Source organism: Glandiceps talaboti, chromosome 16, assembly GCF_964340395.1.
Source record: "Glandiceps talaboti chromosome 16, keGlaTala1.1, whole genome shotgun sequence".
NCBI classification, from domain to species: Eukaryota; Metazoa; Hemichordata; class Enteropneusta; family Spengelidae; genus Glandiceps; species Glandiceps talaboti.
Genome location: NC_135564.1, coordinates 15,412,834 through 15,478,323, shown reverse-complemented (window position 1 = coordinate 15,478,323; position 65,490 = coordinate 15,412,834). Strand labels below are relative to the sequence as shown.

Sequence of the window (65,490 nt, the reverse complement as noted above, 5' to 3'; positions counted from 1 at the left end):
ACGGACATTTTACCGTTCACATTCATTCACATCTATTTCAAAGTGTATGAACTTTAACAAATATATGTGGGAAAATCTGTATGGATGTGTACATGACGATAAATTACAAAACCTGTTTTAAAATTTCACAGGTGATGCCACTATATTGAAATTGCAGTTCCTTTATAACATATAGAATGGTGTCTATGGTTGTAAGGAACTAAATATGAATACTTGAAGTGGTTATGTACTTGACGTATAATTGAAGATATCACCATTCTCTTCTACATTTTCCAAGGTAAGACCAACGATTGTCCTAATATGAAATATCAAGGCAATGATATTTAAAGACAAAACTAAAATATTGCCCATCGTAAGTACAATAACATCATTCGTATAAATGCACATCTTTTAAGCCTTGAATTGGCGCTACTTGGGTGAAAAATGCTTAATATAAATCACTCTATTCTAAAAAATATGTCGATGCATGCCGACAAGGACATTAACAATCATCTTTCATCAACAGATATATTTCAATATGCAGCCTAAATTACTCTCCAAAACGTATAATCTTATACCCAGTTACGAACACTTTTTTTCCTTTTCATGTTATTCATAACTGTCAAGTGGAAATATAATTATATTGTCAGTTGAAAATACTGAATATCTAAAATGTCACAAAAGGTATACAAAATTGATAAAGTATATTTTACAAAAATTGAAAACGAAAGTTAAAGAAATTAAAAAAGATATATGCAATAATTTCGTTGTTACATTTTTACACCCAATAAATATATACTGTAAACCTATATATTCTTCCTACTGGAAATTTTCCAACTTTACGGTCGTCAGCTAGTTCTCAAAGATTAATTCTACTACTTACCATACTGAAGGCATTTTAGTGTTACTTATTATTGCGTTTTTGTTTTTCAGTAAGTTAACGGAAAATAGTCTTCCAGGGTTACAGTGTATAATATAGTACATATCATTCTTGAGAACAAATGCTCTGGGATTCAACAATGCGCGATATATATTGTCATAAAATTAAAAAATATAAGTGAGCTATAAAACATAATTCTCACTGAAAGCATGGAGATATACCTTCATGTAAATTTACATTCAACGTCCATACATACACGACTCAGTATTCCATCCACTGCATATATTTTTCGTAAAAATAAAGTTATTGACAGTGCTAGCTCCTCGCCAGCCATTGAGTGTAATGTATACAATACTTTGATTAACTGTGTATGTATTCCTTAAGTTCATGCACAATGGTAGAATAGTCTTGACATGTACACGACAAAGCAAAAGAAAACTAACAAGACAGTAACACTTGTATCGGGGTATTGTTGCACATATGTGAAAAACCAATCAAGTAAAAGGTATCGTGAGAAATATGCGTTTATTGTGACCATAGACATTATTCTTTCCTTTGTTTGCTTTTAAGGAAAGATATTGGACGGGAGTCACAGCTGTACATTACCTTGTAAATTAATATTTTCAATAGTCCTTGCTCTTCCCAATAGTTATTGGGTCTATAAGCCATGACGTAATAGCGTTGTTTAATTAATACGGACCTGAATGGTATCTCATCTGGTAAACTTGTGTATAAAGCTAAGGTGCCTGGATTTCTTTTAATGTGTTCATATGATTACATGTCGTTCTGATAGCCAGGATGGGTTCAAACGTTGAGTTCCACGTGTCCGTCGGTTACCGTAATGTCTGCATACGCTCATATAGCAAATCTGAAAACAGTATGGTGTTTTAATTCCAAGTACATCTTTAACAAACGGAATATGTTAGGTTTTAATTAGCGCTAATGTTCAAATGTCTTCAATGTCTGCAAGTAATGTCTAAAAAGGAAAACATATTCCTATGTATGATTTCAACATGGAAAATACGTTCTGACGACCAATTCTTCATGGCAAAGAGACGCTATAGAGAGTTCATTACAAATGCATCGAGATATTGTCTTTATCGCCAGGGTTTGCCGACAGGTCAATGACATAATTTCCAACATATGGAGTATAAGCTTATATCTCTTTCCAGTCCATGACGTATTGAGATATTGTTATTAGTTTTCTATTTTCAGGTTAGAATGCCAAGGGTAGTGTTTCAAAATCTTCGCACTTTCTTCGTTAACTGTACAATAGTATAAGGATATGGTAGGTTTACAGCCATCACCAAGCAATCCAGCTTTCTGTAATTGCAATACATCACCTACAGTCAGTTTGTTTCCTGAAAGATCTATGTACGTAAGATCATTTTTGCCTGATCCGCCAGTATCAGCTTCATTTAGCCTATCAGTATTAGAGCCACTTGGGTTGCTACCAGACTGTGATATTGCTTTGCATAGACCGTCGATGAGGGTATGTGTCTGTCTACTTGATGTTGGATGATGGGAAGGTAGACAATTGTTTAGATCGACTCCATGTACCCTCAGTTCACCGAAGAATTTCACCCAGGCAGCTTTCCATCTACCAGAGGGGTCACTGTATTCTGGAAACCTCCAGTCGCCAATGGACAGGATTTTTAAACGTGGTAACTTAGTTACACTTTCAGCAAAGTTGACAAAGTCATCGACACTCAGCGGTTTATCTCCCGTTGACTTATTACATATTAATCTCAAGGTGCTAAGTTTCAAACAGTTTGACATCTTTGTGCATAGTTTCACATAATCATTCTGGGTTAGTTGACAATTAGACAATGAGATTTCACGAGCCTTTTCACCATCAGATTCAAGAAACTCAGCTACATCGTCAAATAAGTTTGGCCTATTGCAATTTTTTACTGAGATGTCATGAAAATTCGCAATTAAACTGTAATGTCGTGGGCTGTAGCTTTTGAAGTTAATTTTGTCTGATGTATACGCCAATCTTGTAAACTGCCACTGGTCTTTATCACGCCTTCTGTTTGATTCTAAACAAGACTTAAGTGTATAATTCATTTGCATTCCTGAGGATACAGCATCGGTGGATTGGTCAGGAAGTTCTAGCGTCAGAAACTTTAACCAGTCGTTGCTATCTAGGCAATCAAGGATACGTGGAAATTCATCATATGGAACTGAAGCACATTGAACACTGATCTGCTCTACTACATTTTCCATTCCAGTCTGCTTAAATCTTGATAATATCGACTTGAAATCTTCCGATGTGAATGATTTCATTGCCTTAGCTTCATAACTTTTATTGTCACTGTTGACATGTTCATCTATTGATACATAACCTTTGTAGTAATGGTCTGACTTCAACGATGATGATTCCGTTGTTTCTGTTATAGGGGAATCCTCACAATTCGAGGTTATGAAGTAGAACCATACATTAAGTTTGGAAGCTTTCAAAGCTAATTCATGTAACAATGACATGAACGTGTCAAGTTTGCTCACATTTAACAAATCTACCATGAATAAAGCAATATTCTTAGGCATGAATTCTGGATGCGTAACGATTTGTTGGCAGACGTGGATTTCTTGAGATGAGTGTGCGCTTAGCGGTATAAGAACCTTGTCTTTACTCAAAGCATTAATGCATGACTGCACTAGATTCGCTGTACATCCTGTTTCAACAAGGCATCGCAATAGCACAGAAAACTCTGCATCCTTTAAGCATTCAAACATAATTTTAGTATCCTCGTCCAATAATCCAGAAATAAATCGGAAAACTGGTTCACTATTCCAACAATCCTTCTCGTACAATTTGTTGACAACGGAAGCAAATTCATCACGGTTTGAGTGACACAGATAAGCAATATATTTTGCTGCTAGGAATTCCTTAAACGATTTGTGATGAATGATATACCCTGCATGTTCATTTGAAAACTTGGTATTGTTGTCATATGTTGAAAGGAATCCCATTCGAGTTACATCTGCGTTTTCTTGTAATTTCAGTTCTTCATCATCAAATTTGATAACATCTTCGATTAATGCCCTCGTAGACAATTTCCCGAGAAACAATAACTGTCTGTTGATATCATCTTTTGTGGATGGGTCATCCTTGTTATATTTCTCACAATACCCTTCAATGATTAATTCTATTATCTTGTCATATAAAGAAGTAATTTTACTTATTATGTCTGACTCCGACGACATAAAAGCAATGCAAACAAAACATACATTCAATGGACACTTTAACAAACTCATTATCTCCTCTTTCTCGTTTGACATTTCAATTTGGTCGAAAAGTGCTGTTGAAGCGTCAGGTCTGGCAACATTCTCAAAGTGCTTTGTCACATACTGCTTCAACGCACTCACAGTAAACCCATTCAGAGTTAGCTTTCTATTGAAGTTTACGCTTCGTCGTAACTTGCTTCCATGGCTACGCATGTCACTCATATCACCTCTTATTTTACGAGATGTAACAACTACTTTACAATTACATAGCATTTTGTCCTGGATTATTTTATCAACTTCAGACTGTAAACTCTCTGACTTTTCATCCCATCCATCCAACACAAAACACACTTTCTCTTGATTACATTTAATGTATTTGAACAAGTTATCCCAATTATCAATCAGAGTGCTATCTTCCGGAAGTAATGTATCAGCGATCGACTCCCTAATACATGGTTTTATTTCCTTCATTTCTAGTCAAAAAAGTAATTTAAATTGTTTCAGAAAGTCATATTTTTCTCTTGACCAATCATATGCTAATTTCTTGCAAAACGTTGACTTTCCATATCCAGGATCACCCTCAATTAGTATTCTTGTTGGATTCCTACTGTCGTCATTTTGGGCAAAAAGTCCTTCTCTCTCAAAGTGTTTTTTACCTGATTTCATTTCTAAGGTCAGAGACGTATAGATATCGTCTAGTTTCAACGTATCGTCACAGTAAGGCAGGGGATAAATTTCAGCATAGTAATTCTCATAATATTGTCGGAGTTCGTTTTCACATATGTTAGCAGCTTCCATCACACCAGGATCTGCAATAAATCACACAATTTTCTATATTTAAATGGCAACACTTTACTTACATTGTTTCTAAAATATTCAATTGAGTTGACGATATTATTGACCCGGCTGAATGTTCTACATACTAAAACATTTGTGAAGCGAACTTGTGTCCCCACACAGTTTTATCCCTTTCATTCAAACGTGATCTTTGTGTCATTATTTGTCTTGTTTATCACCATGTATTTATTTTGTTTTAAAGACATCTGTATAGAGCACTGATATTCGATGAGTGCATCACTTTATTCTATTTGTAATTAGAGGCATTGTGACGTGGAAATTCATTTTGTTTTAGAAGTGATCTCTAGTGACACTGCACTATATGTATAGTCAATGCAACTGGCTTTACATCAAACCACTACAGCAATTAGATTTCCTATACAAAATGTCTGTTTTCTATTTGGGATGAATAATAAACTCTGATACTTGGTGTATCCGGCATAGAAATTATTGATATATTGGAAACACACAATCTAAAATTAGAATTAAAGATATCACAGAAATATTAGGAAAAAAATTAGAAAAAAAAGAAGAAAAAAAGGGGGGGTTCCCCCGATAACAGGCATTCGAATATAGAGTAGGTCGGAATTTCGTTCTATTTTTTTCAACATTCTTTTGAGAAATTCTCTCGACCCAAACCAAAGATAAGCTTACATCTTGTTCACAGCACTTCAGTGATAGTTTGATGAAGTGTAATAAAAGCTAGTAAATTCAATTATATGTGACGTAGATACCCACAATATGCAGACTGTATTGTATAAAAGCAACTTACAATTTTGAAAAACCTGATATCTCTGGCATGAGATTTCAAAAAAAGAATTGAGCTTTTGTATGGAATTAGCAGTAAAGTCTTACGATTATACCTTTTTGAATATACATAAGTATTTGGGGGCAGTGGCTTAAAAGTGGTGTCGGTTGGGTTATCGGAAACAGGCAAAATTTTTATTTGAACTTATGCCTGCTATCATATTCTGAAGTACAATAATATACTACTGAAATAACTGACAGTTGTAGCAAATATGAGAATTAAAACTAGTAGTAGCTGTGTTTCGAATATTCTTATATTTCTGATGTATATATGTGGCGTAATGCAAGATTACATAAACTTGACGGTTGTTACTCACTTCTTCTTAATTGTCTGTGCTCACATGCACAAATTCACACCTGAGGACTCTTCTCCAAAAAGGAGAACACTGAAACTCTGAGTAATAATAATGACATCCACAAATCAAGTTCAAACTTGACGAAAAGACGAGAAACCTTAATGCATTGGGTAAACGCCAATTCTCACTGTGTCGCAAATAAATGCATGTACATTGTAAGGACACCTAGTTACTATATTAGTTGAATCATTTTGCTGATGTTGTATGTTTGGATACGTATGTAACATGGCAACCTCGTCATCTTTTAATTATCTGTCATCTAATAGCTTTCATACAATCAATGTTTCTAGTAAGATTTAACTATGGAAGCATATTACGCTGTAAGGGCAAATAAATAAAATGTATGCTTCCTATAACCCATCCGACCAACCCTGTAAGCCTCCGACCCTAAACATATTTTTTTTTTTAACTTTTGAAACAAAAAGATAGAAATTCTTTGTCTTCTTGACCTTCATACCTGGTTTCTTTCCTCAGCGATGTTTGTACATATTTCATCAAACTATCACAGAAGGTGTGTTCTGACCAACATTGTGTTTGTTGTTGGGTCGAAAGAATATTTTTCAAAAATGAAAATAATTAAATAGCTAAAATAAATTCCTGGCCTACCTACCCTATTCAATGAGGCCATGTTTTCGTAAACACACAATTATAATATTTTTCGTCCACCATCTCATGCATTATCCAACTATTTTCTTTGTTGAATGAGTATAAAAATAGCTGTGTCTATTACAGTTAGCGAAGTCCGTTTACTAATGCACTTACGGATGATTGTCCAAATCTGAATAATAACATGACACTTTGTTCTTCTGGCAACAAGGCTATGGCATTGTTGTTCTCAATTTGACAAATAGTCACGATACTACCGTGCCTGACCTGATTAATATTAACTACTACATATGGTGCACAGTTCGTCACGTGTTATAAATGTTTATCAGTCAAAATAGTTGTGTATCTATGTGGTTTTAAAGGATTGGCATTTCTGTTGATGGTAGTTCTATTTTGATAAATAGATGTTGAAGGTGTGACGAACTTATGGTTTGATGTTTTTTCTCGCCGACAAGTTTAAATCTCAAGAATCGCATACAGGTGTGTACTTAGTCTGAAAATGTTTTAATTTGATGTAAGATGAATGTCAATAACAGTCATTAATCAAACAATAAAATCCATACCTTGCATAGCCAGAGTTTGTCATTTATTTATATGTACATCAATGTATCTAACTTTGAATTGTCATCAAAAAAAGTTCACATATTAGGCCAAAAAAAGAAATAATAATAAGATTGTTTCTGGTCAGCGAGCGCATCAGTTTATGTTTAATACCCCGTGTCGGTCTTTTTTGTAGTCATGCAGTCTGCAGATTCGTGGGGAAGCACAAAAATAATCCTCCCTACTTCAGTGAAGACAACTTGCAGAACCAATCATGAACAAGAAAATGACATCTGCCCCACATACACACTTGCGCCAAAATATTAAATAAAGGAATAGTAACTGCCATAAATAGTAGATTGCGTGACAGGTTTTTTGGGGATTAACACAAATCGCGTCGTCGCACCATTTTAGACAGTCAAACTGTCCTGACCAGAAACAATTCTTTATTTCTTTTTGTCTTTACAGATAATGAGAAAAAAGAAAGAAAGACTCTTAAGAGACACCTTGTTTTTCTTTCTTCTCACTGACACTGTCTGTAATATGACAAATCATTTCACTACTGAAATTATGTACATTAATGTACATATACATAAATGACAATGTAATTTTATTATGGGTTCACCACAGATATCCAATTAGCTGAGATATTTCTGATACTACTTTTTTGATCCAGAAACATTGAAAGAAATGTTTCACTTTATCAAGGACATGCGTGAATGCTGTATGTGTAACTCAACATATTTACATTATATTACATTTAAAATAATGACATAAATATTTACCTATATCAATGACTCTCTCAGTCTCTTGCCGATGAGATATTACAGGTGTCAATGTTGACGGTTCTCCATGTGACGCCAATCTCATTTTCTTTGCAGGAGAAATAGGGACATCCTCGTCTGAAATATAGGAGAGATATGTAAATGAGGTGAAAGTCATTCTCAAAACCTGAGTGTATATATATTTTTCTGTTGACGCACCGGAAAATAATACGGACGGTCCCGTAAAGACGTTTTAGGTTTTATAGTGATGGTGAGCAATTTAAGATAGCCATACCTGAGAAAGGCTTTGCGTTGGTATAATATGCACAATGGATAGAATAGTTTGATATTTTCTTGATTTCAAATATAAAGCTTGTTGATGTACTTTTATATCAATAGCTATATTTAGTTTCCAACGTGATATCATGATATTTACCAGGTGTAAACTGTATGCAACAATGGTCGTTCTCATCATCGTAGATGTAAACAGTTTCAATATACAATGTACAATGTAATCAAAAGAATCATTCATGTATAATCATAAATTACATTTTCCTTTAGGTTGCCTGTAGACTCATTCAACTACACTATTTAAGCTGTCCTTCAGGGCGAGCAAAAATTGAAGAAGAAAATTTGATACTTAGAATAGCTGAAATAGTGTAGTATTTAGGCATTAGTCTTTCATGTCTGCAAGTAGGCTTGCTTACTGTTGAAAACCGGGGGTCGGGGAATGGAATAAAGGTGTTCATATTTTTAAATATACCCATTGATGAACAAATATGTTATGACTATATGCTGATATTATCTAGAGGCAATCTATAATGTAGATAACATGTAGTGTAGTAACGCCTGGGATAGATTTTAACCATAATTTCAGAAATTACTAATTCACCCAACTGGCTAATGTATTCTAAAACGGTATTGGGATACTTTTATAACCAACAATTCACCCACGATTGTCTTGTAACACTCCCCAACGGGATAACACTCCCCAACGGGAGGTCAAAACAGGTAGCAGTGCCTACCCAACACATTTAATAAATGATTTATCGTCTTGTTTACGAGTTAACTTACCAGTTTCAGTTAGCTTATGGCAAAGGTCATCACCAGGGCGATTTTCCCATTGTTTCTCGAAGTCTTCGACTTTTTGCACAAGGAGTGGTTTTTGAATTACTTCCATTAACTTCTTTAGGAATTCCAGCTTGTTTTCCTTGATATGACCCTTTTCCTCCAATTTGATAAAGATATCCTCTGGTTCTTTCAATGTCGACATCTCTCGTGCCTCGATTTGACGGCCACATAAGTTTTTAAGTTTGTCAAAGTCACATTGGATCAATTCAGCATTGAGATCGTATTACAGTTTACGTAGTGGGTCGATTTGTAACTCCATTTCGACGTTGAATTAAGGCCGTCAAACCCAAACTAAGTATACATAAGAGTGACCACCTCCAAAACAACGAAGTAATGGCGGCCTGGGTTTCATTAATATTTGAAAGGAAATCAGTCACATGAGCTGAAAAACCCAGAGTGAAGTGGGCACATAGAGGCAGGTATAGAAATATTCCATCTGAGAAATGGTAAATGTTTTTGAATAGGATTACGTTGAGTAATATCGATGGCTGTCGTAAAATATTACTTAATGCGGTCTTGCCTTTTACTGTGTTTGGAGGAAAATTAGGTTGTATGACCAAATAACTTAATTTTTGTGGTGGGAAGAGGGTACCGTATATAAGTTTATTGTATAGTTTCAGATAACGTCATTACTATTAATAGAATCAGTGTGCTATAATAATATTCTATGGGGGTTTATTTGAAACGAATCCAAATACTTTATCACTCTACTTTATTACTAAATACATTGTAAGAATACAAAGTTTAAACGTTTCTATTTACTTTCACAAACCAAAGAGTGTCGATAAATATTGTATAAAGGTGTGACCTCCTCACAACAAGGCATGAATTTCACACAATTACACATTATCAAAAACAATTAAACTAAAACCCAGTTTTAATTTTCCAACCCCGCGTTATCAACAAATTGGTAAAGAGGTCAGTGAATGAGTATTTATTTCAATTCAAAATCTTGGTCCGATTCTAGTTGGACTCAGAATATCAAGTTAAAGAGATAGTCAGATAAGATTATTTTGTTCCAAGAGATGGAATGTTATAGAGAGATAACGACATGATATAGCTAAATATGAGGAACCATTGCATTTGTTGATTGTTGAATGTATTGCACCAACAAGAAATAGATGGTACTGTATGATACAGGCTGAAAGAGTTGCCGTTGGAGGCTTTGAGATATTCACATCCAGTCGCTTACTTGTAGCCGCGGGTGAGGAGAGCTAGCCTATAAAGTCTGCTATTTCAGTCTACCATGTACACTCCTGCCATTTGATTAATATAGGGTTATTCTACAACTCATAATCGTTTGCGTCAAAAGGTCAGACCTCTTAACCTTTGCCACATTTAACACGTGATATTTCGAATGAATTGCTGATTAACACTCAACATTGTTAAAATGTCACTGACATCCAAACACTTAATCATTCTATCTTCGCTGTCATTAAAAAACACCTCGTCAATATGTAGTTGAAACGATTTCACTGATGTTGGTATATTTATGTCACGTGACAACCTAGCCATCTTTTATTTTTTCCAAACTTTAACTGGCTGTCATTATTTTTATGGTTTGAGATATTATCTGCTTAATCTACATGTACTTGTTATGGAACATATTGTTAACGTCTTAAGTTATACAGTCTGGTTTCTACGCATATTTTTTCTCACTTGATTTTCAATATGAAACCTTCGTTAAACGTACTCAAAGACAAAAATGCGGGGGTCACCCTCTCGATGACAAAAAAGATAGTGCAAATGAGTTATCTGGTTTCTGTGCTTAAAAGAAAAAAGTACAGTCGGACTTATACATAAAAAGTGAAAGTTTTCGAATGAATGATATGGGCGAATGAGTAAAAAAAAATTATAAGAACCACTAGCCTATTTCTAACAGTGATCTTGATACTTTGCCAACCCGTTTACAGAGTGGATACTATATGCAATGGTAGAGCTGGAAACACACCGATAAAACGTACATACATTTTAATAAATAGGGACATGCCGCCAGACGGTAAGGTCAGAGGTTATCGTATCTGTCCACAAATTGTAACTACCAAAAAATGCTGTAGAGCTGTAAACGATAAACACGTCACATTACGTGCACATATTCGTTGTCCCAAGCGAGAGGTGTTGTTGTTAGGTGGGAGCAGAATTGGAATATCATCATATAAATAAATATCTTGCTATATCGCAGTTTAAGTGGTAATTTGTGGAAATATAAACTTAAAAGTATCTTGGCAGCAGCAGGTATTTTGCGCCAGAGAAGCAAGTACTCACTCAGGGGGAGATTCTTTCGCATTCAGGTGGACTAGTTTAAAGTTAGAATTATTTTACTCCTGCTTGCAGACAGGTAAGGCTGGAGTCAGAATTTACAGCAGGGGGGGGGGGAAGAGAAATTATTTTGGTTAAAAAAAGTTCGCAGCCCCCCCCCCTTCGCACACTCAAAAAAACTCACCCCACCCCCCGAAATGAAACCAAGAATTTTCGTAGCGCCCCCCCCCCCCCCCCGGCTACACATATTTTAAAGTGTAATAATACAGTACCCCCCCCCCCCAACTCGCTCCGCTTCAGAGTTGTACAGTATGGTGCACTACATTAAAGTAACAAAGGAAATCAACTTCCGCGTCCATACATAAGAATGAGAGAGGTCTTTACAAATATATGTGGGCTTTGCGAAAAAGGTCTCACATTGGGCTGCACTTTTAGATACTTAGTCAGCAGTTTTTTTTCTTTCAATCTTTATTCTGGGCAGCCCCCATGATAGCGAGTGGGGAGGGTAAGCACTTAAAAAAGACATGTAGAAGGCCATTCACTATTATACAACTGTACATGTATGGCTATATTACATACACTTTAACATACTTATTCAGAGATATTTTGGCAGACAAACACATTTGCTTGGCTATCGACTGCCTCATAATTAAATGTATGGTGGTAAATGAAGTGTATAATGTTGCAAAGTACAAGGTAAACCGACTGCTCTTGAGGTTTGACTAATCAAAAAAGTCACCAGAGAGAGAGAGAGAGAGAGAGAGAGAGAGAGAGAGAGAGAGAGAGAGAGAGAGAGAGAGAGGGAGAGAGAGGGGGGAGAGAGGGAGGGAGGGAGAGACATGAAATGAAAATCCCCCCCCCCCCTCCATTGCCATTGACAATATTTTTTCTAAGGAGAAGGTGACCAAAGAGCTCTTTGTACCATCAGCTTCGGATGGCTGCACCTGTGCCCTATACAAGTAGTGGCGCAATACGGATTAACGTCTCTCGTCCTTTATCATCATTTACATACCTGGACAAAGACAGAAGTCATGAATAACACGCGCGTCAATCTTTTGGTACAAAACCCCTGCCTTTTGAGATCTTGAATGGAAGTTTAACCACCTCTAAATAATGAAATTTGATCTGTGAGCCCTGTATCACGTGGGTATCGGCGCCATTTATCAACTGAACTTTGTATCATAAAGTACCTTCGGTAACCAGTCTAGTGGATACTTATATATTGGACAGGTAAAATCATCAACACCCCATCGCATAGTCCCAAGCCTGAATGGATTTATGTAGAATTGCATGGTTGTGTGCATTCGTCTCTATGAAGAAAAACAACTTACTGGGATCAATTCCCAAATCAAAGTATGAAAAAGAAAACTTGGGGTTGGATCTAATTGGTTGAGATCTCAGAACTCCCGAAGACAAGATGGATGCAACACTGACATTGTCTGGGCCAAGGTCAACATCTCCACTACGCCACATTATCCCCAATATCTTACCACACTGTTCTCCATTCACTTCTGTGAGGCCAACTCCTCTCCTCACACCACAACTAACAATTGAATCACTTTAAGTTTATCAGCAACTATTTGACTATGTTCTGATATTACGGTACAACAATGACAGCAGTGAGATGTGGGCCGGTGGCAGCGGTGGGATGCCTCAATCACAAAATACTGCAAAAATAGGTAATAAAACGAGTCAATGTGAAATGTGACCATCCCCTACTTCCATTTTCTAAAATATGGCCCTTCCACAAGAACCTATTTGCAAATGAGTGATCCTCTCAATTAACCCAGCCCTCCCCCTGTAATTACTGAAAATCTCTTAAGGCTCTCTTGTGCTCTAGATCTGGTCTTACGCCGAACCATTGAGTTAGGGAAGGACCAAACCAAACCGAAGTAACAGGGGACACATGATGATGTGGGACACTCGGCACGCGACCCATTGTCCACGGTCTTTCATATGCATAATGTTGCACACCTGCTTCAATCAAAGACGATGGATGCCTCGGGGCTCTTGCCCTTCCCCTGTAATTACTGAAGATAACTGAAGGCTCTCTTATGCTCTAGATCTGGTCTTAAGCCAAACCATGGAGGTATGAAGGACCAAACCAAACTGATCGAATCGAAGACATCGTCAAAATGCAGGAGGCGATGTATATATAGCATACTAGCCTAAATCAGACTGTTTATTGTCCCTGAAAGCATGGGTGTATTATAGACAGGCCCTAATACATCAATACCCATGCTAACAAAATGATTTGCAAAATACAAGACTAGTGCCTGTTATCTGTAATATCGTGTCTTTTAGATAACTGGCCGAACTTTAACTGTCCCTTGTTCACACTCGTGGTAATCTTTTCGGAGAATTTGGGATCTTCAAAATAATTTGAACGTCTGCGAGGTCATCAGGGTAGTAGAAGTAATCACAGACGTTGGCGAGAGCTCTCTCCCCAACGTCTATGAAGTAACATGCGACACCTGATGTAGGACACTCGGCACGCGACCCATTGTCCACGGTCTTTCATATGCACAAAGTTGCACACCTGCTTCAATCCGGCATAGACAATGGAGGGGCTCGCCACTGTCTATGAATTCAAGAAACCCAACTTTGTTTGTTCCTCGCTGTCAGTTAAGCTTCACTCGATAGAAGAGAAGGTGGTGTTATCAGAATCATAAGTAGAAAAGGGGTAGTTGTATGAGTCATTCCGTGTCAGATCTGCAGAGAGCCAGTACTGTTTCCACCTATGAATGGACAAGGACACACTTTGCGTTGTCCTGTAAACTGAGCGACCAAGTTTCCTGAGAACTTTATAGGTAAGTAGAAAAATTCGGAACATGTTTCCTCACCTAGTACAAACTTAAATGGTGTGCATGACCACGTGACTTAAACGTGGTAATACCTTTTTTATCATCTACTGTCTAAATATATTAAAAGAAATTTTTTTTATTATTCAAGAAAATGTATGTCGCTATGTAGGCAACAAAATGAGTAATCTTCTGCAAACCGAAGAGTCGAAAATGTATAGCTGTGTGCGATCATATAAAAAAACGATGGTATGAATCGTGGGCAGTTGAATCAGGATCTATGACAGAAATGGAAAAAAAATATGTTACAAGTAATAGTATACTATGCAGGGATGTTTTAGTAAGACTAGTACGTATAGATGTAAGTACGAGTTTGAAGTCATTTCTCAGACACGTGAGGTAGATCTTAGGTGTCGAACTTGTTTCTTGTTTAAGTGTTTTGGTGTGTTACCATTCGCATTGGCTGAATGAACGTGCAGTAAAAGTATCTGGTCAAAGTGTATACGTTCCCGCCACCGTGTTTGGCCGTCGTACGTGCAGACAGGGGAATTCATTCGAGATCTGCTTGCCACATTCATATATAACTTGTTATTTCCCATTGGGTTGGTGTATAAAAGAACCGATTTACTGCACATGGCTCACAAAGATAAGCAATTATCAAGCTCGAGCACGCTTACAAAACAACTCTTCCATTGAAGTTAGAATTTTGAAGACAGTTTAAAAACCCTTGAGGTCATTTAATATGAAGAAGCGATCTTTGGCATCTGTGGATATGACTAGTGGAGCATTCGCCACGCGACCATTGTTCGCAATCTTTTGTCTGCACATCTGCCTCACTATATATCAAATGAAACCCTGAAAGGTATTCAGTTTTCAAGATAGGTATTTGCTGCACAAAAGAAAGTAAAGCAATGTGGATCATACCATAGACCCTCCACTTGGTGGAGGGTCTATGCTCATACCAAACAAAAGAAGTATTTCGTTCGCGCTGGCAGAGAGCCAGACCGGTATCGATGCCTACTCAGACCACTAAAATGACGAGGACGTCGAACGGAATGAAGAACTTTTTGTAAGAAGACACAATCGAAATAGATGTATTTAACTATGAACTAAACCACCTTGAAATTAACCCTGTTTTTCTGTTTTCAAAATTATACCTAATTATTATCTACGGTTCTAGTGTATTGAAATAATCTTTTCTTTTTTTTTATATCTCCGGTTTTTTTTCTTTCTAGCAAACAACACTTCTACAGGTAAACAAATGGGTTCTCTTCCGCTAAGTGTTAGAAGACGGCACCACCATAGTGCAGAGATATGTGTACATTATGTATCGTCAAGTAACACCACTCGTAGGAAAGATACTGTTTGTTTTCACAAAGTCAGTAAGGTTAGTTTTGTTTTCTTTCTTTCTGATTAACAAAATGTGAAGAATTTTCGCATGACACTATGATGCTGATTAAGTGGTTTCACCAAGCATAAGCCAAAAATATGGAATAAATCGTACTTTGGTCGTTCTACGTCACTACAATGCGCGCCATGTCACGACAACGCGTGTCTACGTCACTGGTTCTGCTGTGTTCGAAATATTCACAAATGTTTTTCTTCATTTAGCTGAAAAATACTTATGACCTAAGGGCTGTCACTACTCGTCTTGCGACTCATCTGACAAAGTTCAATCTCTTGGGTCACACGTATTTTCCTTGGCTGATGGAAGTATATACATCCATGCTTAAGTGAACGAAGAAAAGTATTGGGGAATGACATCTAAATATTCACACGCTGTACAAAATACTTTTTATACTGTTGGTGCTACTGTCCTGCTGTCAGCCTTTTACAACGAAAGTTAGAGTGTCAATAAAACAACATTTTTCTAACTACATACTTGTATTTATAGTATTACATACTACAAAATTTATTGAAACCATTGTAATATCTTGCGAGACTTCGCGATTTGTTTTCATGAACACGTAAAAAAGGTTTAGAGAGGGTAGTGAAATACTAGATGGGGTCGGGTAACCGGAACCAAACAATAGTTGTCAAGGCCTATTGGTTTGAATCTTTGTTTTCTTTCTCCATAGGCCCTAGGCAAACCTTCGCCCAAAATTATCGCAGATCAATGCATTCCGACTGCACATGTGGCTCAGGTAAGCAAATGTGTTATATGGCAAGTAAGCTTGGAAATACCGGGTACAAAATGAAATGTACATGACTGATATAGCATTATAATATGATATATTTTAACGTTGTCATGACTTCAATGATTTGAAGTCTAAACAGTTTCTGGTGGTGGTGGTGGTGTGCTTGTGCGTGCGTGCGTGCGTTTTTGTCTGTCTGTCTACCTTTGATTTATTTATTTATTCGGTAATTCTCCATTTCCCTATTTTAGTCTCTTGAAGAAACGGGACAACATGGACTGGAATATTTCAGAAGAGACCAATTCGACCAAACTTAACATTTCTATTGTACATTGAAATGTAAAATGGAAAGTCAGCAAATATCCTACAGATATTTCATTGTAAACATCTTTCATATTTCTACACCAAGACTGTACTTTGATTCTTAACTAAATACCAAAAAGGGTTTAGACAGTTCGCCGCTAGTGACCTTTGGTCCTCCTTGCGCTACGAGTTTAGTCATTGTTGTAGAACGTTGACTGAATGGAAACTGTGTGGAATAGGTATTTGAACTACACACCTACACTACACACCTGTGACACTAATATTTAGGTAGAATGCTATCATGATGGAAATTGGAGACATTTAAGAATCAAGTTCAAGGATGACGAGCCATCCTCGTATCTATTTACAGCTGCTTAAACATATTTTTATTTGCTTGTCATGATCATATATATTCCCAACAGAATTTTTGTAATACTAGTATATTTTAGTAGCTTTGATTTCCATACATTTGATGTAATTAATGTGATGGCATGATTCATATTCCACGATGAGTAATTTAGTCTAATTAAAGTAAGCTTATGAACGGTGGTAAATTTCACTCTGTGTGTGTGTGTGTGTGTGTGTGTGTGTGCGTGTACGCGTGTGTGCGTGTGTATGTGTATGTGTGTGTGCGTGAGTGATATAGCTGTTGTAAGTGATAAATCAATGCAAATATTAAAGAAGAAAATAAATGTCTTAGACTTATTTTTTTCAAAGAGAGATGGGAGGGGTATGGGGAGATACAGAGTGACAAGTATGAATTAGAGAAGTGGCGGGGAGAGGAAAGGAAAGAGAGGGAGAGAGATAATAAAAAGAGTAGAAAGTCATTATACGACAAAATATCATATGGATTAGATTAATTTTCTAAAATTTCACACACTGGCACTTACATAAACAAAGAAAACAATTTCTAATGTATCTTAAATACTAACAAGGTTTAATACAAAGAAGACATAACACATGAAAACCATGTTTGCCACGGCAGCATGTTCTACTTCAAACACAGTGACGTGCAGATTACTTCTGAATCAAAAGTATTCAATTTGCCAAGTCAAGTTGTCCAATCAGTCGACTCGTACATGTAACATTTCATTTCTCGAATACGTCATAAACTCCTATTTTTGATTGGTTCCTTTGAACACCAAGCTAATACAATAAAACAATACAACCATCGGATCTCAGCCTCTATTGTCATTATTTCCAAAGTATTAGAAATACAGTTTAGAAATACGGCATTTTTTTGAGGAAAAAACACATAAAAGATATATAAATACAATTGAAATACTTTAAGAAAACTTTCAAAGCTTTGCAATGGATGCCATGAATTCATGCCTCTAAAACTATACATTTCAATCGCATTACATATTAATCCGCATGATATACATATCTTTAAAAAAATCAGAAATCACATGTCATTCCAGATTGCAAACAGGAAATTGATAATACAGCGCCCTCGCTGAAATTGAGGGTATCATCACCTCATAGTACCGTTTCTTAAGAGCTCTGACCCTTGGTATTCGTATTCTCAGCAGTGATTTATGTTTAATCGAGTAACCTATACTATGTATACCCCCAAGGTACACACAAACAGGAAGAAGAGCGCCACCATAGCACATTTTGGAAAGGCCTATTGTGTTAACTTACATGGCAGTGAAAAATCAAAACGTTTCCTAGCTACCAAAAATTATAATACTCAAAAATTGAATTAACTGCTAAAGATTGGGGAAAAAATACATGCATTTTGAAATACCCATCTTTCGATGATTCAACTGATTTGATTGTCTGAATATGCAAATGCACATATTCAAATTAGGGTTTGTCCGAAGGTCGTCACTCTCCATGTGCAGCGCCTCCTTGCGGTCATTTCTTGGAGGGAAGAAATGACCGCAAGGAGGCGATACATATATGGAGAGTGGACGGTCGTCTGAAAAAAAAGAAGGGTCATTCATATGCATCATCGTCGTAAACCACAGCCTCGTTCACGGCACCGTCCAAGACACACCCGTCATATTTCGTTGTTTCACCAGAGACGCTTGCGAGAATGTGAGAAAATATCATACAGAGAAAATGGCAAAACATTCTGTCCAAAACATATAAATCAATACTCTGGCAACCTACATTGTAAAAACATTCAACGTCAACGCTAAAATAAACCTGGTAAAAGTCTGTATCTAACACGAGCGGTGTAACGATCCCAGTCTTTGCCGTATTTACACTTACAACGGTGTTCATCACGAATGCATCGATGAACCAGCAATATGGTCATATAGATTATATAGAAGTACGGTAGAAGATGACCAAAGCCTGTAGCCAGGCAGTATGACAAAGAACCCATCAAGTCACCCGTGTAGTTCATGTGACGTGTCACTCCCCACCACCCGGACACTAGTAACTTGCTCTGTCGCTCCTTGCCGTCAGATGATGTGTAACTGCATGTGATATATTCAGCGTTCTTTCCCCAGATGACGCAGTTGCCATCGTTGCTGCGGAAGAAGTCTTTCTGGTGGTTGACGTCACGGAAGATATAGTAGCCTGCAAGTCCCAAGGTGAGAACGACCACACAGTGTAGAAGGGTCAGATTTACCGGGTTATATACCAAATATAAACCCTGAAAGAGAAATGGAGATAATCAGATAAATGTCAGCTTAGATTTTATGAAAAAGTAAACAGTTAGAATGATTACCATCTCATACCCTCCTCTTGTTATTGGCCAATGTCTATTGAATATGGTATATAAATAAATTGTATACAATTACTGAAAAAATGGAATGTCGTTGAGGGCGCTATTTAAAAACGTCAATCCATGTAATGTATTATTTGTCGTTGGGGGCGCTATTTTCATAATCTGTTGGCATGTATCGATAGGGAAAGACGTCTTTTTCGATATTTGACTTTATGGTAAACACTGGTCAACATTAATATTGAACAAATATCGACGATTTACTTAGTTTCACCATATTTAAGTTACGGGATGCACAGTACTGTAATGATATATTTAAATACTCCAAGAGACATTGACTGCTTTGTTTATACCCAGTTCACCATGATGGCAGTAAAATTGTGATTCGGGGTTACTATCATTTTGTCGCTAAAAAAAGAAGCAAAACGACAGCATATTTAATCACTCTGTTCACGATTCAAAAGAAATATGAAAATAGATTCTGAACATTAATTTTACAAATTTATTTGGGTGCACTCAGCCAGACCAAAGCTTTATCTCTTACCTGTAGAGTGTACAGGTACGGCAGCCATACGCAGTCTCCCCATCCCAACATCCATCCAAAGTGATCATGGCATATGTCAATCGTATGCAAATACCAAGACTCGTTCCAGAAATAATCAACCACGTAAAAAGCATGGAGTATATTGACCAAAACCATGGAGTTGGTCACAGCTCCGTATAGTTCGTACTGCTTCCATGCAAAGGACAAGTTAATCAGAGTCCAGGCAACGATCCCAGGTCGACCATTGAAGAACAACTTGAAGTCAAACCATTTGCCGATTCTTGGGTTAAACTCAATCCCCATCATGTAGTCATAAAAAATATTGTTGCTGTATTTACGATCCTCGGCACACGTTGGGAAAAAATTGGCCTTCACCAATACAAATATGGACACTATGTTTCCAACTGCATTGGCTACCCATAACAAACCACCCCAGTTGTCAAAGATTATCGTGGGGGAAAATAGCTTGAAATAGAAAGCGTTGGCAAACCACAAAATATGGGTGATGACCCAGGCTTGGAGACCATTGACTTCGTACACTAGTTGGTTACCAGCCGGTGTGACGGCTCCAAGACGAACTCCACCTTTGTAGCTCGGTAGTATGTAATGCAGCACATCGGGAAGGCAATTCAAACATATCTATTTTCAAGATAAAATGGACAAAGATCAGACTTCGAAGTGCATCACCATATCTGTTATTTTTTCGCAAGAAGTCTATGGGACCCGTTTTTTTCACAATTTGTTGTATTTCTTTTTAATCTGTCGAAGATCGTGGGGTCCATTGGTAGAGTGTAAAACGGGGCGGAAAAGTGTTAAAGTTGATCTGCGACTCAATTGAATGTCTCACTAGCTTGGCACTTAAACGGGCTATGTCGATGAAAATAATGATTTGTAGACAGAAAAGGGACAATGTAAAAGACGGCTACAGTTGAATTTCCGACTATTCCATCGACACAAAAGCAGGGTTAATTAAGGAAAGGGGTAATCTTAATACACTGTAGGTAAATAAATACGTCACTTACCTGAAAAATCAACCATGTTAGTCCAACCTTCCATGCTTTGATCGTCATGCTGGGTGTCATCATCCATAGATCGTACAGGGACGCCTTCCCACTGTAAAGATCCACTACTGGACCGCTGAGGGCGCACTGATATTTATCGCATGATACGAAAAAGTAAAGCACCAACACTGGGGCAAATATCAACAGAGACAAGACCCCGAGGGATGAAACCCAGTCAACTTCCCTGTAAAAACGAGATGTGGAAATGTGTGAGTTTGCAGAGTCAAGTGCAGTATTATATAAAACAACTGGTTTGCAAAACCAGCCAGCCAACCAATCAACTGATCAAACAACCAAACTATCAAACTATCAAATGCAAGATGAGATATTTTCCCCACTTGAAAACGTTAATTGCGATTCAGCTAGTTCACGAAGAGTAATTTGTATTAATTACCAGACTGGTACATTGTGTTAATGTACAAGTAGGCATTTAAGTAACTACCTATTTTTTGCGTTTTTAACATTTGTTTTCCAGCAAAATAAGCGAAAATAAGTCTTTAAATTAGCGAAAATTTCCTGGGTGTTCACGGTATCATATTTTTACAACAGTCTTATGCCAAAACTATGGATGTCTAGCTAAGTTTAGTCACATAGCTCCTCCATATGCTATACAATGGTGTGATGAAATAATAACTGGAAATAATTTACCAAACGAGGTCACTAGTTTCTACGACCATAACAACGAGTATTCGTGTCAGGAATTCAAATGTCGAATACTATTTATACAGCTAGCACATGACTTTTAGACAATTGTTTATGAAGTCTTCCTTTTGTTTATTTACAGGTGTCACCATAAAAAGTGAGACACTGAGTGAGAAATATTTGGCGCATTATTGTAAGGAAAACACACGGCTTAAAGATAGATATTTCCTTAACAGCAACCACGGACTCAACATGTACATACACGCGTGTGCGCTCACTTTAGCACCCGTGATGTGACTCGCGATTGCGCGTGCGCGCGCACACACACACACACACACACACACACACACACACACACACTCTCTCTCTCTCTCTCTCTCTCTCTCTCTCTCTCTCTCTCTCTCTCTCTCTCTCTCTCTCTCTCTCTCTCTCTCTCTCACTCACTCCGACATTTAGCCCCAGCATCCCCAATCTTTGATTTAAAGTAAATGGCAATGCTGTAAATTAACAAATTGTGCCTATTTAAATATTTACCAATTAACGAACATTAAATTACTAGCTTAGAACTCTCGCTTGGTTGATTTCAACTACGTTTTTTTAATTGGTGAGTTGAGAGGCCTTTACCGGTTAAAGGTTCTGGGCTGCGAAGTGGCCGGGTGTCTCACAGGCACTTGTTTCCCCGAAATATGTCTCAGAATTTTTCGCTGTGAGTGAACTTGCGCGATCACAGAAGCAAGTTTGATTTTATCCCTTTCATATATAATTGGCTAATCACCTCTATATTATCGATATTATCGACATTTTATTGTATTCTGATAGCAATATTCGGAGACATATCTCGGGTAACAAGTGCCTGTGGGGTGTCTTTAACGTGCCCACATCCTAGTACGAACTGTCAATCATGCCCTGGCGAATACTTATATAATGCGAATATATATCTTTCAGAACAATTCAGTTCATATTGAAAATGTGAGGTTTAATTTATTCCATAGACAACACACACTACTATACGTTACCGCTATAGACTAATACAAACACCGGTCAATTATACCACATAAGGCGGACAATCGTCCATACAATGCAACCTTTGTATCTAGCTAGTCTCTCAGATCAGAACAATAGATATCGAATGGCGTGGTCTCATCAAAAGAATATATCGAGCTAGCTCGTGCCGATCGGTTATATTTTGACACGAGGCAGATTTGTAACATTGCATTTCATAGAATTGCCTACTCAAAGCTCAGCGAAGTTGACGGAAATAAACGAAAATATATTATTTAAGTTGTTTTTTTTTGTCTCGCCGTGAACGTGATTATTACAGGAAGGACAGTCGGAGTTGCTGGGCATAAACTATGGAATTTATGGTACTTCCTACATACTACAGGGTCTATACCGCAATAAATGTGTTTTGGACTATTATTCAAGGATAACCGACTGAATGCGTCATTCCAATATTAATACACGAGTCTTATAAAGTACTGTATATTAGTATATCACGAAATACCTGTCCTATCGCCAAATAAAAACAAAGTTACACGTTCTCCTGCTTTCATCTTTCAGCACATCATCACCTCCCTTCGGGATGTACGCACACGTATTACAGTTGCACTTCAACATGGTCAATTTTATCGGAAGCATTATCATCAACCGAATTCAAACATACTGTCACTATAGTTTCTGAATTCACTCACCACGCTCGTCCCCATTGCCCGGGTTTTCGATCCGAAAGCTCCTTCATATCTCCGGCGGCCTTCCTTTCTGATGCTTGTTGTAAACGAGTAGCTCTCCTTGTTTGCGCCATTTAGAATTCTGCTGAATATATTACCAGAAATGCTGTTGTGTAACAAATAGAATTAAGTCAATTAGCAAAGCGAACCACAATTCAAAGCAATTGCTATGGTAATTCTCATGCACATGTGTACACCTATCACAGCTTGTAGCCTCAGTGTAGGCTTATGGAAATGTCCCTGTCGTACCCGATGGATAAACTTATCCGCATGCCGCGTATAGTGGACCGAGTCTCTGCAAGCTATCCATTATTAAATAGAGTATTGAAAGGCACACAAATGTCCTTATTGATTACCTCTGCTAACCCGAAGTACTGGTATGAGAAACAACGATGTATTATTAACCTATGAAAGGGAAGATTTAAATCGAATGAATACCTGCAGTTTCCTCTGTACCGAGTGTTTTATACATTTGAGTCGCGCCACAGGACGCAAAATGGTGTACGTGTTTAGTACCCAATCGCGAAGCTATTGCCAAGAATGAAGATTTTGAGTGCGAGTGCAATATATATAAATATTGAATGACCTTGGGACGGGAACCTTGCCTGCGGAGGTGAATCACACTTTTGAGAAGGGGTGGTGACTAATTATCATATGAATGGGGGGGGGGGGGGGCTACCATGAACATAATCTCAGTTGAAGTGGTATAATCCATGTCTAGTCTCATCATTCCGACGTGACACTTCCACCAACGGGAACGTGATTTCAGACAGACAAAAAAAAAGGTGAACGGAACTTGAAGAATTCGCAGTGTTCCATCACTTTCAGCATGCCAGTAAAAAAAATGATCATGAGCTACTAGCACAGTCAAATTGTCCATGGCTGTTCACCTGTGTATAGAGTGTTGGTCTATAAGCTTATTTATTAGACGTAATAAACCCTGGTTATTACTGGTATTATTTATTTATTTCAGACCAATGAAATATGGCCTTGGAAATATTTATGGAATTTTCAATATTGTAAAAAGTTGTTGCCTTGAGAAGGGGTTTACACAAACTCTTAAAGGAAAAAGATTGCCTATTGTGCACGTTCTGTAGCTTTTATGTCGGTGATTTCATCCACTCGAAATTGTTGTAAACCTCCGACCTCTTTACGTCATCACTAATCATGCTAATGCCACCCCACGTACTCTCCTCTAGCTATTAACGTTCTTCGCTATACATATGTTAATAGCCGAAAATTACCATGGCTTGCATTCGCAACAGTGCTACTTAGTACAACTAATATACATATAGTATGCAATCGAATTAAAAATCTGTATTTATATGTCGGACATCTTTTTATTCCCATTGTGCTTACGTTAGCTGTTAACCTTTGACCTTTGATTGGTTTGATAACTGAAGGCACTGTCCTTTAGTAATTGAACAAAAAAATGGTTTTACATGTAAGTCTATCTATCTATCTATCTATCTATCTATCTATCTATCTATCTATCTATCTATCTATCTATCTATCTATCTATCTATCTATCTGCCTGCCTGCCTGTCTGTCTGTCTGTCTGTCTATCTATCTATATACCTATCTATCTATCTATCTATCCATCCATACTATCTTATCTATCTATCTATCTATCTATCTATCTATCTATCTATCTATCTATATATATATATCCATACATCCATCTCATCCGTCCGTTCATCCATCCATCCATCCATCCATCCGTCCGTCCATCCATCCATCCATCCATCCATCCATCCATCCGTCCGTCCATCCATCCATCCATCTGTCCGTCCATCCATCCATCCATCCGTCCATCCACCCATCCATCCAATCGTCCGTCCGTCCATCCATCCATCCATCCATCCATCCATCAATCTATCCTGTCATGTGTCAAACAGATGTAGACAGGGATAAAAGAATACCAGTCACATGCTTACTACAATAACACATTTCTATAGACATAAATCACAGTACGAACGTGAACTTGTAAGGCAATAGACCCTGACAATGTGACATGGACAATGTCATGTCGTAATAATACACCTGTAATGCACTAACAATGAAAAACATCGAGTAGAAAACCAGCTTGCCTAGAATTCGAATCTCACAATAGAGCAAGCCCCGCAGTACTAGTAATAGTAGTAACCAAGGACGTACTAGTATATAGTAGTCGTAGACTCGTACATCATATGCATATCTGGTAGGCCTATACTATAAAAACCACGAACACAACATGTTTGAAATTGAATGACATGCCGCAATGTCTAAATTTGCAATGGGCTATCCTAAGTCGAGTCAAAATCATATTTATTTACGCATTAAACCATGTGTATGACCTAACTCGACGAAATGCATTTACATGTTTTTACTTGGAAAAGGGCATTGCACTGCAGTGATTTGCATGAGAAATCACTGGCTGGCGTCTAGACAGTACAAGCTCAATATGTGACATGCATGATTCTACAAGAGACACGGGAAAATTTGCTTCAAACACTCGCCAAAATTTATCCAAAAACAAGCATTGTCGGCACTTCAAAGAACACGATTTGGTAGCAATTATCTGAAGCGAAATAATTCAAACTATAACAGTATATAACACCCGAGGAGGGCGTTTATCATAGCGTGTATACACGTGTATATATTCTATAAACGCTAGGGCAGAGAAAAAAACGAGAGGTACACGAGGATCTTCCTATATCTGATCCCTGATTGGATCATTACCAAATTAAGAATGCCACACATAAATTATATCTCTGAAAAAACTGCGCACAATTTTAAGTGATCTAACTGGCCTGTTATAGCTGGATAATCCATCAAATATCAAAATAACGACAGTCTAATAACGTACTTGTCAGGGGGTGAGACGGCGGTCATCGAAAAAGGAATAGTAACCAATATGCATGTGCATCACGTGATGTGTAATTTGACCTATATTTAGTTCGGCGACCTCTGCGATCATACCATACATGATACAGTAGGGTAATAGGTAATCTGGATACAGTGCAGTGTTGTAGTCTTTCGTAAATACAATGGTGATTTATGCTATTACATATAACAACATATTTTACTAGTTACTGAGTTTTTTAAAGTTAGAAACGTATGCACACTTTTTTTTTTTTTTTTTTTTTTTTTTACAAATGATTATACATTCTTCTCAATCATTATACTGACTCACATATACACCACAAAGAGGACGGTTTCTTCGGCGAAGGTGGACAGAAAAACAAACACGTGTTGAGATATACTTCTTGTACATACATTTACATATGTAAATGCCAAATTTGAAAAAAAGATCGCGTGTTTCCAATAACCTGACCGACCTCATTAAAACATTTTTTTTCAAACATTTAAAAAAATGAAAATAACTTCTTTGTCTTCTTGACCTTCCTATGTGCGTCTGTTCCTCTGTAATCTTACATATTTCATCAAATTATCAGAGAAAGCCTGGGATAGTTTGACCGACAATTTGTTTGTCTTTCGAAGCTATATTTAACAAAAAAAGATGTAACTATAACTGTGATAGTAACATTAAAACAATTAAAACAATGAAATAAAAATAAACTTTTTTCACGGGGCATGTTATCGGAAACACAATATTTTTTTCGCCTTATACAGAAGTGTGTCTAACTTTGAGTAATTCTTGTATAGTAGAACGTTACTGTTTTTTTGTCAATTGCTATAATCTGTATTGAACTCATAAAGTCCATACATCATATAATTTAATGCGATTCATAGTCTTTTCGACACGGAGACAAATGTATTAGTGAATGGCCTAACTCTGGATGTCTATGAAGGTCCGAACTTTGAATCGTTCATTCAAAGTCTAAGGTCAATGAAAGTAGTTTTGACTTTCACTGACTTCGTAGAAAGTAGTTCACTGTCAACACTTTTGTGTTGAAACACAACAGTTTAGATTTAGCCAGGGTTTTCATATGAATACAACAACAACAACAACAACAACAACAACAACACAGCAACACACCACCACCACCACCACCAACAACAACAACAACAACAACAACAACAATCGAACAACAAACAAACGTTATCATGGCTGTTAAACAGTTATAACTAAACAACTTGTTTCGAATTCTGTTCCATACTTTTACATGTAAACGGAGAATTAAAAAAAATTATTAATTGATAACGACCCATAAAGCGATAACGCTCATTTCTCAATGGGGTTGTTCTTCAGTGTATACACTTAGAAAGCATAACTTTATTTATTTCGGAATAAGTATATATTTGGACACCTTGAAGTGTGTATAAACTATCAACAACACGGCACGTTCAACAATCAGTGCTACAAGGAGAACCGAATATTCTAATGCAATTGTTTCCAATTTATACTGTCTACTAGTATTAGAAAACTTGATTTCTAGGAGTACAATTATATTTGGACACCTTGGAGTGTGTATTAACTGTAAACAAGACAGCACGTTCTACAAGAAGATCGAGAGTATGAAGTCAATGACAAACGGGTTAATGTTGTGACTACAATATTGGTGCAAGGTCAAATAGGCACAGGGTGAGTTTATACACAGACTTTCTTCCTTTTCTGCATGTGGTTTATACGGTTGTTGTTGTTGTTGTTGTGTTTTTGGGGTGGGTGGGGGTGGGGGGTTTACTGCATATTTAACCGTTACATGTACTTGAAAGAGTCGAAGAAAACCCTACTTTGTAATCAACTCTTCTAATAGTAATATATTAATGCGAGTGATGCCATAGAATGTATGCATTGATATAAACATCATATTACTAGTAAAATAGATTAATCAAGGTAGGTATTTTAAAATGAGGAAAATATTTACTAACTCAGCTTACGCAGATTTAATGTAAAAATAGATAAATGACTCTAAGATGTTTATGTTTGTAGCCAGTGTAAACCGTATACATTACATCACTGTCATTATTCTATGGACGTTATAGACAAGGGAGATTGTCCCCTCCATTGTCCATGGTTCAACAATCCTTGGAGTACCACAAAGGGAAATAAGTATAACAACTTTTTTTTTAATTGACGACTTATTGTCTTTCAAGGGCACGCGTACGTGTCATCATACCTACTGTAATCGTAAATCTCCGAGTCGATTATACTTAATCCTCATACATTTCGTGCTAGTCTTGTAACATATGTGGACTGCACATAATCTATCGTGGTCTGGAACATAATATTATACACGTAACTATAGAGTTTGAAAATGTAGCTAGCAACGAATTTAAAGAATCAACCCTTGGAATCAACCTATGAACAATTTACACCCACTAAAACATCCTGTGTGAAAAATCGAAAACTACACTATTTGCACAGAAACCTCAATTGGCTGCACCGGTAGTGCTGTAAGGTTACACGTAGACAGAGAGATAGATAAACCGACTCATCAAACTTTAGGCCTTGATGATCCTAGCTCATAAACTATATACCTTGGCACGACTCAAGAACAAAATGATATTGATTGTAGCCCACTGCTAGAACTACATACGCCGGTTTCATTATTTAATTAAACCATATATGGGCGTGTAATTTTGCTTGTATGGATATGTAGAATATAACATATAAGCTTACATCTTGCCTTTAAATAAAAATACCAATATCCATAATTAATACAGCAGCGAACATGCTTATGAAGGTAGGCTGCATATGGCAGTGTATGGAGAATACGCATTCGTAGCAACATTATTCAACAGCTCGTATCTGATGCTGGTAAGCTAGTCCCCATTCCTCAGTCCTCTACATCTTGATCATCAGGCTGACGGATTTACATGTCAGCTAGAGCATGGATCTATTTTCTATTTTCTCAATAGATCCATGTTTGAGCGAGGGCTATGCAACACAAGTAGGGCCACTTAAGTTAGCTACATATTTTCACTATAAATCCTTTATCCATATGGCTAGGGATACTCAAACCCACAAAATGGCGTCGCACGACAAATTTGAGCAGATTGAACAGAACTTGGAAAGGTTCATTGAAAATACTCGCCAAATGGGTATTATCGTGAGTGATTTCCAACCACAGGGTCAAAATGTTCTGAACCAAAAAATGTAAGCGTATTTTTTATTTCATATTGTTGTGTATTTTGGGCATTCTTACTAGACATTCCACATCAACATGATCAACGTAGCTAGTTACAAGTTAGAAGGTGACTCACGGGTCATGTTGTATTTTGATTGAAAATATCCTTGGAATTGATGATACATTATATATTCGTGTTTACAAATACATAAAGCTGTTTTAAACTCTTCCTGTGTCCTTGCTAAATGTACAAATCGTAGTTATTCGAGGCAATACAACTAATTTGAGATGACTGTACTCAACTTTGTGTACATTGATGATTGAAAGAATCGATGACACAAATCGTGTCGAAACGTCCTTGTGTCGCCTTCTCCACCGTTTTGCACATTTGGCAAGAAGAACACGTACAGACTAATACTATTTAGCTGCAGAAACTAGTAACTGGCGTTTTGTTTGTTTGTTTGTTTTTTGCTTCATTTTACAATACTGACAGACTCCATGGAAATCCCAACACTAGATGGGAAAAAAAAGAAAGGAGATTGTGCAAAAAAATAAACGCTGCAAAGTACAATTCTAGCAGCTAACTATATACTGTTATAATACATGTGATGTACATGTATACAGGTCCATGCATGCAGAAACCATAGACAGTGGAGAAGAAAACCACTGTCTATGCAGAAACTAGTGCGGAAAATCTATATGCAATTGTATGTATTTCTCATCTGATACATGTTTCCAGTGTCAGGGACTTCAAGCAACTATTTTATAATTTCTTGACAGTTTGAGAATGGTGACTGGAATGCAGGAGATTGACAGATGTAGAAGTGATATCCAGGATGTACATGTACCACTTGAAGTGTTTGAGTGAGTATTCAGGTGGTGGTAATTGGTTGTTTCAGAACCTGAACGTTTCAGCCCTAGATGTTTCGGAAATGTTTCCCAGACAGTTCAGGTTAGGGTTAGAGTTAGTTTAATGAAAGAAGAACCACAACGTTTAATTAGTAGCACCAATTTGTCTTGGGTAGTGTGTCGAATTACCTTGGACAGTGTTGCCAAAACATCTTGAGTAGCGGTGCTGAAACGGCCAAAGTAGTGCTGAAACATCTAGGTCCGAAAAAGTCAGGTGCTGAAACATCTAGAAACTATTCAGGCTAGAGGGTTACATTTTTGTACTAACCCTCAAGGTGAACTACAGTGTGGGTATGTAGCCTTTTGTAGGGTTATAGTTAGACACCTTAACATAAAGACAATGCATATATCATCTGCCATAGATGGCCACTGACCTTCGGACACAACACCCCCTTGCTCCCTGAACACATAACACTACATGTAGCTTGTGAATGGTGTGTACATGTATGTCACAAATTTTCATTATGCCCTCTCTATGCCAATTTCACACACTAATGATACACAGAAACTTTTTTGTCACACCAAAATTAAGTGTTCTCTTATCTCAGTCTGGGTGATCACTTACCAGAAAACATAGATATCATTTTGACCCACAACAAAAATGAATTCCTTTCTGGCCAAATATCTACTTTTGCTTGGCCTCCCAAGTGGCCAAGCTATGCAGTCTTTCATGTTTCTGATATCTGGAACATCAGTCAATCAAGCAATCAATCAAAAGAATTTGTATACCGCCAAAATCCAATATGACGTAATATTCTATGGTGCCGAACAGGAAAAATAGTAGATCATAGTAGAATGTTAGAAAATTCTCTTCCAAACAGATGTGTCTTGATGTCCTTTTTGAATTTATCGACAGTGGGTGATGAACGAAGATCAAGTGGTATACTGTTCCGTAATACTGGTGTTGCTCGCAAGAACGCACACTCACCACATGACTTTGTATTACAATAGGTACATGAAGTAGATGTGGTGTATTTCGTTATTGTGCATTGCTTGAAATAACAATAGTGTTAGTAAGGTGTAGCTGTGTTAATAATATATAAAATGAGAGTAAAAAAATGGTCTGGTGACAATCTTGAGCTAACATTATAAATACTTACTACTCATGAAATCAGCACTTGTAGGTACAACTATGTAGTTTGTGCAATTTCCTGATCATTATTCTGTTATTTGTCAACCAGGTATATTGATCAAGGAAGGAATCCACAACTTTACACTAAAGACTGCATGGAAAAAGCTCTTGCCAAAAATGAACAAGTCAAAGGAAAAATAGATACATTTAGGGTAAGCATTCACAATTTTCTGAATTTTTATTTTTTTTGTAGAGATATTGATAGTCAATGTGTGTGTGTGTAACAGTATGTACCTGTATGTATGTATGTATGTATGTATGTATGTATGTATGTATGTATGTATGTATGTATGTATGTATGTATGTATGTATGTATGTATGTATGTGTGTGTGTGTGTGTGTGTGTGTGTATGTATGTATGTATGTGTATTTGTATGTATGTATGTATGTATGTATGTATGTATGTATGTATGTATGTATGTATGTGTATGTGTGTATTACATGTATGTACATATGTCAGTCTATCTGATATACATGTGTGTTTGTGTGTGTGCATGTGGAAGCATAATTTTGTAAAAGTATAGCATCCAATTCAAATGTGATCATATGGAATAAGTCAACAGAATAATAAAGATATTAATTCTGTAATCAAGTATGTTTTGTTATTTATGTGTCTGTCCACCTAAAGAAGAAAATGGAACTTGGTGTGAAGTAATTCTTTTCCTTTACTTGTGTTCATTTGTAGCGATTTAAATCACAACTGGTTCATGAACTGAGTAAAATGTTTCCAGAAGAAATGGACAGTTATAAGACACTCAGGGGGCTGGAGAAATCAACATCAAATACGTGAAATACAGTATCCATGACAACAGAATACTACACATATTGCCCATGAAAAAGTACAATGATAATTATGACTTAGAGATTTTTTGAATGTCTCAGGATAACAAAGTAATGGAAGTGTTGTGACTATGATAATGGTAATGTGAATTAAGTTTTCCCATTGTCAGTCTTACAGCAGAACGTTGTTGCATCAGTCACTACTATGAGTATTGTTGTTGTAACGAAAGGTTGACAGTGACTGTGTCGTGTCATTTTCATCACCATTGTTATTAGAAAATGTATATTCGGAGTCTACAAGTGTACCGTTGTACAAGTAAAAGTTACAGTTCCATTGTCATGCTGATTTGATTTGATATGATTTTGGCAGGCAAAAAAATATTCGGAAAACCACAAACTAAAATGGATGTACAATACAACTGTCACTTTTGCAGGACATACAAGACAGATACCTCACTGAGTACCTCTGTTGAGGATGTCCCAAAATGTTTTGACAACTTATTCCATTGTGGTCCTCTGCGCCACCGTTGTAATTGAGAAACAAATTTAGAATGACTGTGAGATGTCATAGACTTTGTATCTTTTCATGAATGATAAAGAAACAATGAGTTTGCAGTTTTGTCATTGTCAATGTCACAACTGGAAGTTTTAGTGTCATCTGTCACTACTGTAAAAGCCATTTTTGTACTCAATTACTGCAAATACATAAACATGGATAAGGATACAGTATTACAGATTTTGTAGTTGCCACAATCACAACAGGACAATATAAAATTATGTCATTTTCAGACCATGAGTATGATGAAAAGGAAGTGCGTGTAAGTTTTGTCATTGGTAACTTAACAAAACATTTCAGTATCAGTCACTGCTACTGCTGTAATGAAAGGAGTTCAGTTGATTTTTTTGGTCATCACCAAACTCATAACAGACCAATACGAATTAAAATTTGTATTTCATTGCATGATGTGAAAAACATCGGATGTAAGTTTTCAGTTTTCTCATTGTCAATGTCACAAGGGAACAATGCGATTTCAAAGACCTGAACTGTGAGGGCGCTATTCACACAGGCAGCATTCTACAAACATGAAGGTACTTGTGACAAATTCAAGAGCGTAATACTTGGCAGTAGTTTTGAGGTTTGGTTGCTTACTGTGATAGTATGTATTTGGACCTAGAACTGTGATGTTACTAGGCTTATATACACTTAGCAAGTCTTGAAGACCCCAAAAATACTCGTTTACCTGCCAAGATTAACTTTTAATACATCCTAAAAATGTCCATTCACCATCACATGATATGCCCATACCTCAAAATAACTGCTGAGTGCACTGCTGTCGAACTTGTCCTATGTGTTGGCATACCAGGATTAAACGAAAAACATTATATGTAGGGTGGGATGCATGGTGAGGGAGGGGAAATTCTTTGATACATTTCAAAGAAACACGATACAACTTCAAATTTGAATAAAAAAATCTGTATTTATTTACAATTGTGTGTAGTATATTTCTTTACACGAGTACATTTAAATATTTGTAATACATGAATATTGTAGCCTTTGTCATCCTTGGCTGAAAGAAAATTAACTGATACATGTAATGAAAAAGACGCTAATTAACTATGTTTTCCAGTAATTGGAAAATTGAATGTTCTTACCCCTACACCTCTCATTTCTACAATGATACATTGAGTGTACTGACCATATTTCAAAGTAAATTACATGGTGTTCGAATAGAAAACAAAACATTCTGAACACCAGGGTGCACTTCCAAGAGCACAGTTGTTGTAGACTGTTAAACTGTAACATACAGCTGCTAGTGAAATCTAGTATGCCGTATCCCAGTTACTTACTCTTCAGCCTTACTTTTCGAATGAAGCGTCACATAAAAGTGTTCTGGTGAAAATTTTGATGATGTGTGCCAAATGCCTGGTATTACTAGAAGCCCTTGGCAAAATGGTTGTGCATGAAACGCATGGGTTTGGAAAAATGAAAGAATGTTATAAAAATGTGTCAAGAAATGTTTGGAAAGGGTTATTTTCAAAGTCCAGTACTGAACAATTCGATCTGGCCATCACTTCTAGGCAAACGCCAGTGTCAAATTAGCACCCCAAGTCACCAAACCATACAATCTTCAGTCTTTATGTTAACGGAAGTAGGAGGCATATCTGGTGTACACACAAATGCATGTGTAGCGTAGGTTATTTGAGCACCACTAATGGTTATATGTTGCTATTGACAGAAACGTTATAAGATACACAAATGGCAGGGCCCATGGTACATCTGCCAAAGAAAAATGGCAAAATACACATCTGTTTTCGAAAAGGATGCACATCTCACAATGCAAAACATTTTTCCATCATTTTGAAATATCCTTAATGCATATATAATGGTTCCAGTTGCTCTGCAATTGCCCAAGAAAACTATTATTGTATTTGGTTCAATGGTTTATCTTAACTAGTACTATGTAAAAACATTTCATGATTGATATTTTTTGTGTCATCACATCGGACTTCAAAGTCTTCATAACCACTAATTATCAAAAATTGGCTACTGTGACGGAGCTCACAAAATCTTCCTGCTTCATTTTTTGCATCACAAACACAGTTGAAGGTCTTTAAATATGGACATTGTCATGAGGTTTATCAAATTTGTTATTTGTTTCTAGCACATACACACACACATACAGTTCAACGGCATCATCTATCGTCATGTGGTCGGCCTTGGTTTCAAAATCAATTTTCCAGTCTGCAAGAATAATACACAGATGACATTATCATCATTTCAACTTCTGAATACCCACAAGTTTGTGTTCATGTCATCCAGTACCCCCCCCCCCCCCTCCATGATGCTACTAAGGTACTGTTGAATAGCACCCCCAGTGGCTGCACTATACAATCTTTTGTTTTTATGTTAATACAATACCTGGTGCAATAAATGTAGGGTAGATTATTTACCAATGGCTGCATTTTACTGTCGATACAAGTGTTACCAGACATCTGGTACCCACCAGGAAACATGTGGATACAACCGTAGAGGTTCCCCCCCCCCCCCCCCCCCCCCAGATTTCGAAAATAAAACACAAAATTCATGTAATTTCAAAACATTAATCTCAGTGACAGGCAGACAGTAGTAATGATATACTTACATCATCACATGACATATTATAATCTTGTAGAACTGTCCGAACCCTTGCTGTTATTCTGTATCAATTTGTTAAGGAAATGACACAAAGAAGCAATTTCCATTAAAAGTTACATAGGCTGAAACTGGACACTTTTTTTTTTTCCATAATTGGCCTAAAAAGATCTAACAAAAAAATTGTGTGATTCCAATTATGCTCAATTTAAGAATAGGTGGAGTAGGTAGATTTTTTATTTCATTTCTTTTATATATATGATCCTACATGATATTTTTTCATATGTGAGTGTCTACTTCAGATAGTTATGTTTTCTGTTGTTTTCCATATGGTCTCTGTGTTATTGGTTTCTTCTCATCAGATGTACAGCCATTACAGATTGGAAGAACAGTTTAATATTTTCTTTCTAAGTTGATGTCAGTTTCCGCATCCACTATTTCTTGCGAGACTTCACAATTTTTGCGATTTTATTATTATTTTTTCTTGAATACGTAAACAAAGTTTAGGGTCACCATGAAAAACTAGGTGGGAGTCGGGTAACTGGAACCAAACAAGTTTTTTATTAGGCCCACAGAGTAAAATCTCTAAAATACTACCACACTGCCTCGACACCTGACATTAGCTTGCAAGCATCACACCTCCTGATTTATAATGTGCCTTCATGCCGCACTTGTCTCACATGATACTAGATTCCCACCTCTGTTACTGACACTCCCCACCTAGCAGATTTCAACCCTCTGTTACGGAGGTTCCTCACAATAAGTATGGTACAAGGTATTGTAATCTGTCAGTTTTATAAAATTTCCTAGCTCTGTTAACAGATCCCAAACCTTACTAAAACACTGATGAAGGATACATTGACGGAGCAACCACTCTTTTATGGATTCCACCCAAAAATAAGACAATTAACGTTATGCAGCTGATTGTGAAGAAAGGATGGTTCCATAGTGAATGAATAAAAGCAACCTGTAATAGAAAGTAAAGATATTTATGATTTGGAATTTTTTAAATATTTATTAATAATTCTACTTTGTTTCAGACTTACAATTAGTATCATGTGTCATCACCATGACCGTGTTACAAATATATTTTATCTTGGATATCTGATATTGTCCAAACAAAGTGTTTGAGACTTACCATCAATTTCATTGGACATCATCACCCAATCACCCAAAACTTAAAAAGTTAGTTTCATTTAAAATCTCCAAAACAGGATGTGTTTTGAACTTAGTTAGTTTCATTGGACATCATTCAAAGTGACATATAGATTTTCACCAGTAAACTTAGTCAGTTTTATCTGGCATTAATTGCCCAAACAGAGTGTGTAAAACTTGGCCAGTTTCAGACATGCATGTTTCTGTTAGTATGATGTTGGTAGATAATGACAATACAGGCAGCCATGGCAAGTTTACGGATAGTAGTAGACAAGCTAGCAAACAAACTAACACAGTTAAACACACTCATACCCCCCCCCCCCCCCCCCACACACACACACACACCCACACCCACTGGGCCACACACACAATATATCTAACTTACTTGAGAGGTCATAGGGTCAAACAACCATGTCCATGCACCAGTTGCTGTACAAACAGATACCACTATCAAGATAACTGTCAAGTGAAATTGATAACACAAAAATTCATTAGTTTGGTAAATCAAATGAAGTACAAGGGTCATAATACACAACAGAAAATGATATACAGTTATATTTTAATTCATATTCACTATTTTAGTTTACAATCTTCAAACGTTTATCTAGTTTCTGAAATCATCAACAGTAAAAGACTTGACTACCAGCTTTGTTGTCTTGTGATGATTTGATATTGAATGGGCTATGTGTGTTAGTAGTAGTAGTATAGAAGTAGTAGCAGTAGTAGTAGTAGTAGTAGTAGTAGTAGTAGTAGTAGTAGTAGTAGTAGTAGTCGCCGTCATTGTCGTCGTCGTCGTCGTAGTAGTAGGCTTGTATGTCACCTTAGTGAATAAAACTTGACTAGAAGAGTGAGGAGCTTATTGCAGTGAAGAAAGTGTTATGTACAAGGTAAAAAAAGAAGCTGTGTGTGTGTGTGTGTGTGTGTGTGTGCATGTGTGTTTTTCATATCTGAAATGGCTGTTACCCAAAACAACTTTTCCTTCCAACATTCTTATACTTGCTGATACAAAATTTGTAGTGTACAAATTGGAAAAGCAAGAGAGAATCTGAGCTTCATAATGAGTGAAGTAAACATGAATTCAAACCGGTTATAACTGATTGTGTGGAAATGTAAACACATATCACTCTAATTGATAACATTGTACCATTCTATCCTGACTGACCATCAGTACCTGGTAGGAACTTAGCATGCCACATTGTATCTTATAGACTATTAGTACTAAATAACACTAGAAAAAACAATATACCATAATACATAAAGTAAATAATAGTACATGTACAGTTGTTGACCATACATCTCTGAATGATACCTTGTCAAGTTGAGTCGTTTAATAAAGACTTGGATGCTGAGATAAAATGCAGTATTTCATTCATTTTAAAGTACTGAATTGCCATTGATTTGAACTTAGGTGGAGGTGATGTATGAGGCTCAGTGCTGGGAACATTCATTAAATGTATTACAATTGCAATAACAATAGCAACAGTTGATAATATGTTTAACGGAAGCATTTCATCTCATTAAAATCCAAATTTTTATCCAACAAAGTGAATACACAAGGTATCTTTTCCCCTTTAATACTGTTTGACTTACTCCGACTTCTCCGTGTTGCAGGTCCTAAAAATGCTATGTATTCCGTCAAACGTCTTTCAAATGACTTCAGATCTAGTATTAATATACAAATAACGTGATTAACATTCATAAAACCTTTGAAATGAGTTGTAATATTCATTTACAGTCCCAATATGGAAGTTTCAACTTTGTGAGGGGGGGGGGGGGGAGGTTTAGATCTTAATCTGTTCGAAGTGTTAATGGCAGGAAATATCTAAATTCAAAAGCACAAATGCCCATATTGGGGTTATAACCTTTTGCCCTGACTGAAAATGATATGGTGCTTTTTATATAAAAGATTTTCAAATGGTTAGATTACTAAAATTTGAAATGTCGCGGATCCTGGTGCCAACAGGGTTTAAATCGTACTCAGTACTGTAATAAACAAATGACACCGTAAGCTTTCAGGACAGGAATGCGGAAGTAGCTCTCTGTACAGCAGATCAACATAGGACATAAATTGTATGGCTTTTCAGTTGTAACATCACAGGAATTTCAAAAAAAATGTGCAGTAAATAAGTTTTTATTTGTCAGGAATCACAATTCTTGTGTATATTTTGGTAAAGGGTCAGGAACATCGGAATATCTGTTTCTCAGTCACAGTCAATCTCGCCCAAAACACTTCGTGCTTCGGAAATCAGTTGAGCGATTCTTCTACATGGTTTTCAAAGAAGTTCTTAGCCTGGAGACTTGGCTGGTTGATTCTACAATCTGTCTGGAATGACATTTTCAAGCCAAGTCTCTGGGCTAAGGGGTTCCTTCCACTGACACTTGTGATTTTTGATAGATTAATATGTGAGAATGCATGAAATTGTCTATAAAATTGTCTAAATTATGTTTTCTACATTAGTGGAATTATGCAGTTCAAAAAAAACAATATCATTCTGTCTTGTTCACATCATCAAAAAAATCTGATGGGTTACAAGTGTCTGTGGATGCTCTATATTTTTTCTTCGACTTCGTTCAATATAGAATGAACAGTAATAGTTCGTAAATAACGGGTAATTCATATACCACAGACTGACAACGATTTCGTCTATCATTTTAAAGTGTCTAGATTAACGGATAATGCGTATTAATCGTATTTATTTACACTAACCTTCTGCTTGTTCCAGAGACATGTTGACTTCCGCTATTAAACTGCTCAAGTCTCGTGCAAGACGAGACATTTTTATGTGACAGGTATAGGTTTCAGTTCCTAATTTTGATTGGCCCATAATTGGCATAACAAATGAAGTGTATCATCAACAACCAATCACTGTAAGGCTTTTACAAAGTGTTAGGTTTTGTCTCACTCTCGGGTTAGTGGTGAGCAGGATCTAGGACGCCGTGACATGTGCGGAACATCACCAATCCTCACGAAGAAAGTGAAGCAAAACTATAAAATATTGTTCATAGTGAGTGAAAATTAATCTCCGTCGGTAAGTAAGTCTGTATTTCTTCAAACAGACCATGTTTAAAGTTGGGCAGAAAAAGGCGACGCGGCTTGAGGCCACGACTCCAAGTACAACGAATCGAGAGGATAGGGGTGTCCATTGTGTACTGTATTAAAATTTAAATGCAAATGCATGCATTCAGAAACATTCGCAAAGACTTTTCTTCTCCAGAGCAATATATTGCACCGGTCCTAGCCAAACGTCGAAAGTGGTTATCATTCGGGTATCTATGGCACTTGAAATGTGATACCGCACACGAGAGTGACGTTGACGTCCGTGACTCGAGTCAGAGAGAGAAACAAAATACATGTCTTGCCCACGACCGTTTGTGGCGTTGTTGGATACTGACAGCTACAACATGTACAAAAAATGTAGGTTACATTACAACGGAACAGCCTTGAATCATTTGGTATTATTGCATATAGCAAGTGTAAATTCAGGGAAGGGTTTTAACTAATTTAAGGGAAGACTGCTTTTAAAATCATTCACAGTTGCAATAATTGTAATTTGTAGCGTTAGTTTTGATTTTGAGGTCGTCCCCCCCCCCCCCCCCCCCCTTACGGTGTTTGACTTTTCGTTCCGAGGTTTAATATCAAAACAACCCTTCAATTCCTGGTTGGTTAACCATCTTTCTCCCAAGGGGTATTACATGTATTTATAAACATGCCATTACTAGTTGGGAGAATGAGGATGATTAACTCAGCCGGGTGCGAAGATCTGCTTTGCAAATTTTGGCAGATTTTTTATGCTAAATTGTGCCTTACTTGCCGAACAATCGGACAGGAAATAATTTCCTAACTCCAACATTAATATTGAAGCCTTCAAGAGACAAGAAATGTTCAAATGTACCCTAATTCTGTCAAAAAATAGCCTAAGTAGCAAAATACCACAAGATTTTTGAATAGGTAATACGGCAGGTAGTTTGGCAAGATCACACAAACTTGAGTGAGATGTCGGCTTCAGGGCTTCTATTATTCACTCACATTTAGAACAGATAAATGCCAAGACTGTGAATTTATTGTTGTCAAGATACAAGAAAACCTTATTATCTCTCGTAAGAGAAATTATGGTGACTCATATTTTGCAGACAGGAATGATTTCTACATGTAATTCCGTCACAATTATTGTCACCCAATTCAGTGCAAAAAAAATTTTCACTCACTTTTTCAGACCATGTACGATAATTTTGCTTTATTCGTCATCACTTTTACTTACTTTGTAATGACATCCTTATGTATTCTTTGAATAAAGTTCACCATCATGTTCTTTGAGAGCAACCAGTGATGATAATACCATCTACCTGTGATTCCAGTATGTTTCTCTAAGACATATTAAATTGTGTTTTCGTCATACATTGGCTTGTAGTAATAAACAAGAATTCATTCTCATTAGTCCTTCCCCTCTCTGTCCTGCAGACCTGTAATATAATACATATGAATTACTAATAAAATGTAACAGATTTTTGGTGCAAATGCAAAATATATGACATACCATGTAACCCAACATGGAGTTATGACAGACAAATTGGCAAGTGAGTTAACTGTCAATTTTGGCCAACTGCAGATTACATGTACATGTATATCATAAAAACCTAGTAATTTGAATATTTTGTGCCGCATGCAAATATTAGGGAAGCTGTATGTGTATTTTAGAATTGTCAAGAATTCCTATGTTTAATGTATATTTATGTGCATGCATCACACCGGGAAGATAAGACAGAACGATAATGTTCATTTCAAAGTCATAGTAGCCAATGTTTTGTCCTTTTGTGCTCTGTAGGCAGCAACACACACACTACAAAAGTGCAGTAAAAGTAACATTTTGTCTAAAAGGTGGTTCGTTTATCTGAGGTACATGTATGCTGGTACAAATGTATCCTGTAGTCTTGGGAGCACGGCGGACGCTATGACGTTTTTCAGCAACCATCACTGACGTTTTCAATTTTTACATTTTCCTTGCCTCACAATCAATAAAGTTTACATCCTATATATCTGTTTCCGTTGACTGGAATACGACATGTAATATATGCAAGTATTACACTAAGTGCTGATGCAGTATAATCAACCATAGTTCAATTCTCTTACATTTAAAATTGTAAGCTCCAGGGCTTCAGATTAGTAGTCCAGGTGCATACATGTAGACTACTAGACATTGTACATGTATGTCGACAACCAAATTTAGATGGTGGTAATCTGTTTACCAATGGAAATCAATAGAAACTTGTCATGTTCAACACATCTTTTTTGTCATTCTCAAACTTGTCATTCACAACAGTTCACTTGGTTAAATCTGCCTACCGGTACCAAGTGTAGGAGTAAAAGTTAAGCTCCAAGCTCTGTCATCGTTTTTGTTATTTGCAACAAACTTCGTACTGAAAGTCAAGGTCCACTACTACAATGAATAAATGCACATGTAAGCAGTCGTAAGTTTTTCTTGAACAGGTACGGTACATCACAAATATCTAGGGAAAACCATATAAGCAGGGGAACTAATTGGAGATTGGATCAGAAGGAAAACGCAAACGGCTTACAATGCAACCTCTTCTCTGCTGTGTAAGTTTTAATGAAATTTTGGTGTAGTGACTGTGTCGCTTGTCTCATTTAACACAACTGTTTGTCATTCTCATTGACTACATGTACATGTATGTGCACTCTAATGAAAGAACATTTTTTGTGTTGGGTCGATAATGATACAGAACAAGGTTATAACAGTGTGCCTTCTAATGATAGCCAAATTTTGTTGTTGCAAGTCAAAATGAGAAAAAAACTGGCATTTCTTGTGAGTCACTGCATAGTAGGAGATAGTGGTAGACCAAATTTTGGTGCGTGACTAGAAATTATGTGTGACAGTGGCATGTCAAAATTGGCTTAGAGGGCCCACTGCAGTAAGAGCATCACCAAATTTTGGTGTGTTAGAAAAAATTGGTGTAATTGGCCTCAAGGGCTTACTCCTGTCGACGGGAAAGTATAATACAAGCAATGTAACTAATATTATTGCAGGAATGTCCAAGACATGAGCAGTAGCAGGATTGCTGGTAGCAGAGAACGTAGCCGCTCCCGTGAACGTTCGCCTATACATGATCAAAGTTCGACTAGTTCGTATTTGAAAAGAAAAAGAAGCAGTAGCATATCATCGTATTCAAGAAGTCGCAGTCGGAGCCCTGGCTCTGGTCTTGCTAGTAGTTATACAAACAGCAATTTAAAACAAGATATTGACTCTCGTGTTTTTATTGGAAACCTTGCCACCGAGCTCATCAGTCGCAGTGAATTGCACGATTTGTTTTCCAAGCACGGTGAAGTTAGAGGTATGTTCAAAAATTTACAGTAAATTTACAAATATCATAGTAGAATTGTTTAGTATGAATTTAGTTCCATTTACCCTGTAATTAATATAAAATGCTATCACCACTTGTAAAAAATTACAGACAAAAGTACACATCAGCTTTGAACTTTATATAAAGTTGTGCTGAAAATTACTGTAATTTCTGTTTTGTAGTTAGTTGCAAATTTCCAATATACATGTACTTGCAGTAAATCAGAAACTGCTGAAAAAACTTCCAAGTTTATTGCTTCAAATCTCAGTAGTAAAAGTTAAGTTTTTGAGTCAGAGACTTGTATTTCAGTGACTTTTAAGACTGTCTATCCAGATATGTACACAGCTCAAATCATAATTTTGATTAGACTGTAAGATACACTGAGTCATTCGGTCTCCTCTGGAGGGCTGACCTATGATCTATGTGTGAGGGTACCCCATCATATCGTACCTGGCAGACTAAATTTTGATAGGCACAATTTTTTTTTGTATATGAGCCCATGGGCAACACAGCCTTCAAACTCCATGTTCATGAAAACTAACCTAGATGTTGCTACCTGAGACAAAGAAAATAGCTTGGATGTATATTTAGTAGGTAATAGATTGGCTAGTGATTCCACTTGTGTTATATTTTGTGTATTGTAAATTGTACTACAGTCAGTTAGTATCTGTGTATGTTTGTATGCATTAAAACTCTCATAAACCTGAATATTCAAATCCAGACTTTTTTGCAATGATGTCATGATTTGATTGTTTACGGACTTCAAATACAGATCACTTAAACAATAATTTCATATGTGATTTCATGTTTCAGGTGTGTCATTACACAAAGGATTTGCCTTTGTACAGTTTAATATTAAAAGTGACGCTGAAGCTGCTGTAAAGGAATTTGCAGGAACATTACTAAAAGGAAAGAGAGTCGGTTAGTATTTGTCCATCTTATGAGTATGGGTAACAATGTGTTGTTTCAATTTAATTTGTTGACTTTTACACGTTTTCATGATTGTTATTACACATGTACATATACATCTTTGTGTCATATTAAACCACAAACTTTGCTCGTTATACTACAGTAGTACACAAAGTAGAAATATCAATATTTCTTTTAATCGAAATATTCCTGTTTATCTCTTTATTATGGACAAACACACAACCCACCCTCGGCTGGAAGAATATTAGATACATGAGGTCATTGTGTAATTTTAACGCTTAAACTATTGCATAATACAAATGTCAGTATTTCCTGTTATCAGAAATTAGATGTGTAGTAAAGTATCATTGTGTTATTTCAAGGCATAAACTGTACTCATTCATTATACTACATATAGTACAAATGCCAGTATTTTCTAAAATTCTTTATGGTTCTGATATATCCAAACTACAATTTGGATTTGACATGTATGGAGTTTTTGTAGAGCATAATTTATCACTCGCGTTACTTTCTAACGACTTGTCCTTTAACCTTTCTAGACTGCAATCTTGCTGGTGAACGCAAAAAAGGAGACCCACCTAACAGAGGAAATATGGATAGAGAGCGTGAACGCGACAGAGGCAGTAGGGAAAGTAGCAGACTAAGGTATGATACTGTAATGGACTTTGCATTTTAGTGTGTGTCTGAAGTTTTACCTAGCATTACAGTGCTTTCTTTCGAAGTACTGCAACATACATTGTACATTGCTGAACTTGTTCTGATCATGCATTGACATCGATTTAGTAGTAATGACATTGCCTGCACAGAGGCAAAATTGAATAGCAGTTTTAATTTGATAATGCTGGTGGATGGACGTACAGTTATTTATTGTTGGAAATAAACCCTGTCTATTGGGTGACATTATCGCTAAAAATACAGCCCAACAGAAACAGAGTGATGTCTAACAACAATAAACCTTGATAACTGTAAGGGACGATCGATCACACAATGTCACACAAGCTCAATAAGCAAAATTCGTTCCTTTAGGGAGAGGGGTTCCGGTGTCATTGCGATTGCTGAACTTCATTTTGGTACTTCTAACCACATTTCGACGGAAAACCTTCACTCCTTCAATGATAACAGCTTTTGTATTTACTACTGAGATGTTAATAAATTGATAACAATTTACTTCTAACGTGAGATATGGTGCTGGGTTTCTGGTGGACTTTAATGTGTTTACAATAATGTTTTTACATTACATCAATCATAGTGGTGTGACTGCTACAGTTTTCATCATAGTATACATATGTAAATGTTTGATGTTGCTTTTGTCAATGTTCGTTTAGGTAGGGTGTGGGGGGGGGGGGGGGGTGTGTGACCGAAATGAATGCTGATCATTTGTTGAGCTTGTGCGGTATTTTGCATCGTCCTTAAAGAGATGCCACATTTTAGATTTGTTATTTTAGTATGATAAGCACAATTGCAATATTCCCTTGATCTGACACTACTAAGTTTTGCACAAGACACAAACTTACTTTGGTTACAATGGTATGTATGAATATGTTGCAGTAGTACATCATTCATACTCCAATTGGACGCACTGTAAATCCTCAGCGTAGATGCTAATAGCACATTCTATTCTTGTATGCAGAGATTATGATCGTTTTGATGCCTATGAAAGGGGTTACGATAGAGACGGTAGAAGGTCACCACGTGATCGGTCTCCTGTACATGTACCTGTAAGGGGAGATCCCTATGATGACCGATATAGAAGAGAAGAGCCACCTCTAAGGTATGTAACATATATACCTTGTAATGTTTTGTGAAATCTTGTCCAAGTATAAAAATTGTTTATGTAGATACAGTATACAATAAACAGTAAAGTGTTTCTGGCCAAGATGTTTCGCTCAGGCTTTGCTTAGCTGCCTCAGTAGGCCCAATCCATCATACTAATTATTGCTTGGCTAGAAACACTTCACTGTGTATTGTATATGTTCAAATGAAACTGCTTCGTGTATATGTAGTATAATTAGAATGTTAGTAACCAAACATTGTTTTGTCTTTCACACTTGTAGGCGTGCAGAAAGGTTTGTTGATGATCCATATGATCGCCGTGACCCATACCCACGTCGTGAAAGAGTTCCTGATGATTACTACCGTGAAAGAAGAGATGAAAGATACAGAGATGAACGAGATGACCCTTATAGGTAAATTATGGATGAGGTGAAAGGAAGGCTATTTACCCATGAAAAGGTTTCATTCAGTAAATGTTATGAAATGGAGTTCTATCAGAGCAGAGTAACAAAGTTGGCTAAGCCCTTTTGTATAAATTGTCATTTCTGATCTCCCATTTGGTGTACTATATGAAAGCTATTCTCCAAATATTTTCATTTACTACAAAAATTACCTCAACCGTCACCAGGCCCAATATTCTATGTTTCTGGTTTTACAAGTCCTGGGTCCACTTGTGGTGAAGTTCTGACACCACTGAAATCGGTTTGTGGGGGCCACACTCGGTTTTTCCAGCATTATTTACTTCCTTCGTTCATTCCAATCAGCTAAGTTTGACGCTAGGTTTGTGTAAACTCTAGAATTGAAAAACCTTCAGCTGCCTTGTTGTGGCGATGATGGTATTACTGGGTTTGAAACTGTTTTGATAAAACATGTATAGTAATCTGGAATGACAAATTCCCATAACGTCTTAAAAGCAGGAAGATGAAGCCAGCCCCTTGGTCTCATCTAGAATCATACTTCAGACGTTTTCATGCCCAGCTGTCTTTCTACTATTCCATAGTTCACTCGGTCTAAAAAGAGCCGACCATAAAATGTCATAAGTCATTTCAGTAATTTTCAAGAGGACAAGTCAATTCTCGCCAGTGAATTTGCTACATTTTGGATCCCTCTCTGATCAAGATAAGTTGGTACCTTGCAGGGCTATTGTTGACAAACAGGTGTCATCATACGCTACCTTAGTTATCCGTCAGAGACCTGCTCGTGATAAGAAGTTGGCAGGTGTTCTTCCTTTTATTTTGTGTGTTCTGCCCACACATATGTAAATGTTCTGTGCATTCAAAGGACCATTGTGGTGTTGTTTTAAAAACAGGGATCCTTATTACAGACGAGACAGCTATGAATTGAGAGAAAGAGAGCGTGAAAGGGATAGAGACCGGGAGAGGCTTGGAGAAAGGGAAAGAGAAAGAGATCCTTATGCTCGTCCATTCCGTGATTACCCTGAACCAGCAGAACCACTACCCCCTCCTCCTGTTGCTGCTGCTGCTCCTCCTGCTAGTGCTGTCCAGAGACCAATTGACTGTGAAATTATTGTGGTCAATACTCAACAAAGGTGAGTCATTGAAACACTTTATTCAACCCACTAGGGGAAATGTCGACAGTTCACACAGACGAAATCACAACTAAAACAAAAAACTACCTGCATTGTAGAATGGTAAAATAATCCCATAAAGATAGAATACATTAGGAAGTATGATTGCAGTTGCCATAGTGATCACAGACTGTAAATGGTACAGAGGACAGTTTAAAACAGCTGTTTTAGCAGTTGCTGGAAGGAATCTACTACTCATGGCTATTTGAATGCTGAACTAGCATATCCAGTGTCTGAAAAATTTCAGATGGTGCAAGTGTATGCACATAATACAAGTTACTTTCCCCTTTACAAAAATGCTCTTTTAACACATTTGTCAGATATTTGATGGCAACTGTTTCAGAAATGTTAGATATTGAGTTATATTAATTGTAATGAACATCAGCAAAAATTCATTGACGTCTTTCTACCCCTCAAGTCACAGTTTCAGAATATATTCTTCTACATTGTGGGGTGGTGGATGCCGTACACCAATTTGAGTGAGACAATTGTCTTTCGGTTTTCAAATTGTAGGACACGTTACATTTTGCATGGTTCTGTAGTGGGTTTGTCGTTTCAATACATACAACTTACTATATTAATAAAAAGAAATATTTTACAAAGTATGGAAAATACAAATGTTGCAACATAATCCATAATGTGGGTGTTACACTATGTCTTATTTGTAGAGAATATGCTGAGGTAGTGGAGAGGCACTTGAAGCAGCTGGGATTGATTGTTGATGCGACTTACCTTGGAGCAGATATTTCACTAGCCCAAGCCTTAGATGATGTGTCAAGACGTGGTGTACTGTATGCCATCATTATTACCAGTCAACACTCCATGCACAGATCAGTCACACTCAACATACTTCACGGAACACCACAGGGTAAGAAATGCTGTCTGGATGTGTGTGTAAACTCAGTGTACAGTTAGATTGCTTTCATACATGTGATGTTAACAATACTGATTGTGTGTATATCATCTCTTTATTTTGTGTGGGTCTTGTAGAAATGTGTTTGTTTGTCATATTGTCAGTGTATATATTTTCATCCGTGTGTGTGTGTGTGCATGCGTGCGTGCGTGTGTGTGTGTGCGAGTGTGTGTTACTGACATTTATGGAAATATAACATTGCTCAAGCAAGCTGACAAACTACTACCTCCTGTCTATGTTGAAAAGTGGAACTATTTAGGATTATCACCATGATGTTCGTCTTTTATTTCAGCTTAACAATTTCTTACTTTTATTAACAGTCTAACCTTCCTTCTGAAACTACTCCATGATCTTGATCTCACAGTATCAAAATGAGGTTTGATACAATGTATAAGTTCACCAGTCTGTTGTGTTTGAACTGTTTATGCAGTATACATGTAGATTTTTCCTCCATGAAAAAGTAAGGAATTTGCTACAGTAACAAGTATCTGATTTGGATCATGTGAGCCGTCAGGACTATAACAATGATTTTAAATCCATCATACATTTGAATTTGACCAATCATATCGCGATTACGCGTTGTTCTTCATTTCGGTATCATTACATTATACAACTTTGATGTCCTACGTCTGCTGACATCAATGCCATTAAAAATATTGTTACCGTTTTCTGAAAACTTGTTACCGTGAACAACAAGTTCCTATTCAAATATCATTCGCGTTCCATTTTCTCAGTTTTAAAAATGTCGTCAGTTTCAGCATTGTGAACTGCAGCATTCTCAACACAGTATTTGTACACATTTGTTATATTGATGCCTGTATAAACAGTCTAACACATGCCATGTTTGTCACTGTTTTCTAATTTCTGGTATGCCTCCGCATTCTTCAATTGTAGTCACAGGAACAACCCCAATACATCATATCTGAAAGACAATTTGTTCTTTAACCTCGCAGCAAGCAAACTATGTATTGAAAAACTGTTATATACATTGTATGTAAGTTTTGCAACACACGTTTTCTGCAGCAAGTACAAGCTATTTTCTTCAGACATTATTAACTGGAGTTCCGAGATACTAGTTACTGCCAAGAGACACCTTCACGTGGTTGCATTTTTGTAACACCATATTATTATGAGGATATATCGGTAGAACATCCAGATTTGTAGCGAAATGTGCATATGCCATATCCATTATCGTTTATCATGTTTGCATTTTATGCGTATGCATGTACGATGTTCGTTTATCGCGTGACTGTTGACATCAATATGTGATTATCGTAAGTTTTTTAGAATGATCTAGATTCAGCCAGGGTGTACATATCAGCTATCCTTTACCTTTTGTGTTGCATCAGCATTATTGTACACATTTATGACCATTGTTTATTGTGTGACTGTTTGACGCCGTAAAACATGATTATCGTAAGACTGTGATCATTCAGATTTGTCGTGAGGATGTACATACCATCTATCATCTATCGTGCTACTTCTGCATATTTGTGCATTGAATGAAACTTGTTTGTCGGGTGACTCTTTTTGCATCAAAACGTGGCTATCAATCAAATTTTTTAAGCATCAACAATATTTGTAGCACAGATGTACAAATCAACTATTGTTGTAGTACATTGAAGTATTATTGCACATATTTACAACTATTGTATATTGCGTGACTCTTGTACCTAAAAACGTGATTATTAAAGACTAGAAACATTGGAATTTCTCGTGAGTTTCTACAGTTCTTTATTGCGTGACTTGTTTACATCATAAAACAAGATTATCGTAAATTCGTGGAATCGCTCAGATTTATACCAGTGTTCTCCCTAGCATCAGACTAGAACTCAGACCAGTCATACCCTCTGTAGTTGCCAGTTGGAGACTTAGAGGAGAGGACTTTGTTGCGTTTGGTGGCTATGATGTTATGGTTTTTACAGAAAATGGAGTGTTCGGAATGTGATTTTGTTATCAAGAGGACATGTCAGAGTTATGCGAAGGTTTAGCACCGTTGTTATTTTCGTCAGGAGAACAGCCTGAGATTCAAAACGGGTCTTCGCAGAGTTCTAGAGTTGAAATGAGTCTATCTTTATCAAGTGTGCATATATCATAATGCAGAACGTAAAGTAGCAGATGTGATTGAAACCCCATTCCTTGTATGTGGAGAGACATACATTTCGTTACTGTTTGTCTCCTCTTAATTATAGTGTTTATAATCTAATGGTAACTCCATTAACGCCAAGTGTTTGAGCTATTTAATTGTGCCATGATGTAGACACATGTCATTGCCACTACGTCGCCTAGTGGTAAACAAGCAGACAGTTTGATGGAGCCTGTCGACCTGAACAGGCAAAGTGTTACTCATAAGTAATAAGATTATTAAGAAGCCTTGATTGTGGTTTAAGAACTTATATTTACTATGCTTTGCCGACCTGCTGAACATGTTTAAGGAGACGCGTTTTGTTTCATAAAGGTCATTAACTGCAGATATTCTAACCTTTTTACCAAAGATGCACAATTGTGCATCCATCGCTTGTGTGGCTGTGTATTTCGTATCGTTAACATAAACATAAGTACATAAACTGCATACATTAATTGCAGATACACATCCGTGTTACTATTTTCTGCCATGATACAGCGTGTATGTAGTCAAGTCGCATGTTTTTCCCCGACAACTTAATACCGTGTAATTTCATGTTTTGTATAAGAAATGCGTAATAACATCTTGCATATTGTGATAGTGATATTCAATTATGTTACTGTCATTGCAAGTTTGATTGCACCTAACTGTATCAAGAAACCAACAAATCCATGTATGTTTAACTACAAAACCTACATTTTGTCTCAGAAATGTGTGTATGTAAAAAACTATATTTGTATCTTCAGGTGGCGTGTTTTGATAGCTTCAGAATCACCAAGACGCGTGTTTTTGTATCATAATAAAACACATATTGAAAACTGACAACAACAAAACCTTTCATTTCGCGACAGACTACACTAGTATGTTACCTTCTTCCAGCCATGTGTTTTCTTCAAAAAAGGCATATCAAACTGTCAAACTTTTAATGAACATCCATTTTGTCGCAGACCCGTGCGTGTGATACTTTTTCGCAGCAGTATGTTTCGTAAGATAAAGTGTATGTAAAACTTCCATTTGTTCACAGAAACGTGAGTATGTTAGTGTCTTCAAAATCACAAAGTGGGCTTAGTTATCGCCCAAAGATTGTGATGTACATACAAGATGCTTTGTATGCTAGCATTCACATACTTTCATGAAATATTATCTTTGTGTATGTTTATCATTTTATGTGTGAGATGCACACATTAGCTACAAAATATCTTTTACTGAACTACATGTAGAACTTTATCATCTAGGTACATCATAAAAATAACAGCCATTTCAATTTCTCCATGACTTCTGCCACAATTGCTACATGTATGTAGTTTTTTAGGTGCGCAAGAGTAAGTCAACCTACTATTTTGATCCTCAAGACTCTCGTATTGAGAAATAACTCTTCATTAAAACTTTTCTCAACTTGTCTACTCTTACTATATTTCTGTGTTTTATCTCGGTAATCGCAACTTAATGATTAATGATTGAGTTGCACATTATTCATTAATCATCTTTCAACGTAAAACTACAACATTTCACATCACAGTACATTTGTGTAGACTCATTTCTGGAAACACTTCTTTTGTGTTAGTGTACATTTACATATACTATATTTGTATTTGTATCTCAGAGAAGCACACATTTGTTGCCATCCATTCTGATATGACTACATGTTTTATACTGGAACTGTAGTATAAAACATTTCGGTGTAATATTGCAGATGGTTGGCAGCTCATAATTTATTAACCCAAAATGGTAAATTTTGACACTCTTCCAATGTATGTTGTAAACAAAAACTGCATTTTAGCTATACAGTTTTGTTAATTTCTTGGTTTTTGGCCAGAAATGCACACACAATTCTTCTACCCGTTTTCAGAACAGTTACGTGACTTTGGTATCATAACCATCAGAAACACCATATCACAGTTACCAAATATCCGGTAATGATCGCAAAGGGTGCCCTGCATTTGGCTAAGTCAGGGCCATAGTTTGGTCGGGGACGCTGATCGTATGGCCTACACGGAGCCACTAACAAAATGTGGTACAAGACTCCAAGCATTCTTAAAAGAGTATTACACTACAGCTGTGATAAGGAATGTGTTGAATATCAGTACATCGGTAGTTGCTAATATACATGTAACCGTACAGCAAGGGCAACATGGAAAACTAATGGTCTGCTGTCTTCTTTCCACTAAAATATTCTATTCTGACCCTCACTTCGTGCCCCATCATCATAACTTGCAAGAAGCGTTCTTGTGACCAAACCATAAAATCTTTTATCTCGCTCATAACCGGAATATGGCGTATTGTATTGGTGATACACATATTCACTATAATCTTTTGTCATAAAGTGCTATGTTTTGTATCACAAAGTATTGTGAAGTTATTGTATTTGTAGCGAGGATGTACATATAAACTATCGTATATTAATGTAGTATCTACATGTACATATATATATATACCATCCTTGCTGCATATGACTGTTTTATATCACAAGACTTAATCATCGTATGGTTATAGAAACAATGATTTGTTGTGAGAATGCGCAAATCAACTGTCGTTTATCATGAAGCATTGACAGTTATGTCCATTTCTTATCGCGATTAAGTGTTTTGTGTTTTAAAACATAATAACCATTTTCGTGATAGAGAACCTTATGAGTTTTCGCGAGTATCATCTATTTATTGTGTTGCGTCTCCGTGGTTCATCTTTACAACTCGCTTTTCACGCGGCGTCCGTGTAAAATAAAACCATGTTTTATCGCAAGTCTACAAAATTATTTCGATTTGTAGCCTCAAATGTAGGATATACAGCTAAAGGTATTGTTCATTGAGTGCCGTCTTCATATTTGTATAAATCGTGTATCGCGTCACCATGTTTTACATCGAACCATGTGACATTGTGATTATCGCAAGTCTACGAGAACGTTCAGATCAACTAATGTTCATCGTGTTGCATCTTCATATTTGTATATACATTGTATATCTGACAATTGTTTATCACGTGACCATGTTTTACATCACACCGTGTGGTTATCGCCAGTCTACGAGATCGTTGAGAATTGTACTAGGATATACTATCAACTAATGTTCATCGTGTGGCGTCTACACAATTAAACCAATTTACAAATAAAATGTATATGTTTATTGTGTTATCGGGTGACAGTGTATTTTGACTTACTTTTGTATCTTAAAATTAGAATATTGTATATCTACAAAAATACCGTTCAGATAAGTATCTTGGATACACATATTTGAATACCACTATAATATCGTGTTGCGCATCATACAATTTGAATATCGTGATTTTGAAGAAAAGCCATACATCATGTTTAATTGGATGGTGTCTTGTATTGTTAACATAACTTTCGAAATTCGGATGTGTGCTCAGACCACTAATATATTATTATCGTTGTCTGAGTCATTTGTCGTTGTGCATCAGATGTCGTTTTGACAGAACTAACTCACATATGTACAAATTATCTCTGTACATGTGATATCTCAAATGCACCACTTCAGTGTTATTTGAATAAATTCATGTTTGTGATTTCTGCCGCAGGTACATGTATGTGAATTGATGTCCGTGTTACTTTTTATTTTGAGTGCAGATATCGGACAATGTTCTCAAATCAAATTCTTGACACAAGGACTCAAAGGAGAGAACTTCATAACTGTCTTTCTCTTAACCCCTTTTCTTTGCCAATTTTTTGTATCAGAACATAGGAATATGCCGTTGGACGATGCTATGGGTCTCATAGCGCGTAACTTCGAACGTTACATGCAAAACCTTCGTGAGAAAAGTTCAGCCTCCACCCTGGCCATGACTCAAGTCGAATTAACGATCCCACAATTGTTATGTTTACTGGCTGATGGAAAGCAATTGACAGCAGATGAACTGAGCCGAGCCATCGTATACTTGCAAGATCGTCACAAGAAGCTGCTTGAAAATCAGGCAGATGGTGCTCCTTCTGCAGCACCAGCTGCAGCTACTGCAGTAGTCGCTGGTAAGTTTGCAAGTGCTGCTGCAAGTATTTTCTCCCATGTATGGTCATTGTCTAGGACAATTTGGTAAATTTCACTTGGATGTTATGTGGTCCCTGAATGCATGTATATGTACTTCAGTCAGTAAACAAATGTTACTGATATTGTACTCGGTTCGTGTTCCATCAAGATCTAATTAATTTCCATCACCAATTGACTGACATTATAGTATGGTCAAAGTTTTAGTTGTATTTCCATTCTTGGGCAGCACAGACAGACATAAACCATTGTCAATTAAGCTATTTATTTTTCTTGGTCTCGCTGTAACCTTGCTTACTACTACCAACACAGGTGGCAGCACTGAAGACTGAAGTCACACAATGACCATTGCCATCTGTCCTTGTTCCACTCCAAAAGAGCGCCCTCAATTTGTCAAATGAACATCAATTTCTTTATACTAGTACAATTTGTAGCTGCACTAGAACTTGCATAAATTTTGCTGTTACAAGTACTTTGTAGAAGAAAGATCCAACCCATTTTCCATTAAACGATGAAATAAGGAGTGAATATGTGATTGGTTTTGCTAGAAAAAAAAATGGGCTACAGCATATCCATATTATACTTTAAAATGACCACTAAACGTGTGTTAACTCCATGGGGAAAATAATAGAATAGCAGTGTCCTTAATAACAAAATTTTGCAAGTTGGTTAATAAGAACGAAAGCATGATCCTATCCTGTCCACATGGTAACACTGAAAGGATAGCACTAATGTGAGAATGTGGAAGTGAAACATCAGTTTTGATTACTGTGCCCAGACTTGGATTACCACTAATCCTTATATGGCTCCTTTGATGATAGTGGCACTATCATCAAAGGAGCCATATAAGGATTACATACTTGTATTTTCTTTCCATGTTTTATTCAATTGTTGTTTTCTTTCCAATCTTTAGTTTTCAATCTTATTCACCTCTTTTTATGAGTGCACATGGAAAGTCAATTTCCAATGCATTTTATGCAAATGGCAATAAAAGTTATATTAATTATTTTGCCCCAATGTGCAGATGATAAGTGAAGCTCATTATTATTACAGAGGATCATTCTTTATGTCAGCACCAACTTTTTCTGAAACTCTGCCAGTCAACTTTTTTTCACCAAATTTGAATCGTAATCCGACATTGGCCCTCTCTTTTGCAAATATGTACTTTCATACAGCTTTATACCAGTATTGATAAGGACGTCTGACTTTCAACATATTTGGTATGGCTTTATCATTCTTCTATTCTCGATAATACAGCAGTGTTCTCCAGGGGCCCTTTTAAAAGGGGTGGCCTGCCCCGCCCCATTAAATGTTGTTCCCATCCCTTTAAATTTCCATACCAGAACTTTGATGTGCCATGATCTCAGGAAGAATTTTGAAGCAATGTGTATTCGTAGAAATATTTATGAACATTTTACTGCTAAACTACAAGTAGCTAAGGACAGCAAGCAGCCCAGGCCCTGCTATTACAATTCTACAAGTAAAGTAAAATGTGCTGGATCATTTGAGTAGCTAGTGTATGATATACGGCTTTCACATTTATGTAAATATATGCAAATCAATATGCTAATAGTTATGCAAATTAGCCACCATCTTAATATTGTGTTCAACTGTGGAGAACACTGATACGGTATATATGGGAGCAGTGTAGGTATGATATGAATATCAATTTATTTGTCTCTGTTTGTAGGTGAAACCAAAGTAGTCGGGCAGCAACAACAGGCAGCACTCCAGGCCAAGATTTTGAGTATCTTCAACCCAAGTGGTTCTTCCGCTGCAGCAGTTAGTCTAGCTAATACTACAACTACGTCATTAGCACCTAGTGTATCAGCTGCATATGGTACCCCAGCAGCTCAACAAATTGCCCAGCCAGCCACTTCACTCCCATCACTAATGTCCCAGTCAATGGCGCAAGGTAGCGGTTTGGCTCAAAAACCGGTTATGATGCCTACATCTGTTTCCAATAATACAAATGCTGTATCACATGCAGGAGTGGCTGGGGGAGCTCGTCCTACTGCTGCTGGCGGTGACCAGGGCTCAGTGCAAGGAGTAGGCATTAATTTTGATAACCCATCTGTTCAAAAGGCTTTGGATAATTTGATTCAAAGTGGGCCCAACTTACTGAAAAATTTAGGACAAGTAGGGCAGTTTGTACAGGGGGTACAAGGAATGTCAGGGTCTGGTGGCCCACAATCTGTAGGGGGTAAAAGTTTATTAGGAGCCGGTCCAGGAACAGCAGGGAATAATGATATGGGTAGGCAACAAAGTCTTGGACATAGGGAACTAGGTCCGCCTAGAGTTATAAATATGGGAGAAGGAGGTATGGGTGGTGGAATGGTTCCTAGAGGACCGCCACCTGGCCCACCACCACGTGGGGCTTACAGAGGAAGAACTGCACGCTACTAGCTTTAGGATCATTGTATTGAATCAAAGGGAACAATTTCAACATTATTTTATGATTTTTAACAGACATTTTAGTACTGTAAAGAAACTCTTTGTTCATTCTATATAAGTTAGAAATCAAAGATTTGTGTTGTATGTTTCAGTTTTGAAAGAAAGAAATTGAGAAATGTAACATTTCCATCTTTGATATATATTAGATTCATAGTTTTTCCGAAATCATTAATCACAGCAGAGTGAATGCAGCATTTATGATATAGGGTTGAAAGTACATATTATCAAATGTTTGCTTCAGAAGACATTTTAGTTACATGTTTCGTTTCGACGTCTTTGTTCTACATGATGTATAGATCTTGAATAAACACTGATTTAGTTCATGTACTCCGTAAGCATAATTGCTTCATATGGACAACCTAGCTAAAAATATGGCAAGAAAATTGATTATTCTGTTTTTTGTAGATTAATTGCAATATGCTGTGATGCCATAAAAAAGGTGCACAGTGGGCAGCAGCAGTATTGTTATAAGCATTGCTATGGTTACAGTCTGTTGCTATGGAGTTGCCGAGTTAAAATAGATATGGTGTGAATGTCACAGGTTATTCTTGCTATTTTTATAGTGTAGTTCTTGTGTCGATTTGGTATCATCTGATCTTATGATAGATACTCTTTATGTTTGAATCACGAATCGATCAAATATGATGCTGCCATGTCACAGTTCAACTTTTAGTATCATTCAAGTTGTAGTACTGGAGTTGTAGTACATGTATGTAGATGTTTTTAAATGTCATTCTTTTTGACTATTTTCAATAAAGTTCAAATGTATTACCAGAATAAATCAGGTTTAAATGAAAAGTCATTCACTCAGTACATCACCTGTACCCTCCATGTTATCATATTGATCTCTTTCGTTTCAGTCCCCTAGAGTTTCTTCCCCAGTACAAAACCCCTCCAGCTGTTTTGACTTTGATTGTCAAATAGTGTGTTGAGCTATCAGTAAAGTTGATTTGTCAAATAAACCATAAATATACTGAGGGAAAGATTTTGGATCAAAGGAATCTGAAAATCACTTTTCGCAAATCTCAACACTGCGAAATTATCACAGTAAATGTACCCTAACCACTTTGGAATATAGTCCTACCCCAAGAATAGCAACAATTGTTACGTGGTACATATTTCTTAAACTTTCACAGTCCAAAGAAGACCTGTCCCCACACATACAGTGAAATTAAAAAGAAAAGTGGATGGTTTGTAAAAAATTATTGGTATCTAAGCAACCTCATTAACTTTAACCATGTTTGCAAACCATCATCCAGTTTTCACTACAAAAAAATGGAAAGTAGATGTTCTCAACAACACTATTGGTTTCTAAAAGCTTTCATGAGCTTTCTTCCTTTTAAAATGCCATCATTGGGTGTGGATTCTCAAATGCTGCACGCTGTCTATGGAATGCACTGCCATTCGAAATGTGACAAAAACCCAACAGCTAACGCCTTCAAAAAGATATACCGGTGTATATTCTCCAGAGCATTCTAACTGTACATAACCTCTGAACTCTACATCGTAGTGGAAACTGGCGCTTTATAAATTCACTGATTAATCATCTGGTTTTCTCTACAAACAAAAGGAAACTGTATGGTCTCCAAAAATCAATTGATATATAAACACTGACCAACCTTGGCAGTGCCACATACCACCGTCACCTTTTCACAACAAACAAAATGGAAAATTGGATGTACTCACTGCATCGAATTTTCAGTTTTGTTTGAATGTACTTGACAAAACGTGCTTCTAGTGGTATCCAAACACTCTCGACTACGTTGTCGTCAGGTCAACAATTAAGTCTACGTGGTGAATGACCAATGAATGACTTCAAACTTTGCAAAATATGATATCGAAAAAACTCCTGTTACGAAATGCCTCTTTGTACATAATTCTTTTGTTTTAACAAAATAATGTACAAGTAGAAAATTTTTCTTGAAGTGATACTGATTATTTGTTGTGCATAGTCAGTATTTCTACAGTGATGGGGCAGTAACCAGGAAGTGCTATAAATACATGATCGATAATGTAGTGCGTGCATTCCAATGGGAATCCACACATGGCATTTCCTTTCCTATCATACACTGTATATTTAAGAAAGTACAAATTCTAGACTATTCTCGTTCCCTGTAATAGAATTTTACTTCCTGGTTATCAAATACTTTTTGATATCATGTTTGATTCGAAGACTTCGACTTCACATGCTTGACATGGTCCATATCCATCTCCACGTGCACAGTTTAGTTTTGTCGGAAAATGGCAGCTGAAAAAGACAAAATAATGAAATACTTCATAAATGACAACCACAATTGAGATGATTTAAAAATACCAAACATCTCGAAACTGATGGAATCTGAGAACCCGAGTTGTAACTGACGCGACAACAAATTGCACTACATGCTACAACCAAAGAGACTGGTGGTAAATATTTTATACAGGTCACATACACAAAAATGCTTTGACAACCAAATTTCTTCTTTTTTCTGAAAATTTTGCATAATTGCAGCAAAAGTTTTCACAATGTTTCTGCATAATTTGTAAGACTACATATACTGTAGTTTGTATTTCGGTGCTCGATTTGTCATAAAAATAAGTCCTGTTAGTGTTAACATCCTGTATGTGTGTTAAGCAAATTAGCTTGTGTTGTAAATAAAGAATATACTGGTGTTAATGTCATGGTCAGCCATGGCACCTTGAACTCTAATACACAACATACACACAGTAGTTTAGCACTCACAACTACTACAACAACAGCATACAGGGTTAAAATTTTCACAGTTTATTACTATTGCTTTCAAAATGGCTGAAATGTTTCAAAATTACATTTTAAATTTATCTTCATTGTGTACAATATATGTATTCTAAAGAGATTAATGAATTAAAGTTTATACACTAAATTAAATTGCACCTTTCTGATTGACAAGACGCTGTGATTCTGAATGAAAACCAACGATATGGTAGTTGATCTTCGCTGTCAATGTTGCCATGCAATACTACGAAAGTGGGATATATCAAAATAGAAATTTTGACTAAAATAGTCGTACCCAAAATGATACTAAGTTTGTTAATTTAGCCCCCAATGGGGGTGTTACATTGGGTTCCATGCATGCGTGCGTGCACACGTTTGTGCGAATATCTCTGACATACACCAAGTGATTGAACCAAACCTGGCACAAAGGTAACAAGCTATGTGAAACGTATGCACATCACTTTTTGCAATTTAATAAAATATGGCCGCCATTTGGCCATATTTGTTGTTAAATTTCACAATCTGCATCATAACTTTGGAAGTGTAATACATAGTGACTCCATTCAAGTGCCTATACCCATATTATCGAATATGAGCTTTCTTTTAAGACCTTTGACCTTGCAAGTCTTCAAGTTCAAATAGCCAATTGTTGGTTATCTTCACAGCTTTTTGAATCAAATATTTTAAGTGATAATATTTTAATCTACTTGTTTAATCATGACTTGGGTTTGACTGTGAGACATCTGCCAGTCATTTAATTTCGTGACCTTGACCTTGACCTGTATATGAAAATGGTGGACATATTTGTGATAGAAAAGCCATATTGATAAAAAGTTCATTTTGCCTGTTACAAACGTATCTCCAGAAGTTTGGTACATATGGACACCATTCAAATGTCTACCCTTACATTATCAATGATGAACTTTCTAATGAGAGCATGACCTTTGACTTTGACAAACATTGTCAAGGTGAAATGGCCAAAATGTATTTTTCTACGTAACTCAAGAAATTGAATACACTAAAATGTTATACCCCAAAGGTCAGCTATCTTTTTATACCTTGACCAGTGACTTTGACCTCCATATTCAAGGTCAAATAGCAAATTGGTCAATAAATTATTGAGTTTTGTATCTAGAGACACCATTCAAACTTGCACAATAACTTTGCCATAAAACACACAAGTTGGGATCTATGGCTTCGATGGAAGGCTTGTTACTTGTAATGAACTTGTAATCATGCAAGCACTTCATATCTCAGACTCTGCAGCAGCAATTTTATTTTTCATTTATTCTCCAAAGTCCAGGTCATTGTAGGTTATTACCCAATACACCTCTTCGTTCATTGGAGTGTATCACAGTTTGTACCTTTTCAACTTTGCAGTGTAGTGCTTGTCTCTCACTTGTGCCTGTATGTGGAAATGGTACTCTTGGCGATACACATTAACAAAGAGGTTATAACAGGCAATAACCTCATATTACCATGATGTGTACACACTGTAGCTTTTAGTATAGTGGGTGAGGTGAGAGTTGAAGATTATTTGTTCAAAATGTGCATACGGCAAAGTCAAATCTGAAGTCCAATCAACCCTATATATCAATTGGTATTATCAATAGTGGAATTGAAGTGTGCAAGGAAACTTTAAGTGGATAGATGATAGAGATCTGACATGGGAGCAAGCAATAAAGATGTATGAAGGATGCAGATGCTGAGAATGTCATTGTGTATGGTGCAGTGATGCAAGATGGGAATGATTCAGTGCCTTCCCCCGCCCTTTCTTGTACTTGGTCATCTTCAAAGGTTATACCAGTTTTGTATTTTCCTTGAATGAACAGACTTCGACTCCTGACAAGTATTGAGATTGCAAGGTTTACTGACAAGAACGTCCTTATATTGAAAGATGAGCACTTGATATCAGTATTTGCTCACACTACGTCAACACATTTGTTTTTGATTTGTTCAGGAACTCTTCATTAACCCCACCCCCACCACCATCTCCTTGCTAAGGTTAAGCAGATGTTCATCCTCACATCAATGACTCCCCCCCCCAAAAAAAACAAAACAAAAAAAAACAACAACAAAAAAAACCCCCCCAAAACAACAAAATGATTGTCAAATGCTACAACAATGAGATGAAAATGAAATAATTGTGTGAACGAAAGATTTTGGAATTCAGCTGTCTGTGGTCGTGGCTCCAAAATGTAAACAACTGATTTCTTGTGTACCACTGGCTCTCACAATTTCCCCCAATGTGATGATTTGGAAGATGTTTGCAGATACTGTATTGCTGACATAGCAATTGCTGCTGAAGATCCAAGTGCTGTTCATCATAATTACGTCTACCTTTACCGTACCTTTGATGTCTTAGTTGATACAGTTCACAGAAATGTCAACAGATAACGTGTTTTCAATATATATACTTTCATCAAAGTTGCTGAGCATTCTATCTCTTTTCTTTAGAAAAGCTCTTTTTAATTTAAATTTGTAAGAAGTGGAGAATTGTATTGATGATTCATATTTGGTAATATAATAAAACAACTTTGTTTGGTGCAAACCAACACTTTCTCATCTCCACTGGAAATAATAAAACAAAATATATCACCCCTTCCAACAATAAAAGTGGAACAAACAAGTGCAAACACACATTCATACAGTATCGTGTTTCTGAAACATATAAACATGAATCTTGAAGTAAACAGTCTAACCAGCATCAACTCATTATTTTATAACATTGAAATGCAATGAAGATTTGATGATTTTATTAAAGTTAGTTCTTCATTTTGATGATGTAGTTTTGGATGTTTACATCAATGTTTCACTTGTTATGTAATTTATAATGACTGCATTGTCTACCGTTTGAAAACAGCAAGGAACAATAAAAAATTTTCATGAATATATCTAAAATGAATTTTGAAGGATGGGATGGATGGATAGAGGAAACAAGATGTTTGTTTGCATTGTTCACAGAAGAGGTAAAGATTTCCAGATAGCCACAAGCAATCAGTCTATGGACATTTGAAAAAGCAGTGAAAAGATATCAACGTAATAAAGTAATTTTACAATGGACACTAGTGCACTGTACTCCATAACTTCCTCTTCTACTTCAGTTTTCTCAATTTTAATGCATTTTACCTCATATAATATTAATACTTGAAATTCATGACAAGTTTAAGATTTGATTGGGCTATTGCACGTTACATGCAGTAAAATTGTCCATTAGGTAGATCCGTGCTGTTGGGCTTGTGAAGCTGAGATACAAAAATATGACTGTGGTGATGATTTAGTAAAACAAATGGACATGGTCTTTTAAGAGTGTCTTTGTTTTAACATTTTTGTACACACACAAACATGATGCCAACCTTACAACCGAATCCACAATGATAAATAGAATATGGTGAGATGCAGATTGTTATACCAAACGCTATGCTGACTGAATGACAAATGAAATGGTATTGTGGGTATACCAGCAAGAAGACGAAGAATGATCAAAATTAGGAACCTCGTTTCCTGTGATAATACTCTATATTTAGCACAATACTAGAAATTCATCCATACATACAAGATTTGTTTCCAGTATTACACTCGATGATGATGTTCCTGGATGATCCAAGATCTTTCAACTTGACACATATTTTGTCTATTTCTGATATTTATTATATAACTGGATAGAAAGTACAGAAGTCAACCACTGTGTCATGATATTTATTATCGTCCTGATGGTTTTAGTAGGTTTCGTCAACTGTAACACACTCATGTTGAAAAAAATGCTGGAATAAAATTGGGAGAAAACATTGGGAGCAAAGGAGCTCGCAATCTTTGATGTTGCTATGGAAATTTGAATTATGTCATTTTGACCATAATCAAGGTCTAATCTTGTATGACTACTTGGTTCCTAATGTTATGGTCCACATAGCCGTCTCTAAAAACTAGTTTATATTTAGAGTTCCATAAACTTGCAGTGCTGTTTTGGGACTTCCAGTGTTTACACTATGTTGATCACAGGGTGATTAGAATCGCACAACAGAGGAAGGCTATCCACCCACTTGTGTTATCTACTACATTGAAGAACAATAGATTAAGTTTGCGTCTATCTCAGAGGTCGTATCAAATTTAACAACTTATACAAGATATCAATGCTTTTGTATCATACATTTTTTTTATCAAGTCTTTGGTTTTTGATATGTAACTTTTCAACAATTGATGAGTAAATAAAGTAACATGATATCTCCTGACTGCAATTGATAGTCATATAAACAGGTAAGGGTTCTGTTTATTGTCTCCTACCTCATTAGCTTGTCTACTAGAAATATTTGGATCTCAACAAATGTTGTGATTGATTAACTTGAGTCCATATTTCAATGGTGTTTTTTTTTTGCAAACCCCATTTGACCGTAGACCCTTCATGAAATGATATGACTGCAAAATATGATTTGTTTTACTTCAACATAAGTACAGTACAAGTTGTAACCCCCCCCCCCCCCTGTATACTCTTGATTACATCATAGCATTCAAAATTTTGTAGAAAGAAAAATAAACTGTGACTATCAATGTGTGTTACCACAGACACACTTTACAGCAGGATGTAGGGTAGCATGACAACCATCTTGCATCAAGGCTGACGCGATATACCTGCTAACCAGGGTCTACCTGGAATGTATCTTGGCCTTGGTCAGCTATGATGATACAGAAAGCATACATGGCCATGGCAGATGAGGTTCACCAAATCTTGCCATGTCTACCTGGCAGGCATGTAGCTCAAGTCAAACATTCTATACTTTTAAGTGTAGACCAGATGAGGCTCATGCTCGTGCATCTTGTGAAGGTAAACTGTGTACCTGGTGTGCATCTTGGCCTTGGCCCAAAGGATGTGCCTTAGTTGAAGCTTACACATCATGCATTGTAAGCATTTGAGCCAGGACTGGATCTACCAGGTGTACATCCCAGCCTATGACAGCTGTATGTGTCTTGTTTAAGGTATGCACCAGGTACAGTTTACCTTTAGCCTAGACCTATCTTGCGTCTTTGTCTGTTCATCAGGCATGGTCAAAGTGGGCATGTGTGCATTTAACCATATTGGCATAGACCTGCTTGGGATGTGTCTTAATAGTCAAGGCATACACAGTATTCATCTTGACCAGGGTTTACCTGGTATATATCTTGGCCAAGGTATGTTCGGCATTCTTCTTGGTCAAGGCATACACTGTACATTTTAGCCAAGTAAAAATTTTGGCCTATAGGCTTGCTGCCCATTTAAAAAAAATGTATCTGAGTCAAAATAGACATGTGGTATGCATTTTGATCGGGGCTGATACTGAACATCTTGGCCTAGGCTTTCTGGGCAATCATATTCATCAAGGCATACATAGTATGCAGCTCAGCCAAGGCCTTCTGGGCATATTACCAAGGCATACATGGTATGCAGTTTTTGCCAGAGTCTACCTGGTACACATATTAGCCAAGGCCTTGTAGGTATCCATTTTACATCAAGGCGTACATGGTATGCATCTTGGCCAAGGCCTTCTAGGCATTCATTTTACGTCAAGGCGTACATGGTATGCATCTCAGCCAAAGGCTTTTGGGGCATTCATTTTAGATCAAGGCATACATAACATGCATCTCAGCAAAGGTCTTCTAGGTATTCATTTTAGATCAAGGCATCTGTGGTATGCATTGATACTAACGTGTATCCTAGTTTGAATCAGTCGACCAAATATTTGCATTAATAGGACTTACCTGACATGCATCTTGGTATTGATTGACTTACAATGGATTCATCTTATTAATGATGGACCAGGTTTTCATTTTAGCAAGTGCTTTAGGAATGCACTTTACCAAAGATGTAGAGAGAATGTATTTCTATTTATTGTAAAACCCATCAGGGATGCATCTTGGTTCCTATTTGCATTGTATATATTAAGCTTATGGCCAGCCAGAAATGCATCTTATTCACGTTCTACATCTTTACTAGGACATTCCAGGAATGCATCTCAGTCTGATTGTACCTAATCTTGTAACAAGATCTTCGGTCTGTGCTTGGAAGGTTTGTGAACAAACACCGAGGAAGACGATACCTCTGGTACTCGGCTATGCAACCTGTAGTAGCTTCTAAAGTTAGCATAATTGCCTTAATGTCTAGCCGCTAGACTCATTGTACCTGGAATCAACTAAACTGAATTCTACCTGGTTTCATGTGTCTTGGATTCCTATCTACATATACCTAG

The 65,490-nt window shown here is 36.8% G+C and overlaps 4 protein-coding genes across 6 annotated transcripts; 2 read left to right on the top strand and 2 right to left on the bottom strand.

Annotated features, from left to right (window-relative positions):
• Positions 1 to 18,541: 18,541 nt before the first annotated feature.
• Positions 18,542 to 26,153, bottom strand: LOC144447376 (7-dehydrocholesterol reductase-like). The gene is made up of 5 exons (XM_078137362.1): positions 26,132 to 26,153; positions 23,248 to 23,389; positions 20,876 to 21,098; positions 19,854 to 20,492; positions 18,542 to 19,237 (listed from the first exon to the last, which is right to left on the bottom strand). The coding sequence occupies exons 2-5, from the start codon at positions 23,355 to 23,357 to the stop codon at positions 18,773 to 18,775; spliced, it is 1,437 nt and encodes a 478-aa protein (XP_077993488.1). The 5' UTR covers positions 23,358 to 23,389; positions 26,132 to 26,153; the 3' UTR covers positions 18,542 to 18,772.
• A 1,640-nt stretch (positions 26,154 to 27,793) lies between these two features.
• Positions 27,794 to 33,503, top strand: LOC144447532 (mediator of RNA polymerase II transcription subunit 10-like). The gene is made up of 5 exons (XM_078137579.1): positions 27,794 to 27,811; positions 29,089 to 29,326; positions 30,078 to 30,161; positions 31,388 to 31,490; positions 32,024 to 33,503. The coding sequence occupies exons 2-5, from the start codon at positions 29,172 to 29,174 to the stop codon at positions 32,126 to 32,128; spliced, it is 447 nt and encodes a 148-aa protein (XP_077993705.1). The 5' UTR covers positions 27,794 to 27,811; positions 29,089 to 29,171; the 3' UTR covers positions 32,129 to 33,503.
• Positions 33,504 to 33,618: 115 nt separating this feature from the next.
• Positions 33,619 to 39,149, bottom strand: LOC144447440 (nuclear envelope phosphatase-regulatory subunit 1-like). Its single transcript, XM_078137470.1, has 6 exons — positions 39,114 to 39,149; positions 37,997 to 38,068; positions 36,792 to 36,865; positions 36,109 to 36,218; positions 35,262 to 35,316; positions 33,619 to 34,861 (listed from the first exon to the last, which is right to left on the bottom strand). Exons 1-6 carry the CDS (start codon positions 39,133 to 39,135, stop codon positions 34,823 to 34,825), a joined length of 372 nt encoding a protein of 123 aa, XP_077993596.1. The 5' UTR covers positions 39,136 to 39,149; the 3' UTR covers positions 33,619 to 34,822.
• A 165-nt stretch (positions 39,150 to 39,314) lies between these two features.
• On the top strand, positions 39,315 to 57,252 carry LOC144447378 (uncharacterized). Of its 3 annotated transcripts, XM_078137364.1 has the most exons (11): positions 39,321 to 39,435; positions 41,892 to 42,002; positions 42,450 to 42,754; positions 43,577 to 43,684; positions 44,233 to 44,338; positions 45,324 to 45,464; positions 45,748 to 45,879; positions 46,776 to 47,015; positions 47,723 to 47,922; positions 53,781 to 54,068; positions 55,775 to 57,252. In XM_078137364.1, exons 3-11 carry the CDS (start codon positions 42,463 to 42,465, stop codon positions 56,488 to 56,490), a joined length of 2,223 nt encoding a protein of 740 aa, XP_077993490.1. In that variant the 5' UTR covers positions 39,321 to 39,435; positions 41,892 to 42,002; positions 42,450 to 42,462; the 3' UTR covers positions 56,491 to 57,252. The 3 variants fall into 3 exon arrangements, with proteins under 3 accessions (XP_077993491.1, XP_077993489.1, XP_077993490.1); XM_078137365.1 differs by lacking the exon at positions 41,892 to 42,002 and having other exon boundaries at positions 39,315 to 39,435; positions 46,791 to 47,015; XM_078137363.1 differs by lacking the exon at positions 41,892 to 42,002 and having other exon boundaries at positions 39,315 to 39,435.
• The last annotated feature ends 8,238 nt before the right edge of the window (positions 57,253 to 65,490 follow it).

What these genes read in the sequence shown, in the direction of transcription:
- LOC144447440 (XM_078137470.1), bottom strand. Translation starts at nt 39,135, where the DNA reads ATGTCTCTGGAACAAGCAGAAG. An exon ending in TGCAACACGGAGAAGTCGGA is followed by an intron (nt 36,866 to 37,996) that starts GTAAGTCAAACA and finishes TTCACTTGACAG; the next exon opens with TTATCTTGATAGTGGTATCT. An exon ending in ATAATATGTCATGTGATGAT is followed by an intron (nt 34,862 to 35,261) that starts GTAAGTATATCA and finishes TTATTCTTGCAG; the next exon opens with ACTGGAAAATTGATTTTGAA.
- LOC144447378 (XM_078137363.1), top strand. Translation starts at nt 42,463, where the DNA reads ATGAGCAGTAGCAGGATTGCTGGTAGCAGAGAACGTAGCCGCTCCCGT. An exon ending in AGGGAAAGTAGCAGACTAAG is followed by an intron (nt 44,339 to 45,323) that starts GTATGATACTGT and finishes TCTTGTATGCAG; the next exon opens with AGATTATGATCGTTTTGATG. An exon ending in GTGGTCAATACTCAACAAAG is followed by an intron (nt 47,016 to 47,722) that starts GTGAGTCATTGA and finishes TCTTATTTGTAG; the next exon opens with AGAATATGCTGAGGTAGTGG.
- LOC144447532 (XM_078137579.1), top strand. Translation starts at nt 29,172, where the DNA reads ATGGCTAGGGATACTCAAACCCACAAAATGGCGTCGCACGACAAATTT. An exon ending in AATGTTCTGAACCAAAAAAT is followed by an intron (nt 29,327 to 30,077) that starts GTAAGCGTATTT and finishes ATTTCTTGACAG; the next exon opens with TTTGAGAATGGTGACTGGAA. An exon ending in GAAAAATAGATACATTTAGG is followed by an intron (nt 31,491 to 32,023) that starts GTAAGCATTCAC and finishes GTTCATTTGTAG; the next exon opens with CGATTTAAATCACAACTGGT.
- LOC144447376 (XM_078137362.1), bottom strand. Translation starts at nt 23,357, where the DNA reads ATGGCGCAAACAAGGAGAGCTACTCGTTTACAACAAGCATCAGAAAGG. An exon ending in GGGCAATGGGGACGAGCGTG is followed by an intron (nt 21,099 to 23,247) that starts GTGAGTGAATTC and finishes TCGTTTTTACAG; the next exon opens with GGAAGTTGACTGGGTTTCAT. An exon ending in TAACATGGTTGATTTTTCAG is followed by an intron (nt 20,493 to 20,875) that starts GTAAGTGACGTA and finishes TCTTGAAAATAG; the next exon opens with ATATGTTTGAATTGCCTTCC.